This window comes from Bufo gargarizans, chromosome 10 (assembly GCF_014858855.1).
Source record: "Bufo gargarizans isolate SCDJY-AF-19 chromosome 10, ASM1485885v1, whole genome shotgun sequence".
NCBI lineage: Eukaryota > Metazoa > Chordata > Amphibia > Anura > Bufonidae > Bufo > Bufo gargarizans.
This window is the reverse complement of record NC_058089.1, coordinates 61980785-62052873: the sequence shown is the minus strand read 5'-3', so window position 1 is coordinate 62052873 and position 72089 is coordinate 61980785. Positions and strand designations below refer to the sequence as shown.

At 46.3% G+C, this 72089-nt stretch overlaps 1 protein-coding gene, 1 long non-coding RNA gene and 1 other non-coding gene across 3 annotated transcripts; 1 reads left to right on the top strand and 2 right to left on the bottom strand.

Moving 5' to 3' along the window:
* Positions 1-34447: 34447 nt before the first annotated feature.
* On the bottom strand, positions 34448-60529 carry LOC122920386. The gene is made up of 3 exons (XR_006386909.1): positions 60487-60529; positions 35926-36039; positions 34448-34712 (listed from the first exon to the last, which is right to left on the bottom strand). It is a non-coding gene; the product is annotated as an uncharacterized LOC122920386 (long non-coding RNA).
* TRNAS-GCU lies at positions 45178-45259 on the bottom strand. Its single transcript has one exon. It is a non-coding gene; the product is annotated as a tRNA-Ser (tRNA).
* B4GAT1 (beta-1,4-glucuronyltransferase 1) lies at positions 45543-60128 on the top strand. Its single transcript, XM_044269838.1, has 2 exons — positions 45543-46947; positions 58178-60128. Exons 1-2 carry the CDS (start codon positions 45841-45843, stop codon positions 58367-58369), a joined length of 1299 nt encoding a protein of 432 aa, XP_044125773.1. The 5' UTR covers positions 45543-45840; the 3' UTR covers positions 58370-60128.
* Positions 60530-72089: the final 11560 nt, after the last annotated feature.

Below are 72089 nucleotides of genomic sequence, written 5' to 3'. Positions count from 1 at the left end.
CGCCCAGTTTCCCACCCCACACCCCCTTCTACATTCATAGTACCCATTCATACACATCCATACATTATTTACATATTTTCATATCAACATATTTAGATAACTAGGACAAAACTAAAAGAATAAATACATTAAAATACAATATATACAAGACCTATCCATAACCCTAAATCTAACTTATAACTCATCACCCGTCCCCACATAACACACCAAACCGGTCTCCCACAGAAGTTCAAGAGGATAACCCCCGAGCGTCTCCAGTTCCATGGTTCTCCCCAGTCGGACTGGGGCTGACTGGTTTGTAAGGGAAAAAAATTATTATTATTATTTTTTTTTTTTTTTTTTTTTATACACACACATATAAATATATATACATAACCCCCCAAACCCCCCTCCCAACCTGACTAACCCCCAAAACATTAAGTCCCTATATAGTCAACTTATACATATACAATATACTTATCATATAATACATGACACACAATCCGACTTTTCAGCTATGGTTCAGTGCCTGTAAACCAAACCATCCTGCTTCATCATAAAACAAAAATCTAATAGTGTCATGCCAGCCCACCACCAGGGATGAGAGTTACTCTGTTAGTGTACCCTGAAACAAAAGACCCTCCACAGATGAGAGACTTTAGGGCCACCCAACCTTTCGTTCTCAAGAGAGTGCACTTTATCCAGGTCACCCATGATGTTTCTATATACCATCTCCACTGGGAGGACTTTAGAAGTCGTTGACACTAGACACCTTGCACACCAAATGTGATACCTGACCACTGCGCTAACTAGGAATAAAATGCAACAGTCCTGTCCACCCAGGTCTTTGAATGCACCATAGGCCCACTCTGTATAGGATAGGGCAGCCAGCCTAGGCCAGCCAATGGAAGTCCCCACCCTTTTGTAGACCTCCATATTAAAAGGACAGTGAAGCAAGAAATGGTCCATACTTTCCAGCACAGCACCGCACTCCTCCCGGGGACAACCCCTTTCCTCAGAGTTTCTACACTTCACATTATCCCTTTAATATAGCTTACCATGGAAGCAGCACCAAGCCACATCCCAAACTTTCAAGGGAATCCTCACCGAATTTAATAAAGTCAACCTGCCCTCTAGATCCCGACTTGGGCAATCCCTCAAGGCCAACGGAGGCTGGAAGAAGGTAGACAGGACCTTAAAATCAAGGTCGAACCTTGACTTTGTCTCTATCTCTCCCCTCCCGAGTCCCCATAGCTTTATAATTCTCAGGACCGGGGCAACATAATCCGGAAGATATCTCTGCCTTGATGAGCGTAGGTCTTTCACACGCCCTCCTGTCTCCCATTCCTGGAAGAAGGGCCGAAACCATTCCCTACAGGAATTCACCCACCAAGGAGCCCTCTCCATCCAGAGGATTGCAATGTTAGCTTTTAAGAAGGTATTCGTTAGGAATACCACTGGGTTGACCATATCTAACCCACCTAGTCTCCTTGGTCGGTAAGTGACATCTCTCTTGACTAGGTTCAGCCTGTTTCCCCATAACATCTGGAAAAACAGGTTGTAGACCGTTGCCCAGAGAGAGCCTGGCAGGACACAGATAGTGCCCAAGTACAATAGTACCAGGATCAGATAAGCCTTGCACAGGTGAACCCTTTCCCTGAGGGTCAAAGACCAACCCTTCCAGCGGTCCACCTTTTGACTGACATCTTTCAGTCTGCCTTCCCAATTTTTCTGATGATAGTCCTCATCTTGGCCAAAATTTATGTCGAGAACTTTGACAGTTTTCTGAGGCTCTGGGAGAGTGCCCTGGAGATTAAAAGCAGGATCTCCTTCTCCCAACCAGAGAGTTTCGCATTTATCAAGGTTTATCTGAGACCCAGAAACCTCTGAATAACGCTCCACTTCCGACATCACCCACCCCACCTCCTCACCATAAGAGGCAAAAATGGGGACATCATCCGCATACGCTACCACCCTCAAAGACGGCCCTCTTGGCCCTGCCAGTTTCATCCTCACCCCTACTAATGGTCCACGATCTACCTTTCTAATGAAGGGATCGATCGCAAACACATACAGCAAGGGGCTTAAGGGACATCCTTGACGGACACCGGAAGTCACCTCCAAGGGCTATCCTGACCAACCATTAACCAACGGGCAACTCTCAGCCCCTTTGTACAAAGGACTTTAGCCAATTCACAAACCTCCCCGGCAGACCGTACCACAAAAGGACGGACCACAGGTACTCGTGTTTCACCTGGTCAAAAGCTTTAGCCTGATCCAAAGTCAAAAGAAACCCTTTCCAAAGGCCCACCCTGCCTCGCTCCACAGCCTCTCAGACACTGAGAACGGCGCTAAAAGTGCTCCGACCGGGAACTGTGCAGTGCTAAGCCCCTGAAAGAAGTCTCGGTGCAAACTTCACCAATCTATTAAAAAGTATTTTTGCCAGGCTCTTTCTGTCCTTATTGAGAAGCGATATGGGTCTCCAATTCTCAATACGGGATGGATCTTTGCCCGTTGACAGAATAATCAGGGCTGACTTACCCATTGACTTTGGTAAAGTGCCCGAGGAAAGACACTCATTAAAGACCTCAGTCAAAGGAGGAACTAACTGTTCTTTGAAAGTCCTGTACCACTCAGATGTTAAGCCACCCGGACCTGGCGATTTCTTGGGCCTAAGCCCTTCAATGACCAGTCTCACTTCCTCTTCCCTGAATAGTTCAGACAAAATGTCAAGAGAGACAAAACGTCAAGAGAGGGGTCCATTCCTGCCTTGGGAACAGTTTTAGCCAAGAAAGCTGAAAATTTGTCCCAATCTAGTTCTTTCCTACCCAAGAGGTGAGAGTAGAAAGACCTGACCACCTCCAGGATCCCTGATTTGGACCTATTCAGGGATCCTGTACTATTAATCAGGCCTGTCATCTTACAGTTGCCATAAGGGTTGGGCAAGCGGTACTTCCCAAAATCCCTCTCGACAACCAAAGATGCATACCTATTGTACTGACACCTCTTAAGCAAGGACTTCACACGAGAGATATCCTCACGGCTACCTCCCGTCGAGACCAGACTTTCAAGTTTCTTCCTCAGTTCCTGGTACAGATTATTTCTGTCTTGGCACCTGAGGTACGAAAGCTCTCGGAAAAAACCTAGCCGTCCTTGTTTTAAACATCTCCCGCCACTCTGACTTCCTGGCCCTGAAAGAACTCCTCGAAGGATTGTCTTATTGTCGCATCTTCCAGGAGAGATGAATTCACCTTCCACAAACCTCTGCCCATACATGGGGTCTCTGCAACATTCAAAGAAAAACAAATTAAACAGTGATTGGAGAAAACCACTTCCTCAGTCTCCAAGCCTGAGAAAACAGCTTCCCCCTTCAAATAAAACCTATCCTAGACCTATGGCTACCTTGATGAAAGGTGAAGTCCAAGTGGTCTGGCTTATGCTATAAATGAGCATGCACCAGACTAGCTTCCTCAACTATCTTACTCAATACGACACTATCAGTGTCCAGCCTGACGTTGGAGCCTCCCCTATTACAGACTCTTGTCACATTGTTGAAGTCTCCACCAAAGATCACCTGACGGCTGGAAAAAAGGTAAGGTTTAATCCTCATGAGGAGACATTTACGGTCCCACACAGTTTGTGGACCATAGATGTTAATGAGCCTCAGCTCTTGTCCTCCCATGAGCACATCCAGGATCAGGCACCTTCCCATTTCTAGTTCAATTACTTTCCTGCATTCCAGTCTTTCAGCGGTTTTTAAAGTACCGCTACCCCGCTACGTGGTTCGGCCACAAGAGACCAGAAAGATGGACCATGCCTCCACTCTCTCTCTGCTTTCTCCATCAACTCCGTAGAAGTCAACCAGGTCTCTTGCAAAAATAAAATATCAGCATCAAAATTACTGAAAAAATCAAAGGCCACATAACAAGCCACGTCTGACTTAATGCTAGCAACGTTAATGCTTGCTAGTGTCAATGGGGTGAGTTCTGCCATCATAAGTGATTGAACTAGATAGCTTTCTTCTTAACCCCACCTCCACCATCACCATCACAACCATCTGACCCCCCACTTTCTTTCTGCCTTTTCAGTCATTTGCGGCAAGATGGTCACTCCCTCCACACCTCACGCACCTCTGGGTCTTACACTGTGCACTGAAGTGTGTGGTGTCGCCGCACTTGTGGCAGACCTTTGGCTGCCCCATGAAAATAAAAAACATTATCCGATCCCTCCCTATGAAGGCTGAGGAGGGGATATGGGTAACAGAATTTCCCTGGGCCCTCAACTTCACATTAAAGGTCCAGGCCCCCGACCAAATACTGTGCTCGTCCAGGACCTTGGCTGGGTAGCCCACTTTACCATAGCGACTCAGCCAGGTCGCTATGTCTACACTAGAAAGAGACTCATTACAAGTTAACACAGTCACTTTCTTCACCTTGTTCTGGCGGGTGATGGCCTGGACGGCAAAACCCTGCCACTCCGGGGTGCTCTTTGTCAGCTCATATCTAGACCAGAAGAGCTCAAGTCCCTCTGGCCGGACAAAGCCGACCTAAAAAAACATGGTCCCGTAGGGATAGATGAGGGCATAGATGTCTTTCGCCTCAAAACCCATCTGCAGGAAAAGCTCCACAATAGTCGTCCTGGAAGGTGTTGCTTCCTTACCTTTCCAAAACACGTCCAATTGGCCACATTCCTATGGTCCCCCCCGGGTGTGGGGTGAGTCCAGACGGTCTCACGCCCCATTTGCTCTCGAAAGGTTCTCAGCCCGTGTCTCTCCGTCCAGAAAGACAGGTCAACCGATTCACCCTCTACTTGAATGGAGGTCTCCGCACCCTCTTTCAAGGTCCCCAAGAGGCGCCGTTGCAAGTTATCCTTGCCAGATCCTGTGGGCAAATATTCCCTTGTTCCCTGCTGAACGATATTTGAAAATGTACGCTTTGCATTTTCCCCTGTCTCTCCCTTTCTTCCTCCTCCTCTTTTCTCAATTTTTCCATATCCTCAGCAGTCAAAATCCTTTCATCATATTCTTCCATATCCACATTTTCACCACCTACAACATTCCCACTTACATCATTTCCACTCACTTCCATATTTTCACTTACTTTTGTATACCCACTTGCATCCACACTTGCATCCACACTTGGTCCTGCATTACTGACTCCATTCTCCCCTTCTTTCATAATACCTTTCATATCTCTTTTTGCATTATTCACTCCACTTTTCACCACATGCTTATCACTTTTTCCCTGGGAACCACCACTCACTCCCCCTAGACTGGCCGGGTTCTCCCCACACCTCAGTGGTGCCATTGCAGGCACCACCACCCCTTCTACAGCAGAAGGAGCTACCTTGTCCGCAGCCAAACAACTCTCCCGTTCTGTATGGCCTAGCTCCACTACAGGAGCAAGGCTGGGCCCAGCAGCGGGTTTTAGAGGCTCATATACCAGGAGCTCCCTCTCCACAGTCTTGCTTTTATTTTTTCCCTTTACTGTCTCATCTTCAGGAATATCTTCATTACAAAAGTAAAATTTCCCCATTGAGGATTCCAACTAATTTTTTTTTGAATCAGCCTTCCACAAGATCCACCTTCTCCTCCAGATACTGCTTCCTGGCTCCAGGAAGGTTCTCCCTGCCCTGCTGGCAAAGAGTCCTCACCAGATTCCTCTATTACCTCTTTTTTTTCTCACTCCTGATCTGTGGCCCTGACAGCCCAGGAGAACCAGACTCAGTTCCAGGCATGCTTTCAAACTGTTTGTCGTTATTAAATTTCTCCATGAAGGGGCCACCGTTTTTCTCTATGGCCAGTTTTTCCTCTTCTAGAAACATTATCTCTTCTTCTAATTTGTATAGCTTAGCAGAGAGAAGAGATTGTTTGTGTTTAGGCAATGAGCCCTCCTGCAGCTTCGTCTTTTTATGCTCCAGTTTGACTTTCCTTAAGTCTCTTTTAACATCGTCATATAGCCTTAGGTAGTATACCACGCTAGTGGCCAAAATGTCCAGGGTCTCCGTGGGGCCTTGCATCCCCCTGTTGCGCATCACCTTGGCCCCCTTACTTCTGGACTGGGGCAGATATGCCAAACACAAGGGCAAGGCATACGGGACCCACCGGGGCAAGATACAGTCTTACAGTCTCCAGACTCACGCACCTCAGCCCCAGCCCTGGACACCTCAGCCCTAGGCACCACATTTTTGTATACCTTTACCGGTGCCTTCCCCACCAATTTCTCTGTCGCCACTTTAGGGCTAACCATAGCTCTCCGACCCTCTTGCTCAGCGGCAGTAGCCTTTTTCCATGCACCCACTACTTGTTCAGCAACAGGCATTTTCACGCTGCAAGACTTTACCGGATGGACGCCAACCCGATCCAAGGATGAATCGAAGCTGCTTCCCTTCCTAATGTTACCTCGGCTCTTTTCAGAGGACCGGGTCTCCGAGCCTCTCTTATTTACTGTGCTCCTTACTTGAGCGCTCGATTGCAAAACAAAGGTCCCATGTCGCTTACATCCTGGCTGCGACACTACCCCCGATCAATCCACGTCCTGCGGCATCACATCCGAGCTCTCCGGACTTTCCTGTGTCTCCACTCCTTCAACTTCCACCTCTATTTCCCACATCTCAGACGCATCCTGTGACGGGCCTCTTGCGATTCTTTCCACCATTGTTCCTCCATCATGGCCGCCTGATGTAGCATACCGCATGGCAGTAGACCTGGTATCCATACCTGGAGAAAGTGCTACCCCCTGGGGAAAGGGCAGCGCTCCCCCCGGCAAACACCGTTGGCCTCCAGGCCCTGCCTCCAAGCCTTTCCTGCAGCTCTCACCTTCCAGGACCTGGGATGATGTCACACTGGTCAGCTGACAGGAAGTAATGCAAGCAGGAAGCCACAGCACCCAAACTCGGCAGGGTGGGTCAGTGTGTGACAAAGGTAAAAATGTATTTTAAAAAGTGGGCGGAGTCTACAACGGCCAATCAAATTTTAGTCAGTTGTTTTAATAGGGAAATTTAAAACTGCCCCTGATCTTACACTGTTAATGGCAGGGTCCCCAAACTTGGTAAAGTTGGACAATTTAGGATTAGGATTGAAATTCAGAAAAGTGGGTGGGGCCAAAAACAACCAATCAGATTTCTTTGATTGAATTCAATGGGAAAATTGATGTCAGGGGCTTCAAATATCAGAAATCAGGTCATAGATTACTTTGGCTTCAAAAATTTAAAAAGTGGGTGGAGCCAACAACTAATCATATTTTCCCTATTGACTTCAATGAGAAACCTTTAAATTGCTGTCATTCTCACAGTATTTAAGCCAGAATACCCAAACTTGGCACCGTAGGTCATTGGGTGACTGGGGTCAAAAATTTATAAAAAATGGGAAAAATTCAAACTGCCGCTACTCTTAAACTGTTAATGGCAGGGTCCTGAAACTTGGCAAACTTAGTCACTAGAGGACTGTGAGAATGTCTGTCTCTCTTTGGCGACGCTAAAAAGTGGACGGAGCCACAAGCAACCAATCAGATTTTCCCTATTGACTTCAATGAGAAACCTTTAAAAAAAGCTGTCATTCTTACAGTATTTAAGCCACATCACCCAAACTCGACAGGACTTTTCATTTTAAATTGTAACAAAATAATAATACAATGACCATTCCCAATGAAGGACTTAACCCGGCCAGACTTCCACCCCTCACACCCCTTCTACATTCATAGTACCCATTCATGCACAGCCATACACTATTTACATATTTAAGTATCAACATATTTAGATAACTAGGACAAAACTAAAAGAATAAATAAATAAATTAAAAGACAACAATATATACAGTATATACGATATATACAAGACCTATCCATAACCCTAAATCTAACTTATAACCCATCACCCGTCCCCACATAACACACCAAAACGGTCTCCCACAGAAGTTCAAGAGGATAACCCCGAGCTTCTCCAGTTCCATAGTTCTCCCCAGTCGGACTGGGGCTGACCGGTTTGTAAGAAAAAAAAAAAGATTTTATATATATTTTTTTATATATATTTTTATTTTATTTTTTTATATTTTTTTTAATATATATATATTTTTTTTATTATACACACAAACATATAAAAATATATACATAACCCCCCAAACCCCCCTCCCAACCTGACTAACCCCAAAACATTAAGTCCCTATATAATACATATACAATATACTTATCATATAATACATGACACAAAATCTGACTTTTCAGCTATGGTTCAGTGCCTGTAAACCAAACCATCCTGCTTCATCATAAAACAAAACAAAAATCTAATAGTGTTATGCCAGCCCATCACCAGGGCTGAGAGTTACTCGGTTAGTGTACCCTGAAATAAAAGCCCCTCCGCAGAAGAGAGACTTTAGGGCCACCCAACCTTTCGTTCTCAAGAGAGCGCACTTTATCCAGGTCACCCATGATGTTCCTATATACTGTCTCCACTGGGAGGACTTTAGAACTCGTCGACACTAGACACCTTGCACACCAAATGTGATACCTGACCACTGCGCTAACTAGGAATAAAGTGCAACGGTCCCGTCCACCCAGGTCTTTGAATGCACCATAGGCCCACTATGCATAGGATAGGGCAGCCAGCCTAGGCCAGCCGATGGAAGTCCCCACCCTTTTGTAGACCTCTATATTAAAAGGACAGTGAAGCAAGAAATGGTCTATACTTTCCAGCACAGCACCGCACTCCTCCCGGGGACAACCCCTTTCCTCAGAGTTTCTACACTTCACATTATCCCTTGCATATAGCTTACCATGGAAGCAACGCCAAGCCACATCCCAAACTTTCAAGGGGATCCTCACCGAATTTAATAAAGTCAACCCACCCTCTAGATCCCAACTTGGGCAATCCCTCAAGCCCAACGGAGGCTGGAAGAAGGTAGACAGGACCTTAAAATCAAGGTCGAACCTCAACTTGGTCTCTATTTCTCCCCTCCCGAGTCCCCATCGCTTTATAATTCTCAGGACCGGGGCAACATAAGCCGGGAGATATCTCTGCCTTGACGAGTGTAGGTCTTTCACACGCCCTCCTGTCTCCCATTCCTGGAAGAAGGGCCGAAACCATTCCCTACAGAAATTCACCCACCAAGGAGCGGATTGCAATGTTAGCTTTTAAGAAGGTATTCGTTAGGAATACCACTGGGTTGACCATATCCAACCCACCTTGTCTCCTTGGTCGGTAAGTGACATCTCTCTTAACTAGGTTCAGCCTGTTTCCCCATAACATCTGGAAAAACAGGCTGTAGACCGTTGCCCAGAGAGAGCCTGGCAGGACACAGACGGTGCCAAGTACAATAGTACCGGGATCAGATATGCCTTGCACAGGTGAACCCTTTCCCTGAGGGTCAAAGACCAACCCTTCCAGCGGTCCACCTTTTGACCGACATCTTTCAGTCTGCCTTCCCAATTTTTCTGATGATAGTCCTCATCCTGGCCAAAATTGATGCCGAGAACTTTGACAGTTTTCTAAGGCTCTGGGAGAGTGCCCTGGAGATCAAAAGTAGGATCTCCTTCTCCCAACCAGAGTGCTTCGCATTTATCAAGGTTGATATGAGACCCAGAAACCTCTGAATAGCGGTCTACTTCCGACATCACCCACCCCACCTCCTCACCAGGAGAGGTGAAAATGGTGACATCATCAGCATACGCTACCACCCTCAAAGACGGCCCCCTTGCCCCCACCAGTTCCATCCCCACCCCTGCTAACGGTCCACGATCTACCCTTCTAATGAAGGGATCGATCACAAACACGTACAGCAAGGGGCTTAAGGGACATCCTTGACGGACACCGGAGGTCACCTCGAAGGGGCTGTCCTGACCAACCATTAACCAACGGGCAACTCTCAGCCCCTTTGTACAAAGCCTTTAGCCAATTCACAAACCTCCCCGGCAGACCATACCACAAAAGGACAGACCACAGGTACTCATGGTACCCGGTCAAAAGCTTTAGCCTGATCCAAAGTCAAAAGAAACCCCTTCCAAAGGCCCACCCTGCCCCGCTCCATGGCTTCTCGGACACTGAGAACGGCGCTAAAAGTGCTCCGACCGGGAACTGTGCAGTGCTGAGCTCGGTGCAAACTTCACCAATCTTTTAAAAAGTATTTTTGCCAGGATCTTTCTGTCTGTATTGAGAAGCGATATGGGTCTCCAATTCTCAATACGGGATGGATCTTTGCCCTTTGACAGAATAATCAGGGCTGATTTACCCATTGACTTTGGTAAAGTGCCCGAGGAAAGACACTCATTAAAGACCTCAGTCAAAGGGGAAACTAACTGTTCCTTGAAAGTCCTGTACCACTCAGATGTTAAGCCATCCGGACCTGGCGATTTCTTGGGCCTAAGCCCTTCAATGACCAGTCTCACTTCCTCTTCCCTGATTAGTTCAGACAAAACGTCAAGAGAGGGGTCCATTCCTGCCTTGGGAACCACTTCAACCAAGAAAACTGAAAACTTGTCCCGATCCAGTTCTTTCCTACTCAAGAGGTGAGAGTAGAAAGACCTGACCACCTCCAGGATCCCTGATTTGGACCTATTCAGGGATCCTGTACTATCAATCAGGCCTGTCACTAGCTTACGTTTTACTGACATCTTACAGTTGCCGTAAGGGTTGGGCAAGCGGCACTTCCCGAAATCCCTCTCGACAACCAAGATGTGTACCTGACACCTGTTAAGCAAGGACTTCACATGAGAAATATCCTCACGGCTACCCCCGTCGAGACCAGACTTTCAAGTTTCTTCCTCAGTTCCTGGTACAGATTATTTCTGTCTTGGCACCTGAGGTATGAAAGCTCTCGGAAAAACCTAGCCTTCCTTGTTTTAAACATCTCCCACCACTCTGACTTACTGTTGCAGAGGTTCACTAACGGTTCCTGGCCCTGAAAGAACTCCTCGAAGGATTGTCTTATTGTCGCATCTTCCAGGAGAGATGACTTCAACTTCCACAAACCTCTGCCCATACAGGAGGTCTCTGCAACATTCAAAGAAAAACAAATTAAACAGTGATCGGAGAAAACCACTTCCTCAGTCTCCAAAACCGAGAAAACAGCTTCCCCCTTGAAATAAAACCTATCTATTCTAGACCTATGGCTACCTTGATGAAAGGTGAAGTCCACGTGGTCTGGCTTATGCTTTAAATGAGCATCCACCAGACTAGCTTCCTCAACTATCTTACTCAATACGACGCCATCAGTATCCAGACTGACTTTGGAGCCTCCCCTATTACAGACTCTTGTCACATTGTTGAAGTCTCCACCAAAGATCACCTGGCGGCTGGAAAAAAGGTAAGGTTTAATCCTCATGAGGAGACATTTACGATCCCACACAGTTTGTGGACCATAGATGTTAATGAGCCTCAGCTCTTGTCCTCCCATGAGCACATCCAGGATCAGGCATCTTCCCATTTCTAGTTCAATTACTTTCCTGCATTCCACTCTTCCAGCGGTTTTAAAAAGTACCGCTACCCCGCTACATGGTTCGGCCGCAAGAGACCAGAAAGATGGACCATGCCTCCACTCTCTCTTTGCTTTCTCCATCAACTCTGTGGAAGTCAACCAGGTCTCTTGCAAAAATAAAATATCAGCATCAAAATGGCTGAAAAAATCAAAGGCCACATAACGAGCCACATCTGACTTAATGCTAGCAACGTTAATGCTTGCTAGCGTCAGCAGGATGAGTTCCGCCATCATAAGTGATTGAACTAGATAGCTTTCTTCTTAACCCCACCGCCACCCTCACCAACACAACCATCTTACTCCTCACTTTCTTTCCGCCTTTTCAGGCATTTGGAGACATCCATATCACAATTTTCTTTGCCCACAGGATCTGACTTGGCCCCCCCTCCAGAAGGTTTCCCCTCTGAAGGGCAGGGCCCGGCAACCCGCAAGGAGTCCTTCTCACCCTCCAGCACTGCATCCCTCGCTTCCCCCTCGGCCAAGCCAGCCTCTGAGGTATCGCTTAGAACGCCATACCGGTTGGAGACCTTCACAAGAGGGGCACCAGCCGAAACCTTCCTTGTTATCTGGTAAAGGGAGAGTGGGATGGACGGATCCTACTCAAGAGAGGCCTTCCTGCCCTCTCTCTTGCTGTTTCTCTTCTTACCCTGCTTGTTTGTCCTCCTCACCAACCATTCACTGTCCTCCTCAGCCACACTATCCCCACCTGAGGAGACAGAGTACAGCGGAGAGGCTGGCCTCCTGGGATGAACTCCGGAGCTCCCATCATCATCACTGTCATCTTGGCCACTATTGGCCGGATTCTCAACTAGGGTACCAGTTGAGGGATCAGCTGCCTCCTGCGCCCTCTGTTTACGGCGTTGTTCCTGCCGCCTGGCACTTGCTATAATTTTTTTTTTACCTTATTGGAATCCTTTATGCTTCCTCCAGTGCTGGGATCCCCGGCACTTGTCCCCTCACCAGCCTGCCCATTCCCAGCAGCAGACTCTTCACCAACTGTAGGCCCAGCCATGCGGCTAGTATCTGCCTGGTTCTGAGCCTGTCCCTGAGCCTGGTTGGCAAAGGCAAGAGGACAGCGACTAAACGAGTGACCCAGGTCCCCACACAGGTTACACCTGATCTTCCGACAGGTTGCGGCAAGATGGTCACTCCCTCCACACCTCACGCACCTCTGGGTCTTACATTGTGCACTGAAGTGTGTGGGGCCGCCGCACCTGTGGCAGACCTTTGGCTGCCCCTGGAAAAAAACATTATCCGATCCCTCCCTATGAAGGCCGAGGAGGGGATATGGGTAGCAGAATTTCCCTGGGCCCTCAACATCACGTTAAAGGTCCAGGCCCCTGACCAAATATTGTGCTCGTCCAGAACCTTGGCTGGGTAGCCCACTTCACTGTAGCGACTCAGCCAGGTCGCTATGTCTACACTAGAAAGAGACTCATTAGAAGTTAACACAGTCACTTTCTTCACCTTGTTCTGGCGGGTGATAGCCTGGACGGCAAAACCCTACCACTCCGGGGTGCTCTTTTTCAGCTCATATCTAGACCAGAAGAGCTCAAGCCCCTCTGGTCGGACAAAGCTAACATCAAAGAACTTGGTCCCGTAGGGATGGATGAGGGCATAGATGTCTTTCGCCTCAAAACCCATCTGCAGGAAAAGCTCCACAACAGTCTTCCTGGAAGGTGTTGCTTCCTCACCTTTCCAAAACAAACGGGCCAAATTCCTACGGTCCCCCCCAGGTGTGGGGTGAGTCCAGACGATCTCACCCCCCTTCTGCTCTCGGAAGGTTCTCAGCCCGTGTCTCTCCGTCCAGAGTCTTTCTACTTGTATGGAGGTCTCCGCACCCTCTTTCAAGGCCCCCAAGAGGCGCCGTTGCAAGTTATCCTTGCCAGATCCTGTGGGCAAAGAGTCCCTTGTTCCCTGCTGAACGATATTTGAAAACGTACGTTTTGCATTTTTTCCCTTTCTCACCCTTTCTTCCTCCTCCTCCTCTTTTCTCAATTTCTCCATATCCTCAGCAGTCAAAATCCTTTCATCATATTCTTCAATATCCACATTTTTACCGCCTACAACATTCCCACTTACATCATTTCCACTCACTTCCATATTTTCACTTACTTTTGTATTCCCACTTGCATCCACACTTGCATCCACACATGGTCCTGCATTACTGACTCCATTCTCCCCTTCTTTCATACTACCTTTCATATCTCTTTTTGCATCGTTCACTCCACTTTTCACCACATGCTTATCACTTTTTCCCCTGGAACCACCACTCACTCCCCTTAGACTGGCTGGGTTCTCCCCACTTCTACCCTTAATCACCACTGTATTCTGTACTGGCTCCATTACTTTGCCATCACTTTTTTTAATCTTTCCTTGTTGTCACTCCTGACCTCAGTGGTGCCTTCGCAGGTACCACCACCCCCTCTACCGCAGAAGGAGCCACCTTGTCCGCACTTTTCACGACCTTGTCCGCCCTCACCTCATCCGTCTTTACCTTGCCCGCATAATCTACTGCTCTGTACAACCTAGCTCCACATCAGGAGCTAGGCTGGGCTCAGCAGCGGGTTTTGAAGTGTTTGAAGGGCCATACACCAACACCTCTCTCTCCACAACTTTGGTTCTATATTTTTTTTCCTTTTACCTTCTCCTCTTCAGGTATCTCCTGATCTCCAAAATAGAGCCTACCTACCGGGGATTCCAGCTGCTTAATACTTTGCAATATCAGTCCACCACCAGACTCACTTTCATCCCCGGAGGCTGCTCCCTGACTCCAAGAGGGTTCCCCCTTGCCCTGCTGGCAAGGAGACCTGCTCAGAATTTTCAGACACTGCTGTTTTACTCGGGCTCCTGATCCGCAGCCCTGGCGGACCAGGAGAGCCAGACTCAGCACCTAACATGTTTTCAAACCATCTGTCATTTCGGAATTTTTCCATAAATGGACCGCCATTTTTTTCTATGGCCAGTTTCTTCTCTTCCAGGTTAATTATCTCCTCCTCTAGCTTATCCAGCTTAGAGGAAAGAAAAGTTTTTTTACGCTTAGGCAATAAGCCCTCCTGTAGCTTCATATTTTTGTGTTCCAATTTAGCTTTTTTAAAGTCTTTTTTTAATTTCATCATATAGCTTTAGATATAATACCACTCTGGAAGCAAAAATGTCTGCAGTATCTGTGGGGCCTTGCACACCCCAGTTGCGGATCACCTTGGTCTCATCAACACCAGCCCCACTTAGGTGAGACAAACCAGACTCTCCAGGGTGAGATACACTTGCTTCACTGACACCAGAAATCACATTCCTAGACACCTTTACCTCCATCTTTCCCATCTGCTTGTCCATTGACACTTTAGGGCCAACCAACCTCCGCGCTGCTTGTTTAGCAGCAAAACCCTTTTTGACCGTGCCCACCACTTGTTCAGCAGTGGACATTTTTCCATTGCCAGGCTTAACCACATGGACGCCGGCCTGGTCAATGGTCGAGTCCAAGCTTCTGCCCTTTTTAATATTTCCGCGGGTCTTTCCCGAGAGTCGGGTCTCCAGGCCTCTCCCTCCCACTGTGCTCCTCTCTGGGGCGCTGGATTGCAAAACGTTCGCAAAGGTCCCATGTCGCTTACCTCCTCCTGGCTGCGACACTACCCCCGATAGTTGCGTCCCTTCACACACAGTGTCCAATGCCTCTGGACTGCATGGTCTCTCTGTTCCTTCAATATCCACCTCCACCACAGGTGCAGGCGTATCCTGTGTCAGATCTATTGCGAATCCTTCCATCGCCGTGACACTGTTACGGTTACCCGATATAGAACGCCGGAGGGCCGCAGACCGGGTGTCCATACTAGGAGAGAACGCCCCCTGGGGAAAGGGCAGCGCTCCCCCTGGCAAACACCAGTGGCCTCCAGGCCCTGCCTCCAAGCCTTTCCTGCAGCTCTCACCTTCCAGTACCTGGGATGATGTCACACTGGTCAGCTGACAGGAAGTGATGCAAGCAGGAAGCCACAGCACCCAAACTTGGCAGGGTGGGTCAGTGTGTGACAAAGGTCAAAATTTATAAAAAGTGGGCGGAGTCTACAACGGCCAATGAAATTTTAGTTAGTTGTTTTAATAGGGAAATTTAAAACTGCCCCTGATCTTACACTGTCAATGGCAGGGTCCCTAAACTTGGTACAGTTGGACAATTTAGGATTAGAATTGAAATTTAGAAAAGTGGGCGGGGCCAAAAACAACCAATCAGATTTATTTGATTGATTTCATAGGAAAATTGAAAAATGCTGCCATTATTGATGTTTTGGGCTTCAAATATGAGAAATCAGGTCATAGGTTACTTAAAAAAATTGAAAAGTGGGCGGAGCCAACAACAAAGAAATCATATTTACCCTATTGACTTTAATAATAACATTTTATTTGCTGTCATTCTTACAGTATTTAAGCCAGAATACCCAAACTTGGCTTCATAGGTCATTGGGTGACTGGGGTCCAAATTTTATAAAAAGAGGGCGGAGTCTACAACGGCCAACAGATTTTAGTCAGTTGTTTTAATGGGGAAATTTAAAACTGCCACTGATCTTAGACTGCTAATGGCAGGGTCCCCAAACTTGGTACAGTTGGACAATTTAGGATTAGGATTGAAATTCAGAAAAGTGGGCGGGGCCAAAAACAACCAATCAGATTTCTTTGATTGATTTCAATGGGAAAATTGAAAAATGCTGAAAATTGTAAAATGCTGCCATTATTGATGTCAGGGGCTTCAAATATCAGAAATCAGGTCATAGGTTAATTCCACTTCAAAAAATGAAAAAGTGGCCGGAGCCAACAACAACCAATCAGATTTTCCCTATTGACTTTAATGAGAAAATTTTAATTGCTGTCATTCTTACAGCATTTAATCCAGAATACTCAAACTTGGCTCCATAGGTTATTGGGTGACTGGGGTCAAGATTTTATAAAAACTGGGCGGAGTCTACAATGGCCAATCAAATTTTAGCCATTTGTTTAAATGGGAAAAATTCAAACTGCCACTGCTCTTAGACTTTTATTGGCACAGTCTTCTGGAGTACTGGGATTAAAATTAAAAAAAGCGGGTGGAGCCACCAACAGCCAATCAGATTTCAAGACAACATCCTGTGGTTTCTTCAGAAACAACACTATCTAGTTATTATTATTCTTGGCACCCCCTCTCTTTCTAAACGCTACTCCTCCTACAGTTTTAGGGGTACGTACCCCAAACTTTCCACACTTCTTCGTCCTATAGCGAAGTTCATTGCTTGTGCTTTAACCATTTCATGACCAAGGGTCATTGATGCCCCAGTGTCTAGGTCAAAATTTACAAATCTGACATGGTGGTAATAGCCTTGGAACAGTTTTACTTATCCACGCCCTTCTGAGATTGTTTTCTTGTGACACATTGTATTACATGATAGTCATACACTCACCTAAAGAATTATTAGGAACACCTGTTCTATTTCTCATTAATGCGATTATCTAGTCAACCAATCACATGGCAGTTGCTTCAATGCATGCAGGGTTGTGGTCCTGGTCAAGACAATCTCCTGAACTCCAAACTGAATGTCAGAATGGGAAAGAAAGGTGATTTAAGCAATTTTGAGTGTGGTATGGTTGTTGGTGCCAGACAGGCCGGTCTGAGTATTTCACACTCTGCTCAGTTACTGGGATTTTCACACACAACCATTTCTAGGGTTTACAAAGAATGGTGTGAAAAGGGAAAAACATCCAGTATGCGGCAGTCCTGTGGGCGAAAATGCCTTGTTGATGCTAGAGGTAAGAGGAGAATGGGCCGACTGATTCAAGCTGATAGAAGAGCAACGTTGACTGAAATAACCACTTGTTACAACCGAGGTATGCAGCAAAGCATTTGTGAAGCCACAACACACACAACCTTGAGGCGGATGGGCTACAACAGCAGAAGACCCCACCGGGTACCACTCATCTCTACAAATAGGAAAAAGAGGCTACAATTTGCACAAGCTCGCCAAAATTGGACTGTTGAAGACTGGAAAAATGTTGCCTGGTCTGATGAGTCTCGATTTCTGTTGAGACATTCAAATGGTAGAGTCCGAATTTGGTGTAAACAGAATGAGAACATGTATCCATCATGCCTTGTTACCACTGTGCAGGCTGGTGGTGGTGGTGTAATGGTGTGGGGGATGTTTTCTGGGCATACTTTAGGCCCCTTAGTGCCAATTGGCCTTTGTTTAAATGCCACGGGCTACCTGAGCATTGTTTCTGACCATGTCCATCCCTCCATGATCACCATGTACCCATCCTCTGATGGCTACTTCCAGCAGGATAATGCACCATGTCACAAAGCTCAAATCATTTCAAATTGGTTTCTTGAACATGACAATGAGTTCACTGTACTAAAATGGCCCCGACAGTCACCAGATCTCAACCCAATAGAGCATCTTTGGGATGTGGTGGAACGGGAGCTTCCTGGATGTGCATCCCTCAAATCTCCATCAACTGCAAGATGCTATCCTATCAATATGGGCCAACATTTCTAAAGAATGCTATCAGCACCTTGTTGAATCAATGCCACTTAGAATTAAGGCAGTTCTGAAGACAAAAGGGGGTCCAACACTGTATTAGTATGGTGTTCCTAATAATTCTTTAGGTGAGTGTATATTTGAGTCAATATACTTCACCTTTATTTATGAAAAAATCCCAAATTTACCAAACATTTTGAAAAATTCACATTTTTTCAAATTTCTCTTCTTCTAAAACAGAAAGTCATACCTAATACAATATTTATTACTTAACATTCCCCATATGTCTACTTTATGTTGGCATCATTTTGGAAATGTCATTTTATTTTTTTAGGATGTTAGAAGGCTTAGAAGTTTAGAAGCAATTCTTAAAATTTTTAAGAAAATTTCCAAAACCCACTTTTTAAGGACCAGTTCAGGTCTGAAGTCACTTTGTGGGGCTTACATAGTGAAAACCTCCATAAATGACCCCATTGTAGAAACTACACCCCTCAAGTTACTCAAAACAAATTTTACAAACTTTGTTAACCCTTTAGGCGTTCCACAAGAATTAAAGGGAAAATGGAGATGAAATTTCTAAATTTCACTTTTTGGGCAGATTTTCCATTTTGTCTTTTTTTTTTCTTTAACACATTGAGGGTTAACAGCGAAACAAAACTCAATATTTATTACCCTGATTCCGCCGTTTACATAAACACCCCACATGTGGTTGTAAACTGCTGTACGGGGACACGGCAGGGCGCAGAAGGAAAGGAATGCCATACGGTTTTTGGAAGGCAGATTGTGCTGGATTGGTTTTCTGAACGCCATATGTTTTTTATTTTTCTGCCGATCAGGGGCTCGTTTTTTGCAGAAAGTGTTGAGGTTTTTATCGGTACCATTTTTGGGTACATAGGATTTTTTGATCATTCATTATTACACTTTATGGGGCAAGGTGACCCAAAAATTGGCTGTTTTGGAACAGTTTTCATTTATTTATTTTTTTAGCGTTCATCTGAGGAGTTAGGTCATGTGATAATTTTATAGAGAAGATCGTTATGGACGTGGCAATACCTAATATGCATACTTTTTCTGATTTATTTAAGTTTTACACAATAATAGCATTTCTGAAACAAAAAAAATGATGTTTTAGTGTCTCTATAGTCTGAGAGCCATAGCTTTTAAAAATTTTTGGGCGATTGTCTTAAATAGGGTATAATTTTTTTGCAGGACGAGGTGACGGTTTGATTGGTACTATTTTGGGGGTCATAAGTCTTTTTGGTCGCTTGCTGTTGCACTTTTTGTGATGTAAGGTGACAAAAATTGCTTTTTTGGCACTGTTTTTTTAATTTTATTTTTATGGTGTTTATCCGACGGGGTCTATCATGTGATATATTTATAGAGACGGTCATTATGGACGCGGTGACACCTAATATGTGTATTTTATTTTATTTTTTCATTTTTTTTTATAGGAAAAGGCAATTTCTTTTTTTAATTTACTTTTTTTTTTTTTATTATTATTTTCACTTTCTTTTTTTATCAAGTCCCTCTTGGATCATGAAGATCCAGTGGGGCTGATGGCTGATACTTTGCAATGCTCTTGCATTGCAAAGTATAATACTATTAGATGCTCTGTAATGACCTGTAGGTGGCAACAGCAGACGCTTTTGCAAAGCGTCTGTTGCCATGGCCACCATCGGGTGCTGCAATCACAGCGCTGCAGCCCGGATGGTTGAGAGAGGGAGCTCCCTCCCTCTATTAACCCCATGGATGCCGCAACCGCGGCATCTATGGGGTTACAGGAGAGTGTCAGCATAGAGCTGACACTCTCTGCTGATGGTGGCGGCTCAGTAATGGAGCCACCGCCATTACACACAGCAGGGGGCAGCGCTGGAAGGGGGGGGATCGGGGGCAGCGCTGGAAAGGGGGGCATCAGGGGGGTATGGCCGCCAATATTGAGGGAGGCTGGGGCAGGAGGGGCAGGTGAGAATGAATGCATGGGGCGGGGGCGGACTGCATCAGGGCAGCTTCCTCTAGGAGATGAGCTGCAGGCGGACACAAGGGGGGGCTTGGAGGGGCACAGGCACAGATCGGGGGCACAGATCGTGGGGGGGTATTACGAGGACCCTACCTGATTTCAGCGCAGATCAGAGCATGAAACCGGCATTTTTTCACTGCCGCGATCCGATTGGTTAGTCTGCAGAGACTAACCAATCGGATCGATTGTCGGCAAGGGGCCACTCTGATTGGTCCCTTGCCGGCATTACTGCACTGTATGCTATCCATGACAGCAGCAGGGCTCGGGCAGAAGCTTTAATCCAAGCGCTTTGCAGCGCTTGGATTAAAGAGCTGGTTTGACGTTTATAGACGTGATAGCTCTACGGGGCATGTGCAGCTATCACGTATATATACAGATTGCGGTCGTGAAGGGGTTAATAACCGTTCCCAACCTCCGGGCCCCTGTGGCGGGCCCCAAAACACCACTTTTTTCCCATAGACTTTGACAGGGAAAATTTTCAAGTCGCTCTCACCCGCACAGTTTTGAAGCTACATTCCCCAAACTCGGATCACATACTGTTGGTGTCACCCCGAACAAAACTGTGGGCCAGAGTGGGCGGAGCTAGCAAATTTTGCAATTTTCTATACGCTACTCCTCCCACAGGAGTACAATTACCATACTTTGCACACTTGTTCGGCACATACCCGAATAGGTTGCTTGTGCTTTGTTAAGCGATCCCACCCTGCGGGCCCCTGGGGCGGCCCCCCGAAGAACCCATTTTTTCCTATAGACTTTTATTGGAAAATTTAAAACTTTTGCCACTCGTACAGCTTTTAAGTTAAATTCGCAAAACTTGGGTCACTTAGTCATGGGGTCAACCTGAGAATTTCTGTCACATTTTGGGGACTCTGTCATTCTGACAGTATTTAAGCCACATCACCCAAACTCGGCAGGGTGGGTCAGTGTGTGACAAATGTAAAAATTTATAAAAAGTGGGCGGATTCTACAACGGCCAATCAAATTTTAGTCAGTTGTTTTAATGGGAAAATTTAAAACTGCCGCTGATCTTACAGTGTTAATGGCAGGGTTCTGGGAAACTTGGCACAGTTGGTCACTGGAGGACTGTGACAATGTATATCTCATTTTGGGGACGCTAAAATGTGGGCAGAGCCACAAACAACCAATCGTATTTTTCCTATTGACTTCAATGAGAAACCTTTAAAAAGCTGTCATTCTCACAGTATTTAAGCAGCACCCAAACTCGGCAGGACTTTTTATTTTAAATCGTAACAAAATAATAATACAATGACCATTCCCAATGAAGGACTTAACCCGGCCAGACTCGCACCCCTCACCCCCCTTCTACATTCATAGTACCCATTCATGCACATCCATACACTATTTACATATTTAAGTATCAACATATTTAGATAACTAGGACAAAACTAAAGGAATAAATAAATAAATTAAAAGACAACAATATATACAGTATATACAATATATACAAGACCTATCCATAACCCTAAATCTAACTTATAACCCATCACCCGTCCCCACATAACACACCAAACCGGTCTCCCACAGAAGTTCAAGAGGATAACCCCAAGCTTCTCCAGTTCCATAGTTCTCCCCAGTCAGACTGGGGCTGACCGGTTTGTAAGGAAAAAAAAAAAATTATTTTTTTTATATTTTTTTTAATATATATATATTTTTTTTATTATACACACAAACATATAAAAATATATACATAACCCCCCAAACCCCCCTCCCAACCTGACTAACCCCAAAACATTAAGTCCCTATATAATACATATACAATATACTTATCATATAATACATGACACAAAATCTGACTTTTCAGCTATGGTTCAGTGCCTGTAAACCAAACCATCCTGCTTCATCATAAAACAAAACAAAAATCTAATAGTGTTATGCCAGCCCATCACCAGGGCTGAGAGTTACTCGGTTAGTGTACCCTGAAATAAAAGCCCCTCCGCAGAAGAGAGACTTTAGGGCCACCCAACCTTTCGTTCTCAAGAGAGCGCACTTTATCCAGGTCACCCATGATGTTCCTATATACTGTCTCCACTGGGAGGACTTTAGAACTCGTCGACACTAGACACCTTGCACACCAAATGTGATACCTGACCACTGCGCTAACTAGGAATAAAGTGCAACGGTCCCGTCCACCCAGGTCTTTGAATGCACCATAGGCCCACTATGCATAGGATAGGGCAGCCAGCCTAGGCCAGCCGATGGAAGTCCCCACCCTTTTGTAGACCTCTATATTAAAAGGACAGTGAAGCAAGAAATGGTCTATACTTTCCAGCACAGCACCGCACTCCTCCCGGGGACAACCCCTTTCCTCAGAGTTTCTACACTTCACATTATCCCTTGCATATAGCTTACCATGGAAGCAACGCCAAGCCACATCCCAAACTTTCAAGGGGATCCTCACCGAATTTAATAAAGTCAACCCACCCTCTAGATCCCGACTTGGGCAATCCCTCAAGGCCAACGGAGGCTGGAAGAAGGTAAAAACAGGCTGTAGACCGTTGCCCAGAGAGAGCCTGGCAGGACACAGACGGTGCCCAAGTACAATAGTACCGGGATCAGATAAGCCTTGCACAGGTGAACCGTTTCCCTGAGGGTCAAAGACCAACCCTTCCAGCGGTCCACCTTTTGACCGACATCTTTCAGTCTGCCCAATTTTTCTGATGATAGTCCTCATCCTGGCCAAAATTGATGCCGAGAACTTTGACAGTTTTCTGAGGCTCTGGGAGAGTGCCCTGGAGATCAAAAGTAGGATCTCCTTCTCCCAACCAGAGAGCTTCGCATTTATCAAGGTTGATCTGAGACCCAGAAACCTCTGAATAGCGGTCCACTTCCGACATCACCCACCCCACCTCCTCACCAGAAGAGTTGAAAATGGTGACATCATCCGCATACGCTACCACCCTCAAAGACGGCCCCCTTGCCCCCGCCTTTTTTATCCCCACCCCTGCTAACAGTCCACGATCCACCCTTCTAATGAAGGGATCGATCGCAAACACGTACAGCAAGGGGCTGAAGGGACATCCTTGACGGACACTGGAGGTCACCTCGAAGGGCTGTCCTGACCAACCATTAACCAACGGGAAACTCTCAGCCCCTTTATACAAAGCCTTTAGCCAATTCACAAACCTCCCCGGCAGACCATACCACAAAAGGACAGACCACAGGTACTCATGGTTCACCCGGTCAAAAGCTTTAGCCTGATCCAAAGTCAAAAGAAACCCCTTCCAAAGGCCCGCCCTGCCCCGCTACATGGCCTCTCGGACACTGGGAACAGCACTAGAAGTGCTCCGACCGGGAACTGTGCAGTGCTGAGCCCCTGAAAGAAGTCTCGGTGCAAACTTCACCAATCTATTAAAAAGTATTTTTGCCAGGATCTTTCTGTCCATATTGAGAAGCGATATGGGTCTCCAATTCTCAATACAGGATGGATCTTTGCCCTTTGACGGAATAATCAGGGCTGACTTACCCATTGACTTTGGTAAAGTGCCCGAGGAAAGACACTCATTAAAGACCTCAGTCAAAGGAGGAACTAACTGTTCCTTGAAAGTCCTGTACCACTCAGATGTTAAGCCATCCGGACCTGGCGATTTCTTGGGCCTAAGCCCTTCAATGACCAGTCTCACTTCCTCTTCCCTGATTAGTTCAGACAAAACGTCAAGAGAGGGGTCCATTCCTGCCTTGGGAACCGCTTCAGCCAAGAAAGCTGAAAATTTGTCCCGATCTAGTTCTTTCCTACCCAAGAGGTGAGAGTAGAAAGACCTGACCACCTGACACATCTGTCCATGGACTTCATTACGGACCTGCCTCGTTCCTCGGGGAAGACTGTGATTCTGGTGGTAGTGGACCGTTTTAGCAAAATGGCACATTTCATTACCTTTCCTGGGTTACCCAATGCTAAGACGCTGGCACAAGCGTTTGTTGTTCACATTGTTAAATTGCATGGCATTCCTTTTTCCCTATGTTTTGGTGTGTACTTGGCTACACACTCTTGCCACGCTGGAAGAAGTGACTGAACTGTCATTTCTCTGCCAGCAAAGGAAGATTATGTGAGCCCCCTCTCTGTTCCTTTGATGTGTACTTGGTTACACACTCTCACCACGCTAGAGGAGGGACTGTCACTGTCAGCGTAGGGAGAGTATTTAAGCTTCCTCCCCTTTCCTTTGGTGTGTACTTGGCTACACACTCTCGCAATGCTGGAGGAGCAATTGAACTGTCATTGCTCCGTCATCGTAGGGAGATTATTTGAGCCACCTCCCCTCTCTTTTGATGTGTACTTGGCTACACACATTCGCCACACTGGAAGAGCGATTAAACTGTAGTTTCTCTGTGAGCATAAGGAGAATATGTGAGCCTCCTCCCCTCTCCTTTGGTCCATACTTCGCTGTACACATTGTCGCCACACTGCATGAGCGACTTAATTGTTGTCGTTCCATCAGCATAGGGAGATTATCTGAGCCCCCTCCACTCTCATTTAGTGTGTACTTGGCTACACACAGTCGCCACTCTGGAGGAGCAACTGAACTATCGTTGTTCTGTCAGCGTTGGGAGATTATGTGAGCCCCCTTCCTTCTCCTTTGGTGTATACTTGGCTGTACACTCTCGCCAAGCTGAAGGAGCGACTGAACTGTCGTCACTCTGTCAGCCTAAGGAGATTATGTGAGCCCCTTCTGTCTCCTTTTGTGTTTACTTGGCTACACACTCTCGCCCTACTAAACTGTCGTTGCTCCATCAGCTTTGCGAGATTATTTGAGCCCCCTCCCCTCATCTTTGGTGTTTACTTGGCTACACACTCTTGTCACGCTGGAGGAGCAACTGAACTGTCATTACATCATTAGCGTTGGGAGATTATGTAAGCTCCCTCTTCTCTGGTGTTGACTTCGCTTACACACTCTCGCCACACTGGAGGAGCAACTGAACTGTCGTCGCTCCATTAGAGTTGGGAGATTATGTGAGCCCCCTCCTTTCTCCTTTAGTGTTTACTTGGCTACACACTCTCGCCATGCTGGAGGAATGACTGAACTGTTATTGCTCTGTCAGCCTAGGGAGATTATGTGAGCCCCCTCCCTTCTCATTTGCACTAGGCTGCACATTCTCATCACGCTGGAGAAGCGACTGAACTGTTGTTGCTCTGATAGCTTTAGGAGATTATTGGAGCCCCCCTCCCTTCTTTTCTGGTGTGTACTTGGTTACACAATCTCGCCACTCTGAAGGAGCGATGGAATTGTCATCACTCTGTCAGCATAAGATTACGTGAGCCCCCTCCTCTGTCCTTTAACATTTAATTGCTGTACACTTGCAACGGACCTGCTATCAGGGTGTCTGGGGTATCCCTTGCGCCTTAGGAGGTTTCTATGAAATATGTCCCTCTTATAGAGCAAGTTAATGTGACGCCAGTTGCAGTTAAGCATCGAGGACTTGGAGTCCCCTTTGTAGATGGTAATGTTGGTACCCAGGGTAGGATTGCCAGAGTGGTGCAGGGATGGCCTACTGTCTCTGTAGATGTTATATACGCGTGTCACGCTTTTCCTACCTGGATATCCTTGGATCCCAGACGTGATGTGGTCCAAAGCAGTGCAAAAGGGGGTAGTTGAACTTGGATGATGAGTCCAGACTTTGTTGTAACGTTGAACAGTTGCTTTTACTTGGCATAAATGGCAATCCAAACAGTTTCCAAACTGTATCTTGGTCATCAGCAGGTATTGGCATCAATGGCAGGCAAAAGCTTCTCTGCAACAATCTCAGCTCTGCTATAGCTTCCTTAGCGCTGCTATGCTAGCTGGAGTAAATAGGAACTTTCCTCTTCTGCTGGAACTTAGTTTATCTGTAGTCTGTCTCTTACTTGAATCCTTGGAAATTCTTGTCCTTGCTTTGAAGTACCTCAAGCTCACTTATGCTTGGGTGTGCACAACCTCCAGTGATAAGGCTGGCGTAGGACAAACAGCACCTGTCCAGACAGGACCAGGCCTGCTGCCTTCCCCGAGCAGGGGTTAAGTTAGATAAGACTCCTCACACAACCTCTCCCCACGAGGGGGTAGGGTAGACTGACTTACTCACTACCCAAACTCCTCCCTGTCTAGAGAGGGCTGGAATGGAACGAGAAGGTTCCTCTCCAGGGAAACTTTCTTGCCAATGTTGCCGCCATCTGCTGGTAGACCAGGCAATTGTATGAACATTACATAACCAGTTACATGAATGAATATGCACATTATTAGGAGATGACAAGAGGTACATTAGGTAATATAAATTACCACTTAAGAAACAGTAGCAAGGTGCCAAAAAGAAGTGATAATGGCACTCCGGGACATTACACACTCACATCACTCTGGTGGAGCAACTGAACTGTCATTGCTCCGTCAGAATTTGGTAGATTATTTGAACTCCCTCCCCTCTCATTTGGTGTGTACTTGGCTACACACTTTTGCTATACTGGAGGAACAACTGAACTATCATCGCTCTGTCAGCGTAGGGAGATGATATGAGTCCCCTCCCCTCTCCTTTGGCGTTTACTGGGCTGCACAGTCTTGTCATACTGGAGATGCGATTAAACTGTCGTTGCTATGCCAGCGTAGGGAGATTATATGAGCCTCCTCCCCTCTCCTTTAATATGTACTTGGCTACACACTCTTGCCATGCTAGAGGAGCGACTGAACTGTTGTCACTCTCTCAGTGTAGGGAGATTATGTGAGCCCCCTCCCCTCTCTTTTTATGTTTAATTGGCTACACAATTTCTCCACACTAGGGGAGCAACTATCGTTTCTCCGTCAGCTAAAGGAGATTATGTGAGCCCCCTCCCCTCGTCTTTGGTGTGTACAGTCGTGGCCAAAAGTTGCGTTGCATAAAAATGGCTTCACAGGCAAGGATATTGTCGCTACTAACATTGCACCTCAATCAACAAATTATAGGATTATCAAGAACTTCAAGGAAAGAGGTTCAATTCTTGTTAAGAAGGCTTCAGGCTGTCCAAGAAAGTCCAGCAAGCGCCAAGATCGTCTCCTAAAGAGGATTCAGCTGCGGGATCGGAGTGCCACCAGTGCACAGCTTGCTCAGGAATGGCTGCAGGCAGGTGTGAGCGCATCTGCATGCACAGTGAGCCGAAGACTTTTGGAAGATGGCCTTGTGTCAAGAAGGGCAGCAAAGAAGCCACTTCTCTCCAAAAAAAACATCAGGGACAGATTGATCTTCTGCAGAAAATATGGTGAATGGACTGCTGAGGACTGGGGCAAAGTCATATTCTCCAATTAAGCCTCTTTCCGATTGTTTGGGGCATCAGGAAAAAGGCTTGTCTGGAGAAGAAAAGGTGAGCTCTACCATCAGTCCTGTGTCATGCCAACAGTAAAGCATCCTGAGACCATTCATGTGTGGGGTTGCTTCTCATCCAAGGGAGTGGGCTCACTCACAATTTTGCCCAAAAACACAGCCATGAATAAAGAATGGTACCAAAACACCCTCCAACAGCAACTTCTTCCAACAATCCAACAACAGTTTGGTGAAGAACAATGCTTTTTCCAGCACGATGGAGCACCGTGCCATAAGGCAAAAGTGATAACTAAGTGGCTCTGGGACCAAAACGTTGACATTTTGGGTGCATGGCCTGGAAACTCCCCAGATCTTAATCCCATTGAGAACTTGTGGTCAATCCTCAAGAGGCGGATGGACAAACAAAGACCCACTAATTCTGACAAACTCCAAGAAGTGATTATGAAAGAATGGGTTGCTATCAGTCAGGAATTGGCCCAGAAGTTGATTGAGAGCATGCCCAGTCGAATTGCAGAGGTCCTTAAAAAGAAGGGCCAACACTGCAAATACTGACTCTTTGCATAAATGTCATGTAATTGTCGATAAAAGCCTTTGAAATTTATGAAGTGCATGTAATTATATTTCACTACATCATAGAAACAACAGAAACAAAGATCTAAAAGCAGTTTAGCAGCAAACTTTGTGAAAACTAATATTTGTGTCATTCTCAAAACTTTTGGCCATGACTGTACTTGGCTACACACTGTTGCCACTCTGGAGGAGGGACCGAACTGTCGTTGTTCCGTCAGCGTTGGGAGATTATGTGAGCCCCCTTCCCTTGGCTACACATTATCACCACGCTGGAGGAGTGACTTAATTGTTGTCGCTCCATCAGCATAGGGAGATTATGTGAGCCCCCACCACTCTTCTATAGTGTGTACTTGGCTACACATTCTCGCCACACTGGAGAAGCAACTTAATTGTCGTTGCTCCGTCAGTTAAGGGAAATTATGTGAGCCCCCGCCCCTCTCGTGTGTACTTGGCTACACTGAAGGAGAGACGGAACTGTCGTCACTCTGTCACCATAGGGAGATTATGTGAGCCGTTTTTATGTGATTATGAGATTATGTGAGCCGTTTGGGCAGAAACACGTTCTGTAAATGTATATCTTTTGTATGAGAAACTGAAATATTGAAGGATACTTTTGTGTTGCTGAAGTTTTCGTGCACTGAACTTTGGATTCTTTCCGGAGCGACATCCCGGAGATCAGGTGCTGAGCTGTTTGGATCAGTGATTGTTTGTTTGGCACGTGCACCAATCTATCTATGTCAGACAATACTACTACTTTGACTTTTGATGAGAATGAAACAAGCAGGATTTTATCCCAAGTCACTTCAACAACCAGTTTTGGTAATACTTACCAAGGAGTACAAAAAGAGAGAGTGGGAGCGGGAACAGCGCAGACTTGTATAGTATAGAATTTGGACTATTGCCGAAATTTTTAGAGAATTATTAATAAATGCTCATTGGAGTTAATGACCATAGATAAGCTGCACAAATCAATTATGGATATTCAAACAGAGATCGATAGTACGGAACAACAACTTATGGATTCTACCCCGTCCGAAGAGTTCACAAAATTAAAAGAAAAGACTGACATACAACTACAGAACTACCGATGAGAGACAGAATAAAAAAAGCAATCTAAATTCCTCAGAGACAACAAGGATTACCTGCTGATAAGAGTTTATAAATGGCAGGATACCTCTGTTCGCGCCAAGGGGTTAACACAGGAGCCTCTGGAGGGGGATATTATTCCTCGAGCAGTGAGTACTCGGCAGGCAAACGAGACCAGCAACCCCCATTTCACAGGAGAGGCTGCGGACAGCGTCCGCCAGGAGACATCGATGAGCGGCCACAAACACCATGACGTGGTCTCAGTACTGTCCAATCTTTAGTCATGAATCTTTCATCTAGAATTTGGATTCCTTCTAAACTTGGTATACTAGAAAAAGTCTTATCATATAGTCCTACTGAGAGATTTGATAGCTTTCAGATGAAAATTGATTTGCAACAATTCTATTGCAAGATCAGGTGGAAAGCACGTTTTGCTGCTAAAGATAATACGGCGGTATCGTTTATGACTATTGATGAAGGAAAAAATGACAGAATTTTGTCTCTACAGACTTTTGGTTTACAAGAATGACATCTAATATTACCCTGCAGAATAAAATGGCCTTACAGTCTCTGATGTATGATGACACCTTGGTAATAAAACCTGCTGACAAAGGGGGCTCTATAGTGGAGATGGATAAATCAAGATAACTAAGTGAGATTTGATGCCAGTAATCAGATAATGATACATATTGTATTTTGGAGAGGAATCCTGTCATTTCAATCAAAGAAAAATTGCCCACACACTTGTTATCTTGATAAGGGTATCATTGATCAGAAAATGTCTATATTTTTGAGGAGCCTATCACCTGTAACTCCTGTTTTCTACGTATTGCCCAAGGTACATAAAACCTTGATATACCCTCATGGATGCCCCATTGTGGCATCTATAAATTCTGTGCTATCTCCCTTGGCAATATTGTTAGAAAGAGTTCTTACACTTTTGGTACAAAATACTGAATAATTTTTACTAGACACCTCCCATTTCATGAGAGTTATTGATACAGTGGGACCAATATCAAAAGACTCTTGGTTGGTTACAATAGATGTGGTAAGCCTGTGCACATCCATTGATCACATGGATGGTGAACAGGCGGTATCCACTCTATTAGAGAAAAGCGATTATTCAATTGAGCAGAGAATTTTTGGGGATTTGTTACATGTGGTGTTATATGAGAATTATTTCCTAGTGGGGGATACCTACTATTTGCAATGGCGTGGGCCCACGATGGGTTTGAATAGGGCCCCGCCATATGCAAATGCATTGGTTGTTTCTAATATATATTGTGTAGTTTAACAGTATATGTTATCAAAGGCTTGGATGTTCCGAAACGCGTCCTGTACATGTATATCTTTTGTATGAGAAAATAAAGAAGCATTGAAGGGTACTTTCGTGTTGCTGAAGTTTTCATGCACTGGACGTCACAATGTGAGCAGGTCTGGATCATGCGTTGATGTCATCACACTAAGTTCTAGTCCTTTGCAATCTAGAGAGGAGAAAATGCCTTTTCACATGCAAGTAGATAACAGATTTTTTTTCCTCGATTTTATCGATTGAAACTCACCTGTAAAATCTTTTTCTCGTCTTTTCCATTGGGGGACACAGACCATGGGTATAGCTTAGAGGTATTAGTAGGAGGAACAAATACAAAAGAGCTCCTCCTCCTCGGGCTATACCCCCCAACTCCACCAGGAGGAACTCAGACGTTGCACAAGCAGTAGGAGAAGGAGCAAGAAAAAATTATGGAAACCATCGGACCAAGCCATAAGGTCCAACCACAAACATAAACTGAACTGAAGACCCCTCCTGCAACAGGCAGAATGGGAGGGAGCTGTGTCGCCCAATGGAAAAGACGAGAAAAAGATTTTACAGGTGAGTTTCACAAAAAATCTCCTTTTCTCATACTTTTTCCCATTGGGGGACACAGACCATGGGACGGCCTAAAGCAGTCCATGGGGTAGGAAAAAATATCAGCACCGCCAGGAGGAACGTCCAACGGTCAAACAGGAACCACAGCCTGCAAGACCCTGCGGCCAAAGACAGCATCAGCCGAAGCTAGTGAATGCAACTCATAAAACTTTGTAAAGGTATGTAAGGACGACCAGGTGGCCGCCTTATACAGCTGAGACGCAGAGGCACGATTGCGCGATAAGCCGCGGAAATAGCCGAGCTGAGCGCCACAGTGACCTTGAAGGCCGCCAGACCCTTGCGAGGCCCCTCGGGAACCACAAATAGGGAATCTGAACGGCGTACGGAAGCAGTAGCCGTGAGATACACCTTCAGGGCCCGTACGACATCCAGGGAATGCAGAGTGCGTTCCTTGGGGTTAGCCGGAGAAGGCAAAAGGAAGGCAGGACAAGATCCTCATTAAGGTGGAAGGGAAAGACCACCTTGGGCAAAAAGGAGGGGACCGGACGAAGCACAACCTTATCCTGGTGGAAAACCAGAAAAGGCTCCTGGACGTTATGGCCACAAGGAAGACCACTTTCCAGGTGAGAACAGTCAGAGAGACCTCCCTCAAAGGCTCGAAGGGGGCCGACTGCAGAGCACGCAGGACCAAATTGAGATCCCAAGGAGGCAACGGGGGAACATACGGAGGAACCGAATGTGCCACCCCCTGAAGAAAGGTCTTCACAGGACCCAAGAGCAAGAGACCTCTGAAAAAAGACGGCCAGCGCCAAAACCTGACCTTTCAGGGAACTCAGCGACAGTCCCTTCTCAAGCCCGGACTGAAGAAAAGACAGCACCGTTGGGATGGAAAAGTGAAGGGGAGGGAACCCTGAACTCTCACAAAAGGACAGGAAGGCCTTCCAGGTACGATAGTAAATCCGGGAGGAATCAGACTTCCTCGCTCTGATCATGGTCCTAATCACTGAATCCGAGAACCCCTCTTCTTCAGGATGGCGGTTTCAACAGCCACGCCGTTAAAAGAAGAGACCATAAATTCTGGTGGAAGAGCGGGCCCTGAGACAGTAGGTCCTGTCTGTCGGGAAGAGGCCAAGGGGCGTCCGCCAGCATCCGAGCCACGTCCAAAAACCACGCGCGGCGAGGCCACTCTGGGGCGATGAGAACGGTCGGGACCTCTTCCGCCGCGATCTTGCGTAGAACCTTCGGTAGGAGAGGAAATGGAGGGAAGACATAGAGGAGGCTGAAGTCCTGCCACATAGACACCAGCGCGTCCACCCCGTACGCCTTCAGATCTCGGGCGCGAGCCAGGAACACTGGGAGCTTGTTGTTGAGCCTAGACGCCATCAAGTCCACATCCGGACGGCCCCATCTGTGGCAGATTTCTTCAAACACCTCTGGATGCAGAGACCACTCGCCTGGATCCACCTTGTTGCGGCCTAGAAAGTCCGCTGTCCGGTTGTCCACTCCTGGAATGTAAACTGCTGACACCACCACCCACGTCAGAATTCTCGTCACCTCCTGCATCACCATCTGGCTGCGGGTCCCGCCCTGATAGTTGATGTAGGTCACGGCCGTGGCATTGTCCGATTGAATCCTCACCGGGAGGCCCGCAAAGAGAGAACGGTCCAATGGGAGAGAGAGTGGAAAATTGCCTTCAGCTCCAGAATGTTGATTGGAAGGCAAGACTCTGCCTCCGACCAAATCCCTTGAACCGTGCGAGACTGGAGAACGCCGCCCCAACCCAGGAGGCTGGCATCGGTGGTGACGACTGTCCAGGAGAAAGGGAGAAAGGATCTCCCCGACCTCAGGTTCATAGGGGATAGCCACCAACGGAGAGCTGCCCGAACCCACTGAGACAAGCGGATGCGATCGTCTAGACCCCGAGAGGTTTTGTCCCAGAGGGAAAGGATCTCCTGCTATAACAAGCGAGTGTGAAACTGGGCATATGGAACACCCTCGAAAGAAGCCACCATAAGACCCAGGACCCACATGCATTCCCGTATGGAGAGGAACTAGGAGCGCAATAGATGCGACACTGCCCCCTTCAGACCTGCGCTCCCTTGAGAGGGGAGAGGAGTCTGAGCATGATTCTAGCCGAAGGGGAGTAGCGGAGTCATCTGAGGAGGGATGCTGCCACTCGAGCTGCCTCTTAGTAGTCAGGCGCCCTCTGCGGGAACCACTGTGAGGAGACGGAGTGGTTGGCGCCGCAGGACTGGAGCCTGCCATACGTTCCATGAAGGACATGGCTGTCTTGGCGAATAAGGCCAAATCAGCGGCCGCACTGGACATGGCGGATGCGCAAGCAGGAGCCGCGGACTCCACAGTGACCGGAGGGGGGTTGGTCTGGGCAAGCGAAGGGGGAGAAGGGTGACTCTGTCCAGGGGCAGGGCAGGAGGCACAGGTACCAGTCACACACTCTATACAGGACCCTATTGGGGTCTGAGAAGAGGTCTTAACAGGCTTAGGTTTTGGCATGATGGCAACCAAACTGATATATAACTGCAGCAGAAAAAACTGACAATCCTACTGCCTGGGCACAGCACAGAATCACCAGAGAGGAGTAGGGAGCGGGAGAGCAGCCGCCCGGCAAGAGGGGAGCTCACAGTAGACAGAGGAGGGAGCCGGAGTGAAGCGCTAGGCTCCGCCCCTGAACGCGTCATAGAGGCGCGAAAATAGCGCGTCTCCAGCTCTAGGACTACTGAAGAAAGGGTCCCCAGGCGCCGAACTTGGCGATGCGGGGGTTAATAAAAAGGTATGGCCGCTCATGCAGGGGAGGCAGAGGAACCCAAAATGCGGGAGTCCACCGCTGGTGTGTGCCGCTGTGATAAAGGGATCAGCGCCGGTACTGCAGGGATGCACCTCTTCAGACTTCTGACTCCTTTCCAGGAGTGCAGTGCTCTGGTGGAGGGTGGCAGCAGGTGACCCAGGAGCTGGTGGGATGCCGGAGCCAACAGGTCGGGCCCGGATCCACTTGCCTTCTTGGGGGATGATGGAGGCAGCCAGGCAGCGTCCACAGATGGCGGCGGGCACTCCACGAGGGACCAGGAAGGCGCCATGCCGACCGGCGTCCCCATCTAGAAAAAAATAACATAAAGGAGATGAATCAAGAGAGTGTCAACCTCCTTCACCAGACACTAAGCAAAGACTGAGTTCCTCCTGGTGGAGTCGGGGGGGTATAGCTTGAGGAGGAGGAGCTATTTTGTATTTGCATAGTGTCCCTCCTACTAATACCTCTAAGACCATGGGGTCTGTGTCCCCCAATGGAAAAAAGTACGAGAAAAACATTTAATGTGGGGGATATTACAATTGTAAGGGGCCACCATTGGAGGCGTAATTGTTGGTGGTAAATATGGGGGACATTACTAATGGTGGGGGACATCATGGGACACATTACAACTGTTGGTGATAACTATGCCCACATTTAAAAAATTTTGCGCACTTTTAAAATTCTTTTTTTCTGGACAACTTATCCCAAAATCATGGACAGCTTACATTTTTCTGCATTTACTGTGAGTGGTAGAATCATGATAGTCACCACCAAAATAATCTAGTCGTACACCAGCTTAAAAAAAAATCATGGACACATTAATTTTTTATTTTACAAACACAGCAAAAAGTCACCTATTTTTACGGACTGTCCAGAAATGTCTGGGCGGTTGGCCCCCCTGGTCGTTACAGGGGGGTCAACCTGCATTCCATAAATAAAAATCAATATTTACGCCACTGATCCCTTTGCCTCTTTCGGAGGTCCTCCCAATTTGGTACTAATTCCTCACAGATCTCATACCAGAGGAGTCGGGTCGCATTATGGTCTGCGTGCTGGCGGCCGGTGGGCGCACCTCCACCCGTTGATAGTAGGAGGTCATTGTCAAAGTAAAAGGCAACTTTTTCCTCATCCTGCCTGGTGAAGACTCTGGAACTCTATAACGATATAAAAAAATATATATAATTAATATTACCGTATTTTTCACTTTATAAGACGCACCTGATTATAAGATGCATCTAGGTTTTTGAGGAGGAAAATAAGAAAAAAATATTTTTAACCAAAAGGTGTGCTTTTGGTGGATTTTGAACTAATGGTCTGGAGATGACACTGTTATGGGGCTCTGTGGATGACGGACTGTTATGGGGGATCTGTGGATGATGTACTGTTATGGGGGGATCTATGGATGATGCACTGTTATGGGGGATGTGTGCTGTGACACATAGGGCCATGAGGGGGGCCAGCATAAGATGCTATATGTGTGGGTGACACACATATAGCATCTTATGCTGGTCCCCCTCATGGCCCTATGTTTCACAGCATTACAGTACTTTATTTTTTGTATGTAAAATAGAATCAATAGCTCTCCTTTTGATAAACTAGCTGACACTGATACATCGCCGGCCGCTATGCTGCACAGTGTGGCCGGCGATACATCAGTCACAGTGCGGGGAGGGAGGAGGGGCTGGAGGCAAGTCACAGCGGAGCCCGGTGCAGTCACTGTATTACACCGGGCCCCGCGCACAGAAGTATGTAAAATCTTTCATTATTTCTGAATCCATCGCTCTCCTATCGATAAACTAGCCTAATCGCCGGCATCAGTACTCACTATGAATGTAGCGTGCGGTCCCTCATTAATGAAGTAGGAGGAGCGTGACGTCAGTCACACGCCGGCCGGACTGCACACTGCATTAATAGTGAGCTCTGATGCAGGCGATTAGGATAGTAAAGTTTATCAAAAGGAGAGCGATTTACAGTATAAAGGATTAATGAAAGATTTTACATACAAAGACTTCTGTGCGCGGGGCCCGGTGTAATACAGTGACTGCACCGGGCCCCGCTGTGAGTTGCCTCCAGCCCCTCCTCCCTCCCCGCACTGGACTGATGTATCGCAGGCCACACTGTGCAGCATAGCGGCCGGCGATATATCAGTGTCAGCCCTGTAAAAAAAGTCAACCATCGTTTTATAAGACGCACTGTCATTTTCCCCCCTCTTTTGGGTATGTTCACACAAATCAATAGTCACTTGATAATAATTTTAATTGTTACACGAACCCGAATGCCTCTGGCGGTGGCCGGAGAAAAATATTTAATTTCGAACAAGAAAAACTAAAATAACTGTTGAAAAAAATTGACTACATTGGCACCCACCATTTGTTGCTCTCGTTCAGACCTAGCTCCATCCCCTCTTTGCCTTGTCTGCTGGCTGGTTGTGCCTGTTGAGGACAGTGGTTCACCGGGTAGCTCCTCCTCTTCTGACGATGACTGTAGAAAAAATTTAATAATTGTTAACAGGGGCGTACATATAAATCATGATGCCCCATAGCAAAACTCAGAACTGGGCCCCCCAAAGGGTTAAAATGGCGAAACTGGAGCTAGTTCACACCTGTCAGTTGGAGCAATGTAACAGCTATATACAGTTGCAATAAAAAGTATGTGAACCCTTTGGAATGATATGGATTTCTGCACAAATTGGTCATAAAATGTGATCTGATCTTCATCTAAGTCACAACAATAGACAATCACAGTCTGCTTAAACTAATAACACACAAAGAATTAAATGTTACCATGTTTTTAATTAACACACCATGTTAACATTCACAGTGCAGGTGGAAAAAGTATGTGAACCCCTAGACTAATGACATCTCCAAGAGCTAATTGGAGTGAGGTGTCAGCCAACTGGAGTCCAATCAATGAGATGAGATTGGAGGTGTTGGTTACAGCTGCCCTGCCCTATAAAAAACACACACCAGTTCGGGGTTTGCTTTTCACAAGAAGCATTTCCTAATGTGAATGATGCCTCGCACAAAAGAGCTCTCAGAAGACCTACGATTAGGAATTGTTGACTTTCATAAAGCTGACAAGGGTTATAAAAGTATCTCCAAAAGCCTTGCAACACTTTAGCCCTATTCACATTCTGTGTGCCCCCTCACAGTAGTTGTGCCCTCTTTGTGCCCTTTTCACAGTAGTTTTACCCTCCTTTAGGACTGTGATGAATACCACCCCTCGTGTCTGCTGACGTCAACCACGTCGAGCTCACGAGACCTGGTATGATCACAGGGTTTACCAAAAACGTGAAGTTACGCCCTCCAGAGGAGCACGTAAGGTCAGGCTGGTATAGTTTACACACACACCTCCTGTCCACGCGGGCACAGAGAGGCAACAAGCTGGAAGGGCCTTTTCACTGCCGCAGTGAAAACAGCCCACACTCAGCCCGGGTAACTGCCACCAGTTTCTCGTTTGATATAAGCCCGGTCCGCTAACAGGATTATATAGGGTCAGAAACCAACCCGCGGTAGCTTATAACTAGGCCAAAACACGGATGTGGGGATTCGTGATCGAGATACAAGATAGCACAAGATTAAATTATAGATTTAATTGCTGTAAGAGCACACTAGATATAACACACTATACACAGACAATATATATACAGTGGTCTGAGGTTACAGATTACAGGGTATATGGTTACAATAGGATTAAGCAGTGTGAAAGTAAGTTACCAAGTATGATGACAGTTCCTTGGCGATGTCCTGAGCTGGAGGCCACACGAGGGGCTGTGATCTCCTGCTATTTCCTGGGTCCCTCTAAACACATGTGTAGGATGTGACCCCTCTTCAGAGAAAAGACGCCGCCTACTTGCTGGCACCAGGCTTTTAACCTGTAGCCGGCCCTTCCCCTCCCTGCCTCAGGGAGGGGTCAACTCCCCCTCTTCTGGGCTGACGGTGAATGACCCACAAAACCCTTTAGGGGTCATAGCTCCAGACCAGAAGGTCACAGGGAGATGGTTCTGGGACTAATGGACCTGCCTGGGTTCCGGCTACAAGTAGAGCCCAAACCTGGTACCGGTAGGTGGCTTCTATGGGGAGATATGGGTATCTTCCTACCCCGACTGGGTACGAGTAAACAAAGACCATGGGATTGTACCTCGTGGCCACCGTGACACAAATATGTATCTGGTTTGCGCCTGCGATGGCCAGGTGATTCATAATTCCTTATGAGAGGTAGGTGCCAATATGTCTAGGAAATCTCATTGATCCAGGCAAAAGCAGATACCCACAGCAGGGGTTTTTCCTGCAGATTCAGGTGGCTCCCAACTGCTGCACAGAGGTGTGAACTTCTCCTTGAAGCTTGGACCCCCTGAGGGGTGTCTTCCTGGCCAACTGACACTCAGTTTGCTTGGGGGGGGGGGGAGTGGAAACTTATTTGGCATGTACACTAAATCATGCCAAGAGGTGCATAAAATTACAATCAGGGCTGGGGGGCTTTGAAGCAGGGAAATCCCTACCTCTGCTGTCTGTCAGCAAATGGGGGGTGTGAGGACATGGCTGACAGTAAATATTAATCCATATCCACAAGTAGAGTTGAGCGGACACCTGGATGTTCGGGTTCGAGAAGTTCGGCCGAACTTCCCGAAAATGTTTGGGTTCGGGATCTGAACCCGATCCGAACTTCGTCCCGAACCCCATTGAAGTCAATGGGGACCCGAACTTTTCGGCACTAAAAAGGCTGTAAAACAGCCCAGGAAAGGGCTAGAGGGCTGCAAAAGGCAGCAACATGTAGGTAAATCCCCTGCAAACAAATTTGGATAGGGAAATGAATTAAAATAATAATTAAATAAAAAAAAATTAACCAAAATCAATTGGACAGAGGTCCCATAGCAGAGAATCTGGCTTCACGTCACCCACCACTGGAACAGTCCATTCTCAGATATTTAGGCCCCGGCACCCAGGCAGAGGAGAGAGGTCCCGTTACAGAGAATCTGGCTTCATGTCAGCAGAGAATCAGTCTGCATGTCATAGCAGAGAATCAGGCTTCACGTCAGCCACCAATGCAACAGTCCATTGTCAGATATTTAGGCCCAGCACCCAGGCAGAGGAGAGAGGTCCCGTAACAGAGGATCTTGCTTCATGTCAGCAGAGAATCAGTCTGCATGTCATAGCAGAGAATCAGTCTTCATGTCATAGCAGAGAATCAGGCTTCACGTCACCCACCACTGTAAGAGTCCATTTTCATAAATTTAGGCCCAGCACCCAGGCAGAGGAGAGAGGTCCCGTAACAGACAATCAGTCTTCATGTCATAGCAGAGAATCAGTCTTCATGTCATAGCAGAGAATCAGGCTTCACGTCACCCACCACTGTAAGAGTCCATTTTCATAAATTTAGGCCCAGCACCCAGGCAGAGGAGAGAGGTCCCGTAACAGACAATCTGGCTTCATGTCAGCAGAGAATCAGTCTTCATATCATAGCAGAGAATCAGGCTTCACGTCACCCACCACTGTAAGAGTCCATTTTCATAAATTTAGGCCCAGCACCCAGGCAGAGGAGAGAGGTCCCGTAACAGAGAATCTGGCTTCATGTCAGCAGAGAATCAGTCTTCATATCATAGCAGAGAATCAGGCTTCACGTCACCCACCACTGCAACAGTCCATTTTCATAAATTTAGGCCCAGCACCCAGGCAGAGGAGAGAGGTCCCGTAACAGACAATCTGGCTTCATGTCAGCAGAGAATCAGTCTGCATGTCATAGCAGAAAATCAGGCTTCACGTCAGCCACCACTGCAACAGTCCATTGTCAGATATTTAGGCCCAGCACCCAGGCAGAGGAGAGAGGTCCCGTAACAGAGAATCTGGCTTCATGTCAGCAGAGAATTAGTCTGCATGTCATAGCAGAGAATCAGGCTTCACGTCAGCCACCAATGCAACAGTCCATTGTCAGATATTTAGGCCCAGCACCCAGGCAGAGGAGAGAGGTCCCGTAACAGAGGATCTGGCTTCATGTCAGCAGAGAATCAGTCTGCATGTCATAGCAGAGAATCAGTCTTCATGTCATAGCAGAGAATCAGGCTTCACGTCACCCACCACTGTAAGAGTCCATTTTCATAAATTTAGGCCCAGCACCCAGGCAGAGGAGAGAGGTCCCGTAACAGACAATCAGTCTTCATGTCATAGCAGAGAATCAGTCTTCATGTCATAGCAGAGAATCAGGCTTCACGTCACCCACCACTGTAAGAGTCCATTTTCATAAATTTAGGCCCAGCACCCAGGCAGAGGAGAGAGGTCCCGTAACAGACAATCTGGCTTCATGTCAGCAGAGAATCAGTCTTCATATCATAGCAGAGAATCAGGCTTCACGTCACCCACCACTGTAAGAGTCCATTTTCATAAATTTAGGCCCAGCACCCAGGCAGAGGAGAGAGGTCCCGTAACAGAGAATCTGGCTTCATGTCAGCAGAGAATCAGTCTTCATATCATAGCAGAGAATCAGGCTTCACGTCACCCACCACTGCAACAGTCCATTTTCATAAATTTAGGCCCAGCACCCAGGCAGAGGAGAGAGGTCCCGTAACAGACAATCTGGCTTCATGTCAGCAGAGAATCAGTCTTCATGTCATAGCAGAGAATCAGTCTTCATGTCATAGCAGAGAATCAGGCTTCATGCCACCCACCACTGTAAGAGTCCATTTTCATAAATTTAGGCCCAGCACCCAGGCAGAGGAGAGAGGTCCCGTAACAGAGAATCTGGCTTCATGTCAGCAGAGAATCAGTCTTCATGTCATAGCAGAGAATCAGTCTTCATGTCATAGCAGAGAATCAGGCTTCATGCCACCCACCAATGCAACAGTCCATTGTCAGATATTTAGGCCCAGCACCCAGGCAGAGGAGAGAGGTCCCGTAACAGAGGATCTGGCTTCATGTCAGCAGAGAATCAGTCTGCATGTCATAGCAGAGAATCAGTCTTCATGTCATAGCAGAGAATCAGGCTTCACGTCACCCACCACTGTAAGAGTCCATTTTCATAAATTTAGGCCCAGCACCCAGGCAGAGGAGAGAGGTCCCGTAACAGACAATCAGTCTTCATGTCATAGCAGAGAATCAGTCTTCATGTCATAGCAGAGAATCAGGCTTCACGTCACCCACCACTGTAAGAGTCCATTTTCATAAATTTAGGCCCAGCACCCAGGCAGAGGAGAGAGGTCCCGTAACAGACAATCTGGCTTCATGTCAGCAGAGAATCAGTCTTCATATCATAGCAGAGAATCAGGCTTCACGTCACCCACCACTGTAAGAGTCCATTTTCATAAATTTAGGCCCAGCACCCAGGCAGAGGAGAGAGGTCCCGTAACAGAGAATCTGGCTTCATGTCAGCAGAGAATCAGTCTTCATATCATAGCAGAGAATCAGGCTTCACGTCACCCACCACTGCAACAGTCCATTTTCATAAATTTAGGCCCAGCACCCAGGCAGAGGAGAGAGGTCCCGTAACAGACAATCTGGCTTCATGTCAGCAGAGAATCAGTCTTCATGTCATAGCAGAGAATCAGTCTTCATGTCATAGCAGAGAATCAGGCTTCATGCCACCCACCACTGTAAGAGTCCATTTTCATAAATTTAGGCCCAGCACCCAGGCAGAGGAGAGAGGTCCCGTAACAGAGAATCTGGCTTCATGTCAGCAGAGAATCAGTCTTCATGTCATAGCAGAGAATCAGTCTTCATGTCATAGCAGAGAATCAGGCTTCACGTCACCCACCACTGTAAGAGTCCATTTTCATAAATTTAGGCCCAGCACCCAGGCAGAGGAGAGAGGTCCCGTAACAGACAATCTGGCTTCATGTCAGCAGAGAATTAGTCTTCATGTCATAGCAGAGAATCAGTCTTCATGTCATAGCAGAGAATCAGGCTTCACGTCACCCACCACTGTAAGAGTCCATTTTCATAAATTTAGGCCCAGCACCCAGGCAGAGGAGAGAGGTCCCGTAACAGACAATCTGGCTTCATGTCAGCAGAGAATCAGTCTTCATATCATAGCAGAGAATCAGGCTTCACGTCACCCACCACTGTAAGAGTCCATTTTCATAAATTTAGGCCCAGCACCCAGGCAGAGGAGAGAGGTCCCGTAACAGAGAATCTGGCTTCATGTCAGCAGAGAATCAGTCTTCATATCATAGCAGAGAATCAGGCTTCACGTCACCCACCACTGCAACAGTCCATTTTCATAAATTTAGGCCCAGCACCCAGGCAGAGGAGAGAGGTCCCGTAACAGACAATCTGGATTCATGTCAGCAGAGAATCAGTCTTCATGTCATAGCAGAGAATCAGTCTTCATGTCATAGCAGAGAATCAGGCTTCATGCCACCCACCACTGTAAGAGTCCATTTTCATAAATTTAGGCCCAGCACCCAGGCAGAGGAGAGAGGTCCCGTAACAGAGAATCTGGCTTCATGTCAGCAGAGAATCAGTCTTCATGTCATAGCAGAGAATCAGTCTTCATGTCATAGCAGAGAATCAGGCTTCACGTCACCCACCACTGTAAGAGTCCATTTTCATAAATTTAGGCCCAGCACCCAGGCAGAGGAGAGAGGTCCCGTAACAGACAATCTGGCTTCATGTCAGCAGAGAATCAGTCTTCATATCATAGCAGAGAATCAGGCTTCACGCCACCCACCACTGTAAGAGTCCATTTTCATAAATTTAGGCCCAGCACCCAGGCAGAGGAGAGAGGTCCCGTAACAGACAATCTGGCTTCATGTCAGCAGAGAATTAGTCTTCATGTCATAGCAGAGAATCAGTCTTCATGTCATAGCAGAGAATCAGGCTTCACGTCACCCACCACTGTAAGAGTCCATTTTCATAAATTTAGGCCCAGCACCCAGGCAGAGGAGAGAGGTCCCGTAACAGACAATCTGGCTTCATGTCAGCAGAGAATCAGTCTTCATATCATAGCAGAGAATCAGGCTTCACGTCACCCACCACTGTAAGAGTCCATTTTCATAAATTTAGGCCCAGCACCCAGGCAGAGGAGAGAGGTCCCGTAACAGACAATCTGGCTTCATGTCAGCAAAGAATCAGTCTTCATATCATAGCAGAGAATCAGGCTTCACGTCACCCACCACTGCAACAGTCCATTTTCATAAATTTAGGCCCAGCACCCAGGCAGAGGAGAGAGGTCCCGTAACAGACAATCTGGCTTCATGTCATAGCAGAGAATCAGTCTTCATATCATAGCAGAGAATCAGGCTTCACGTCACCCACCACTGTAAGAATCCATTTTCATAAATTTAGGCCCAGCACCCAGGCAGAGGAGAGAGGTCCCGTAACAGACAATCTGGCTTCATGTCAGCAGAGAATCAGTCTTCATGTCATAGCAGAGAATCAGTCTTCATGTCATAGCAGATAATCAGGCTTCACGTCACCCACCACTGTAAGAGTCCATTTTCATAAATTTAGGCCCAGCACCCAGGCAGAGGAGAGAGGTCCCGTAACAGACAATCTGGCTTCATGTCATAGCAGAGAATCAGTCTTCATATCATAGCAGAGAATCAGGCTTCACGTCACCCACCACTGTAAGAATCCATTTTCATAAATTTAGGCCCAGCACCCAGGCAGAGGAGAGAGGTCCCGTAACAGACAATCTGGCTTCATGTCAGCAGAGAATCAGTCTTCATATCATAGCAGAGAATCAGGCTTCTTGCCCCTGATGTAGTATATGGCCAAAAAATGAACAGACTATTGCTGGTTAAATGCACTTGGTGTGACAGCTTCACCCTGATGTAGGCTTTAGCCAAAAAACAACCACACCATTGAGGGTTAAATGCACTTGGTGACAGGCGCAGCTTGCCCCTGATGTAGTATATGGCCAAAAAATGAACAGACTATTGCTGGTTAAATGCACTTGGTGTGACAGCTTGACCAACCACACTACTGAGGGTTAAATGCACTTGGTGACGGGCGCAGCTTTCCCCTGATGTAGTATATGGCCAAAAAATGAACAGACTATTGCTGGTTAAATGCACTTGGTGTGACAGTTTCACCCTGATGTAGGCTTTAGCCAAAAAACAACCACACCATTGAGGGTTAAATGCACTTGGTGACAGCTTGCCCCTGATGTAGGAAATGGCCAAAACATAACAGACTATTGCTGGTTAAATGCACTTGGTGTGACAGCTTCACCCTGATGTAGGCTTTAGCCAAAAAACAACCACACCGTTGAGGGTTAAATGCACTTGGTCGCAGCTTGTGCTGGCGCACCACAAGACACAAAATGGCCGCCGATCACCCCAGAAAAAAGTGACTGACAAACGGTCTGGGCAGCCTAAAAACAGTGAGCAATTGAATTTCAGCAGCTCAATGATGCACAGCTGCAGATCGATCGATTAATTAAGTCCTTTGGAGGAGTTAATCTGCCTAATCTCGCCCTACTGTCGCAGCCGCAACCTCTCCCTACGCTAATCAGAGCAGAGTGACGGACAGCGCTATGTGACTCCAGCTTAAATAGAGGCTGGGTCACATGGTGCTCTGGCCAATCACAGCCATGCCAATAGTAGGCATGGCTGTGACGGCCTCTTGGGGCAAGTAGTATGACGTTTGTTGATTGGCTGCTTTGCCGCCTTTAAAAAAGCGCCAAGAAAGCGTCACAAAAGCGCCAAGAAAGCGACGAACACTGAACCCGAACCCGGACTTTTACGAAAATATCCGGGTTCGGGTCCATGTCACGGACACCCCAAAATTCGGTACGAACCCGAACTATACAGTTCGAGTTTGCTCATCCCTACTCACAAGGACTATTTTTGTAATAGAAATGTATGATTTCAGTAATTAAAGTATATTACAAAAATGATCAGTGTCACTGCCCCTACACATTACACAAATAAAAATAGACTGGCAGTTACACTGGCTAGGATATGCCCCCATTGTCTGATAGTTGCGGGTCTCACCTCTGTGACCCGCACCTACAATAAGAACGGAGGGGGGAAATGACTGGAGGGCGTACTGGGCAGCCGCCCTCCATTTATTTATATGGCGCCGTTGAAAATAGCCGAGCACTGACTCGGCTATTTCCGTCTGCCACATAGAAATGAATGGGAGCAGGGGCTGCGCATGCGCAGTGCTCTCCCCTTCACTTCTAAGGGAGCAGTGGAGCGCAGCGATTGGTGGTGGACGGACCCCTGAAAATCTGGGGTCCTCCAGCCACAACTATTCCTGCTCCGCTCTCGTTGTAGGTGGGACCCGCACCTATCAGACAGTGGGGGCATATCCTAGCATATGCCCCCATTGTTTGTGATGGGAATACCCCTTGAAGGTCTTTTCAGGCTTGGTTATTAAGGGATTAAATCTAAATGATGTATGCACAGGTGAAAACGAACATTTTATTCAGTGCCTGTAGTGCACACTAACCCTAAATACAAAAAAAAAAAGAATAAAACTGCAAACAGATTAGTCTAAAGATATTCTGGTTATTGAACGGTTAAATTAATCTCTGTCATCAGACGCAGTAGGAGCTTTGTGGAACCCTTCCTGGTGGTACAGTCTGTGGGTAGAAAGGCAGCACACTGGTTCTTTATTGTTTCTAACCATATCAGAAGAGGAAAAATGCAGAATAAAACTCTTATCTAGCGAACTAAAATGTCGACGAGGATGGGATTCGAACCCACGCGTGCAGAGCACAATGGATTAGCAGTCCATCGCCTTAACCACTCGGCCACCTCGTCCAATATTTCTGGAGCTTCTCCTATTTCTACTATATGTCTATGTGCAGCGACGCATTACCTACTGCTGGAAGTTGTTTACTATAACTTGGTTATTTTTATTTTTCTACTAAATGCTTGATTCGAGGCATAGATACCATCCACCTTCATTGAAACTATATGAGCGTTTGTTTGTTGGTCTTTCGCTTTCTCTTCCAGGGCAATAGAGGGCGCTGTGAATTTAAGGCGTTATTTTTCCAAGCGCATGCTCTCTGTAGTCAGTTGTGAGGGGTGCTGGGTAGGAATGCGAGAGGCGTCGTGGGCGGGGATTCGGCTGGACGTGCTTCAGCGTGTAGTGGTCAGTTGGTAATTATTGCCTCTGAGGCGTCACAGTGAGATCTGATAAGTGTACCGTTTGCGGTGATTAGGAGGAGTGTGAGAGCGGTTGGTCGCCAATGAGTTGTAGTGATGCTGTGGTTGATACTGAGGACTCGCACGTGTCCATCTTCTTGGAGTGAAGTTACTGAACCACGCAGAATGCAGTGATGGGCGTAGATTGCAAGCTCTGCTGCCATTTCTGAGGATTCTTTAGGAGTTGATCTCACATGAGGAGTGGGTATCCGTGCCAAAAAAGGGCAATGCTAACTGCAGTGCGTTGCTCATTTTTTCGTGTGGTCCTTGTTGCCCTCCTCCTTGTTGCCCTACTTCAACTTCTCTACCTCTCTCTTCTCTCTAATTTACATGGACAACAGCAGCAGAGGTCTGCCCATCCAGTGCTTGTGGGCACACCTCATACAGAGCTTAGATGGCAGAGGGAACAGAAAGATCATTTGAAGGCCACATTGATGTCTGGTGGTGTACTAGATGTCAGTGGACAGTATCGAATTTATCGTCACCTTTTGTCACATGAAGGGGGACAATCAAACGATGTGGCATTGGCTTCTCATGCAAGCCTAAGTAACCTATGGCATTTGCGGGAACTGGTACAGAGGTGGGATGGCAGAATCTCATTAGCACTGTTTGTCTCTAGTGCTGCTCAGGGTAAAGTAGCCACTGTGTTAGCCTATACCCTTTCACAGCTGTGTCCTTCAGTGAGGCAAAGGGTGTCCATTCATCTTGTGTGCCAGTCTGGAGATGCGATCAATTTTCCCAAACAAGATGATGCTGCAGAGTTTGCCCATCTTCAGACATGCCAGGCTGTCTTTGCCAAGGCAGCAAATATGGGCACAAATATAATAAACTATGCAGGGAATGCGTCTTACCCCAATAACTTACTAAGAAATGTTGCTAGGGCTAGCCTTGGGAGTACAGCGTATGTATTGGTGGTTGATATTGATATGGTACCCAGTCAGGGGCTGAGGTCAGGATTTTTGGATTTGGCTGAGCAAGGGCTTGATCCACACCTGGTATTTGTGGTACCTGCCTTTGAAATTAGACATACTCGGCGGTTGCCTGGCACTAAAGAGGAATTGCTGCGACTGTACCAAGTGGGAGAAGTGCGGGCTTTTTACGAAGAGTTATGTCCACGATGCCAAGCACCTACTAATTATTCAGTCTGGCTAAACTTACAAGAGAAGGACACTTCTGGCAGATTGGCAGTTGCTTATGTTGTTGAGTGGAGAGATCCATGGGAACCATTCTATATTGCAAATAAACAGGTCCCAGCCTATGATGAGAGGTTCAAGCAGTATGGATTTAACAGAATCAGTCAGGTAAACACTCTGACATATACATAGTGCAATGATGTACTTTATAAGGCTACTTTCACACTAGCGTTCTGCTGTCCGCTCGTGAGCTCCGTTTGAAGGAGCTCACGAGCGGAGCAGAACGCTTCCGTCCAGCCCTGATGCAGTCTGAATGGATGCGGATCCGCTCAGACTGCTTCAGTCTGGTGGCGTTCAGCCTCCGCACGGCGGAGGCGTGCGGATCCGTCCAGACTTACAATGTAAGTCAATGGGAACGGATCCGCTTGAAGATGACACCATATGGCTCAATCTTCAAGCGGATCCGTCCCCCATTGACTTTACATTGAAAGTCTGAACGGATCCGCTCAGGCTACTTTCGCACTTAGAAATTTTTCTAAGTTATTAATGCTGACGGATCCGTACTGAACGGAGCCTCCGTCTGCATTAATATGATCGGATCTGTTCAGAACGGATCCGATCAAACGCAAGTGTGAAAGTAGCCTAACATTGACGCTCTGATCTGGAGCTACTTTAAATATTCTAGTGCAAACTCGCAAACAACTTTGCTTTACACAGAAACACTTCAGTGTTTAAAGGAGTTACCCCAGAATTTGATATTGCTAGCCTATCCTTGAGGATAGGTCATAACTATCAGTTTGGCAGGTGTCTGACCCCAGGTACCCCCGCCGATCAGCAATTTGAAAAGCCTGCGGAACTCCCCATAGCTTCAGTGAGAGTTGCAGTCTCTTCATAGCTTACGAAGCACAGCGCCATACATTGTATAGTGGCTGTGGTCTATATTGCAGCTCAGCCCCATTCACTTGAATGGGACTGAGCCGTGCTTAGGCCGTTTGACCAATGTGTACGGTGACGTCACTCGCCTAGGAAGAGGCATAAGCACTTATTAAGTGTTGCAGCCTCTTAGAACATCTGCTGGTGGGGGTCTCAGGAGTTAGACACCTGCCAATCTGATATTGATAAACCTATCCTGAAGATAGGCCATCAATATGAAATTCCCAATAACCAGAAAAGTTTGTAAGTGAAGCATTTCAGTGTAAAACATAGGAGCAGATTTACTACCGTAATCCTAAAGATGGCATAAGCTAAGACAGACTCTCTAGACCTGCACCATATTTATCACAGTGGCTCAGGCTGGATAAATCTGGTTAAAGGGGTTGTCCGGGTTCAGAGCTGAACCCGGACATATCCCCATTTTCACCCAGGCAGCCCCCCCCCTGACTTGAGCATCGGAGCCGTTCATGCTCCAATGCTCTCCTTTGTTGTTTTCAGGAGTTCCAGTGACAAACCGGGCTCTCCATGGGGCTGCCAGGAAGCCTGGTGACGTCACCGGCACTGATTGGCGGGATTTAGCGCTGCCCTAGCCAGTAAAACGCCTAGGGCAGCACTAAAACACGCCCATCAGAACCAGTGACGTCACAGAACACACTGCCGGGTGTTCTGTGTAATCTAGCGCAGGGCAAGGGAGTACATCGGAGCATGTAATGCTCCGAGGCTAACATCGGGGATGGGGGGGGGCTGTCTGGGTGAAAATATGGGTATGTCCGGGTTCAGAGCTGAACCCGGACAACCCCTTTAACCACTTCAACCCCGCTAGCTAAAACCCCCTTCATGACCAGGCCACTTTTTACACTTCTGCACTACACTACTTTCACCGTTTATCGCTCGGTCATGCAACTTACCACCCAAATGAATTTTACCTCCTTTTCTTCTCACTAATAGAGCTTTCATTTGGTGGTATTTTATTGCTGCTGACATTTTTACTTTTTTTGTTATTAATCAAAATGTAATGATTTTTTTGCAAAAAAGTCATTTTTCACTTTCAGCTGTAAAATTTAGCAAAAAAACGACATCCATATATACATTTTTCGCCAAATTTATTGTTCTTACATGTCTTTGATAAAAAAAAAAAAATAATGTTTGGACAAAAAAAAAATGGTTTGGGTAAAAGTTATAGACACTATGGTACAAAAATGTGAATTTCCGCTTTTTGAAACAGCTCTGACTTTTTGAGCACCTGTCATGATCCCTGAGGTTCTACAATGCCCAAACAGTAGAAAAACCCCACAAGTGACCCCATTTTGGAAAGAAGACACCCCATGGTATTCCGTGAGGGGCATGGCGACTCCCTAGAATTCTTAATTTTTAGTCACAAGTTAGCGGAAAATGATGATTTTTTTATTATTATTTTTTCCTTCCTTACAATGTCTCATATTCCACTAACTTGCGACAAAAAGTAAAAAATTCTAGGAACTCTGCATGCCCCTCACGGAATACCTTGGGGTGTCTTCTTTCCAAAATGGGGTCACTTGTGGCGTAGTTATACTGCCCTGGCAATTTAGGGGCCCATATGTGTGAGAAGTAGTTTGCAATCGAAATCTAAAAAATGACCGGTGAAATCCGAAAGGTGCACTTTGGAATGTGGGTCCCTTTGCCCACCTAGGCTGCAAAAAAGTCACACATCTGGTATCGCCGTACTCAGGAGAAGTTGAGCAATGTGTTTTGGCGTGTCATTTTACATATAACCATGCTGGGTGAGAGAAATATCTTGGCAAAAGACAACTTTTCCATTTTTTTTTTATACAAAGTTGCCATTTGACCAAGATATTTATCTCACCCAGCATGGGTATATGTAAAATGACACCCCAAAACACATTCCCCAACTTCTCCTGAGTACGGCGATACCAGATGTGACACTTTTTTTGCAGCCAAGGAGGGCAAAGGGGCACATATTCCAAAGTGCACCTTTCGGATTTCGCAGGCCATTTTTTACACATTTCGATTGCAAAGTACTTCTCACACATTTGGGCCCCTAAATTGCCAGGACAGTATAACTATGCCACAAGTGACCCCATTTTGGAAAGAAGACACCCCAAGGTATTCCGTGAGGGGCATGGCGAGTTCCTAGAATTTTTTTATTTTTTTTTGTCACAAGTTAGCGGAAAATGATTTATTTTTTTCTTTTTTTTTTCTTTACAAAGTCTAATATTCCACTAACTTGCGACAAAAAATAAAAAATTCTAGGAACTCGCCATGACCCTCACGGAATACCTTGGGGTGTCTTCTTTCCAAAATGGGGTCACTTGTGGGGTAGTTATACTGCCCTGGCAATTTAGGGGCCCAAATGTGTGAGAAGTACTTTGCAATCAAAATGTGAAAAAAATGACCGGTGAAATCCGAAAGGTGCACTTTGGAATATGTGCCCCTTTGCCCACCTTGGCTGCAAAAAAGTGTCACACATCTGGTATCGCCATACTCAGGAGAAGTTGGGGAATGTGTTTTGGGGTGTCATTTTACATATACCCATGCTGGGTGAGAGAAATATCTTGGCAAAAGACAACTTTTCCCTTTTTTTTTTTTTTTTTATACAAAGTTGGCATTTGACCAAGATATTTATCTCACCCAGCATGGGTATATGTAAAATGACACCCCAAAACACATTCCCCAGCTTCTCCTGAGTACGGCGATACCAGATGTGACACTTTTGTGCATCTAGGCTGCAAAAGTGCCCAAATTCCTTTTAGGTGGGCATTTTTAGACATTTGGATCCCAGACTTCTTCTCATGCTTTAGGGCCCCTAAAAAGCCAGGGCAGTATAAATACCCCACATGTGACCCCACTTTGGAAAGAAGACACCCCAAGGTATTCAATGAGGGGCATGGTGAGTTAATAGAAATGTATTTTTTTTGGCATAAGTTAGCGGAAATTGATTTTTATTTTTTTTGTTTTTTCTCACAAAGTCTCACTTTCCGCTAACTTAGGACAAAAATTTCAATCTTTCATGGACTCAATATGCCCCTCAGCGAATACCTTGGGGTGTCTTCTTTCCAAAATGGGGTCAGTTGTGGGCTGTTTGTACTGCCCTGGCATTTGAGGGTCTCCGCAATCATTACATGTATGGCCAGCATTAGGAGTTTCTGCTATTCTCCTTATATTGAGCATACAGGTAATGAGATTTTTTTTTTCTGTTCAGACTCTGGGCTGAAAGAAAAAAAATGAACGGCACAGATTTCTTCATTCGCATCGATCAATGTGGATGAAAAAATCTCTGCCAAAAAAAAAAGAGGGGAAAGGCGTCTGCCAGGGCATAGGAGCTCCGCCCAACATCCATAACCACTTAGCTCGTATGCCCTGGCAAACCAGATTTCTCCATTCACATCAATCGATGTGGATGAATAAATCATTGCCGGGATTTTTTATTTTTATTCTTTTATATACAAAGTGTTTGCCAAAGCATAGGAACGCCGCCTCCTCCTCAGCTCGTATGCCTCGGCAAACGTATCTGTTACTGCAGAGGAGAAATCTCGTCTTGCAGCGCCGCATACACCGACTTGCGTGTAATCTGACAGCAGCGCAATGCTTCTGTCAAAATGCACATCAGTGCTGCAGCTAGTCGATCGGTTGGTCCACCTGGAAGGTAAAAAAAAAAGAAAAAAACCAGGCCGCAACGCAATAATTTTATTAACTTTGGAACAGAATACATAAACTTTAACTTTTTGAACTAAACATTAACCTTTTTGCTTACTGGTGTTTTTTTTTTTTTTTTTTTTACCTTTTATAGAACAAACCTCTCCTTCCCCATGGGTCAAAATGTGCAAAGCGCAAATCGCCCAAAGATGTGGTGAAGTGCGTTATGCACTTTGTCCCAGGTGAAAGGAGACGTTTGCAGCAGCTGTGTGAGTGAATGGGCCCTAATAGCCCTGTGTACCTGTCCTGGTGAGATGTGATCCCTATGCTAATAGTGTACCTGTGAGTGGTACTTCCGGAAACACTCTCCAAAGCATAGGGCAGGGTGGTCAGGACAGTCAGGACAGAAATAGCGGGTGTCACGCCTTATTCCACTCCTGCTACAGACACAACATTTTTTTCGGGGTGGCGGTCGGTTTGAGGTACCAGGAACGACACTGGGGAAATGTCGCTCGTGTAGACGGCTAACTACACTGGTGGATGGGGCCACGGAACCTCCTGGGTACAGGAGGTTCGCGATGATCTCTTCCTGAAATTTTAGGAAGGATCCAGTTCTCCCAGCCTTACTGTAGAGAACAAAACTATTATACAGAGCCAATTGAATTAAATATTCAGACACCTTCTTATACGAGCGTCTGGTTCTGCGGGACACTAAATACGGAGCCAACATCTGGTCATTGAAGTCCACCCCTCCCATGAGCAAATTATAGTCGTGGACTGAGAGGGGCTTTTCAATGACACGGGTTGCTCGCTCAATTTGGATTGTCGTGTCTGCGTGAATGGAGGAGAGCATGTAAACGTCACGCTTGTCTCTCCATTTCACCGCGAGCAGTTCTTCGTTACACAGTGCGGCCCTCTGCCCCCTTGCAAGACGGGTGGTAACGAGCCGTTGGGGGAAGACCGCGCGACTAGTTCACGCGGTGCCACAGGCGCCAATCCGTTCTAGAAACAAATGCCTAAAGAGGGCCACACTTGTGTAAAAATTGTCCACTTAAAGATGGTACCCCTTGCCGAATAAGGGTGACACCAAGTCCCAGACTGTCTTCCCACTGCTCCCCAGGTAGTCAGGGAAACCGACCGGCTCCAGGGTCTGATCTTTTCCCTCATAGATCCGAAATTTGTGGGTATAGCCTGTGGCCCTTTCACAGAGCTTATACAATTTGACCCCATACCGGGCGCGCTTGCTTGGGATGTATTGTTTGAAGCCAAGGCGCCCGGTAAAATGTATCAGGAACTCGTCTACGCAGATGTTTTGTTCAGGGGTATACAAATCTGCAAATTTCAGGTTGAAATGGTCTATGAGGGGCCGAATTTTGTGGAGCCGGTCAAAAGCAGGGTGGCCTCTGGGACGAGTGGTGCTGTTGTCACTAAAGTGCAGGAAACGCAGGATGGTCTCAAATCGTGTCCTGGACATAGCAGCAGAGAACATGGGCATGTGATGAATTGGGTTCGTGGACCAATATGACCGCAATTCATGCTTTTTAGTTAGACCCATGTTGAGGAGGAGGCCCAGAAAAGTTTTAATTTCGGAAACTTGGACTGGTTTCCACCGGAAAGACTGGGCATAAGAGCTTCCCGGGTTGGCGGATATAAATTGTGTGGCATACCGATTTGTTTCGGCCACGACTAAGTCCAAGAGCTCCGCAGTCAAGAACAGCTCAAAAAATCCCAGGGCCGAACCGATCTGAGCTGTCTCAACCCGAACTCCAGACTGGGCAGTGAAAGGGAAAACTACAGGGGCGGCTGAAGTTGGGCCTGCCAATCAGGGTTTGCCAGCACCTCAGGGATTCTAGGGGCTCTACGGGCACGTCTTTGCGGTGGCTGCGACGGGGTCACTACTGCTCGTGCCACCGTACCAGCTTCAACTGCCCTTCTGGTGCTCGCCACTTCACCAGGTTGTACGGCAGTGCTGGAACTAGGTCCAGGAAGGGCTGGGCTGCTGGTGTATCAGGGGTGTGGAATTCCTATCACCCGACGCCCGGGACATGCAGTTCTGGACGCCGGACAGGTAGTTTGTGCAGGCAGCTTAGCCCTGCGGGCAAGTAGCAGGGCTGGGGTTGCGCCGTGTTTTCCTCTAATAAACAGCCCCGTGCAACAAGTCCGGGCTGCTTACCGCAGTGTTCACAGACAATGCAGACAGACGCTCACCTCACGCTGCTGGCAGCAGGGAGCCTGAGGGAGGAGCGTAATATGATCTTAGAGTGGAAGCTGGCTTCTGCCAGCCCCACCCCTCCCTGCCCACCAACCAATCACCGACCAGAGCTGAGGGGGCAAGGCAAGCACACTAGCAGCTCTCTGAATCGAGTCGTCTGAGTCACACAAGTAAGTGCAGGGGAGTCTAAGAATAGAAAGGAATCGAATGAGTCAGAAGTTAAAAGAATCTAAAGATCTGACTTAGTTTGTGACTCATTCGATTCATTGAGTTAAAAGAGCAGTGAGTCAGGCTGTAGAACAGTTTACACTGAGGCTGAGGCTGCTTTTGTTGCAGCAGTGATAAGATTAAGGGACAGGAGCAGAGAGATAAGAGAAGGGACAGATGACAGAGTTTAGATTACAGGTTGAATTAAATTAACCCTTTAGAATCAAATTGGCTTCTCAGGAGATATATGTTAAAGGCATCTCATTCAGTAGCTATATAACCAATGGTGGGTCTTCCTGACTCACTCTATACTAATCAGAGTTCAGAGAGCTGAAGAGCCGACTGCACTGAGTCAGCAGCAGCAAGTGAATCGAATGTGTATAGCATCTGCGCATGCGCACCGGCACCTAGAGTCTTCGGTTCACTTGCGAGTCAGCTCAGCAGTCTGACTCACCAAGTGAACCGAAGATCCGATTCATGAATCGGTTCATTTGAATGAGCTGATTCAAATGAACCAATTCACCTAAAAGATCCGAACTACCCATGACTAGTTATCAGCGCTCCTGTGCAGGCCGGAAGTCGGGCGCCACGGGCCGGAAGTCAGCTCCCAGCGGAGGCACGTGTTAGTCAGGCTGCCGCTCTGCTTCTTCTCCCTGGCATTGAAGTGTCAATAGGAGTGCTGCCAGGTTCCAACTTCCAGCCACTCACCCTCCATGAATGGGGGGGGGGGGGGGGGGGGCGGGCTTCCCCATACTGGCATGTACATCAAGGGGATTCACTGCCCCAGTATGGCATGAACATTAAAGGGATTCACTTAAAGAGGACCTTTCACCTAAAAAAAAAATGTAAACTAAGACCATAGCTTTACTTACATGCCCCCATGAAGTGTTGATCGTTTTTTCTTTTTTCAAACTGTGCCCCCGTTTGTCCGCTATGCCCCCCCGGAATAATTCCCGCCGTCTATGGTAATGAGCGAGCCTCAAATGGGCTGGCTTTAAAAGTTCTCCTCGGCGTGCCTTCTCTCGTCTCCCTGGCACGGAGCGCATCCAATCAGCGCGCTCCGCTCTTAGCCGGATAGACGAAATCGCTCCAGTTCTCTGAAGTCTCGCGAGAACTGGAACGTCTTCTCCCTGGCTAAGAGCGGAGCGCGCTGATTGGATGCGCTCCGTGCCAGGGAGAAGAGAGAAGGCACGCCGAGGAGAACTTTTAAAGCCAGCCCATTTGAGGCTGGCTCATTACCATAGACGGCGGGAATTATTCCGGGGGGGCATAGCGGACAAACGGGGGCACAGTTTGAAAAAAGAAAAAACGATTAACTCTTCATGGGGGCATGTAAGTAAAGCTATGGTCTTAGTTTACATTTTTTTTTTAGGTGAAAGGTCCTCTTTAAATATGGGTTTGATTTAAAATTACTTTTTGTATCAGGACAAGTAGATTGTCATGAGGGACAAGTAGATTGAGACCCGGCTTTAGTCCTTCGACCAGTAGTTTTTTTTTAAAATTTCCACACCCCTGTGTATGCCTCACCACATAATCCGACAGCACCAGCCCCACTCTGCTGCTCTTGAAGCGGATCCTGCACAACCTGCGGTCTAGCGACACGGGGCCGGGTACGCCTGGTGCTATCAGGGACCTCAGCCTCCTCGTCCGAACTTTGGGTCAGAGAGCCACTGCTTTCTACAGGTTCGTATTCTGACCTGCTAGATTCGTCAGATGAGGGTTCCCATTCCTCATCCGACTGGGTCAGAAGCCTGTAGGCCTCTTCAGAAGAATACCCCCTGTTGGACATTTGGGCAACTACATTTAGGGGTATTCCCTGAGACTACCCAAGAAAAAAAAGCAAGCCTGTCTTACAAATGGGAGGCTAGCGAAGTACCGGAGGCCGCTGCGGTTGATAAAAATTATCAAAACTGATTTTTTTTATCGCCGCAGTGTGTGTAAAGTGAATGTGCAGTGATAAAAAAATAATATTTTTTTTGTCACTGCGGTGGGGCGGGCGTGGGTGAACACACGTGTGGGCGACTGATCGGGCAAACACTGCGTTTTGGGTGGAGGGCAAACTAAAGTGACACTAATACTATTATAGATCTGACCGTGATCAGTTTTGATCACTTCCAGATACTATAAAAGTACAAATGCTGATTAGCGATACGCTAATCAGCGAATAAGGGACTGCGGTGCGGTGGGCTGGGCGCTAACTGATCGCTAAACTACCTAACCAAGGGGCCTAAACTATACCTAAAACCTAACGGTCAATAACAGTGAAAAAAAAAAGTGAAGAAGGGGTGATCAAAGGGTTAATTGCGGTGCTGGGAGGTGATCTGGGGGCTAAGTGTGGTGTTTGGTGTACTCAGTGATGTGTGCTCCTCTGCTGGAACCAACCGACCAAATGAAGGAGCAGAGGAGCACAGCTGCCATATAACCACATCATATTTACTAATATGATTTGGTATCTGGCTGCTGATTCGTTTTTTTTGAAAATCATCAACCTGCCAGCCAATGATCGTGGCAGGTTGATGCCGAACTTGTCCTTTGAATTTTGCTGGCCCGCGATGCGCATGCGCGGGCCGGCTTTCCCCGAAATCTCGCGTCTTGCGAGAGGACGCACCGGCGCGTCCATCCAGAACAGCACGACCGCCGCGAAGACGCAATCCTGCGTACGGCGGTCGTGAGCAGGTTAAGGGTTAGACACTTTTCTCTGACTCTGTACAAACTATTGGTTGGCTCATTTGAGACAGATTTTTATGCCAGAATAGTGGCACAAAATGGTTCATTTAAGGTCCCACTTTTCACTAAGTTCTGCCCCTTTTCACGGAGATACACCCCTTGCCAAGCATATTAGGGGAAGTGTGTAAAAATACTAGATGCACTACCTTTTATGCCTTGTTCACACAGTGTTTTGGTCAGTGATTTCCATCGGTAAGTGTTGCTTAAAACCAGGTGCGGCTCTAAACTCAGAACAGGTGCAGATCTTTCCCTTATACCTGATGTCTGTGGAGGCTCCAATCCTGGTTTTGGCTCACATTCACTGATGGAAATCACTGACCAAAACACTGAATAAGGGCTCATGCACACGAGTGTGTGCGCCCCGTCCCCGTATTGCAGACTACAAACAGTGGGTCCACAGTATATGGGCACCAGCCGTGTGCACTCCATATCACAGGTGGAGTGGAGACACGGATCAGAAGCACTACGAAGTTTTTTCATGGGATTTTGGTCCATGCTTCTGCACCACAAGAACGTAGAACATGTTCTATCTTTTTGCGGTGCAGAACGTACTTTGCGGATAGCTGACCCATTTAAGTGAATGGGTCCGAAAAACAGCGGGCGCTCACAGGGCTGTGGAGTCGATAAGTCAAAGCCCTAACTCTGACTCCCACTCCCCCATACATGGCGCATGTTTAAGCGATAACTTAATTTAAGCTTTTTATCACCCTTATGATACACTAATCAAGCTATTTAGGTAGAACATAAAATATATTTATTGGATACAACTTTAGAACGCACAAAACTTTCTCTCAGAGCTCAGTCCCATCATTCTGTGGCGGTGAGGTCATTCCTGCTCTCAGCTAATCAGATAAGTCTTTCTGGTATGCAGAGACCTGCTGAACTGTCTAGAGCTAGACTCTATAGTTCATGACTAAAGTAAAATCTACTGACCAATGTATTTAGAAAATGTCTTCTTTTAACTGTCCCTTTATGTTGAAAGCTAATCTTTGTAACTAGTGAGAAAACCTTTTTAATCCTGTATTCTCTAGCAGATCTGAGATGAGTGCAGCCATGCCTTCCCAGTGCCTTTTTCCTATGATCTGTAGCGGAGGAGCTTCCCTACTGAGCATCTACATACATCTACACAAGGGCAGCAGACATTCATCTCAACTAAAAGCTTAGATCATTTATAGGACATTTCATAATTTTCCCAAATTCTTATGAAAATATATTCAGCACATACTGCAATGAACTAACTGTACAAATTTATTATATATTTTTGGAGTCTGTCCAATTTATAATGACTCTGACTCCACCAAAATGGACTCCAATTCCGACTCCACAGCCCTGGGCGCTTAGCATGTACCCTTGCTTTGGCCCCTTTTTGCAGTCTGCAGCAAGAGACAAACATGCTCATGTGCATGAGCCCTAAGGCATTGGACAAATTAGACGGTCACAATAGTAAATCTGGACCATAGTCGTTTGGAAGCAGGGAGCCTGTTGGTTGACAGGTTCCCTTTAAGGGATTTCATCAATTGTGGCACCAAACAAGAACTAGAATTAGATGCATCCTAATTTGCAAACATGAAATATAAGCTAATGGAATTGTGTAGGTCACTGTACAGCTGGTATCCTGGTGTGACTGTATTGTAGTGTCGTTAAAGCAGAAACATGGATAACTGAGTCTATTTATTTTTTATGTAGGCATGTGAACTGAATATGGCTGGTTTCTCCTTTGCAGTCTTGGACTCTGCTTTTTTGCTTCATAAAGGCCACAAACTACCCGGAGATTTTCACAGCCAGAAGGATGCAGAAAACAAAAGAAACCGTTTGCTATACAGAGGCTTCAAGGAGGAACTGAGGATGAAATACCCTGATTCCAGCAGACACTGCTAATAAGGTCTTTACCTGACCAGCCTGAACTGTTAAGAACCAAGCTTCTCACATGATGAGTAGGATACAGAAGTTCCTTGTCACCATAGCAATAGAGCTTAGTTTTTTTTTGAGAATTCTGGTATTAATCCGTTATACATCTATGTGGTGTAGTGTATTTGTATTTATTGATGTGTATGACTGCTGAAAATCTGCCAGATCTTCTTTCAACATTATTCTTCTCAGTGTAGTCATTTCTTTCCTTGTTGGGGTGCCTTCACACACTACGTATTTTGTTGCTGAAATTTCTGTGACTGAAAATCAGTTCATTCATTTGAATTGGGCTGAAAGCACATGGATTTCTGCAAGCCCCATTCACGTAAATGAAACTTATTATTAGTTGCAGAGTTTTCTGCAACAAAATCAGCATAGTTTGACGGTCCCCTTAGAAAGGATCTTCTGTGTTCAGTAGAATAAGCCTGGACCCCAGCAATCACATTTTGGCTGTTATGCTCTGGGCTTATGAGTTGGCAGAGCAGTCATATTCACTGACTGACAATCTTCCAGAAATCCATACTCAGAAATAGATCTTAATAGTTGGAGATATTGGGGGGGAGGGGGGGGGGGGGGACATAAATAGCAGAGAAATTGGATATTTTTTTGAATTGGGCCCTATTGTCCTCTTTCCTGTATATTTTGATTATTCCTTCCATTTCACTGCTGCACTAATTTATTTCTATATAGTTTTTCTCTATTTCTAGTCCCGATTCAGTCATAAACTGTCTTTTCTGGTTTTCTCCTCAATGCTAGGATACAAGCAGTATTTGGAGCTGGCTGAAAATAAATAATTAAATCTCCTGTGTTTTTTGTTTATTTTTTTTTTCTTTGTGCTTTTTTTCCGAATTGTAAAAAACACTAACTTTTTTTATTTATTTCCGTATGGGCCCATGTATGTCGCAGTATAGGGCTGTACTGTGCAATCAGACTTCTAGGGGGAATGCTGTATCTCAACAGCTCAGATTTTATTCATTCTGTAGGCACTAACATAAAAAAAATTGTGATGTGGCATTAGTCTGTAAAGAGAACTGCATAGAGGCACAGATTATACCATGTACACAAAGCTTTAAAGTGAACCTCTCAATTGACTTATTTTGCCCTACTAGAGAGCAGTAAATGAGGAGTAAAAAGTAGAGTAAATTCTGACAGAACTCAAAGAAGAGACAGTGAGAGTCCTGATTCCCCACAACACACAGTATGGTTGACGGTCTTCTCTGTACACACACACACACATCCGTTGACAGGCTCGGACTGGCCCACAGGGGTACAGGGGAGCCCCTGAGCAAAGTGGACCCCTAGTCTACCACCACCTGCACAAGTGGCACATAACGGTAGACTTACTGCACTACATACATATATTCAATGTACAGCACCTCAACCAGCCTATGTTCATATAAAAAAAACTTGTTAGATTATTTATTATATTTGAATGTATCCGTATGATTGCCCCCCCCCCCCCAAATGAATTTTACTGGTGGGCCCTAGGTACCCCAGTCCAACACTGCATGTTGATATAGTGAAAGCTGTCAATCCTGTATAATCCCAGGAAATCCTGCTCTAAATCATATAAATCTGAGATGTAATGGAGCTTTGCTTTTCTACTTCTATCACTTTGTGCTCTTGGATGGGGCAGCAGAAATCACCTGGCAGGTTCACTGTAAATCCTCTTCTTTAGTGCACTTTTGCAATAATAGTGTATTAAAAAATAAATAAAACTGGTAACCTCCACTGGTGTCTAGGAAGCATTACTTGCGGTAATTTCTTAGGTAGACAACACTTCTACAAATTTTTAAGGTGTTTTCTAGTACCTGGATGACACCTAATCCCAGAGAGCAGCAAGGACCTGATCACCATTGAAACAGGAGATGATTATAATCTCCCCCCCCCCCCCCCCCCCATTTCATCCACCACGACGGCTACACATGAGATTGACCCCTTGACCTCTGTAGGGGCAGGAACACAGTTTAAAAGCCGCCCCCCCCCCCCCCCACTCTCACCCTTCAGTGTTTCCTCTCCCTATGGGGTGCTACATAGAGAGACTCCCTGCCTATGGGAGGTAAAGAGTTTTTATTTTATTCAGGTACCTTTAAGGAACGCGGGTTGGCTGTTGGCTTTCTCCCTCATTCCCCTCTGCCCTCCTGCGGCGACTGCTAAAGCTTGGCAGAGGAAATTACAGAAGTAGATTCTTGTCCCTGAAAGTGGGGGCCTAGTTTCACTCCTTGCAGCATGGTTTTCCTTCCCTTTAGTGAGAAAGACCAGAAGGAAAGAGCAGGGTGATGCCTGCCGATCAGAGGTATAAGCCACAGTCTGCACTCTGTCCTGGCATTGCTGGAGGGGGGTGGAGTCTGGGAACACGTGGAGAGCACGGGCGCGCTCTGGGAGTAAGATCAGGCGATTCAGACTTCCACGTCTGTCTCCACTGATTCCATGTGGCTTCAGGAGTAGACATTGTAGCATCCCCGGGAACAGGAAAGTGCAGACCCACCTTTGGCTGCTCCTGCTGTGATTTCCCCTGTGGGGAAAAATATCTGCATTATTTTTTTCATGTGATTTAAAAATTACTGATACTCTTCTTGTTATAGTGAGTGAAAGAGTCCAGAGAAATCAAGATGTGCAACTTGTGCAAAAAAAAAATAATCCCTGAAAATTATAAAAAGAAACTTTGCAATTCTTGCATTAATGAGCTTTTAAGGAAGAGCAACCATCTCTGAATCAAAGTTTAATTAAATCCTCCTTGCCCTCCCTTAAGCCAGTTCCTCCTGCCAAAAAAAAAAAAACAGGTTGTCAGGTCCATCCTCCTCTGATGCAGAGGACAAAGACGAGGAGGCTTCCACCTCTAGGCATAATATTGAAATTGATGTATTGTCAGAGGAGGAAATTGTTGAAGCCGAAAATAAATATTACTTTTTATCTGAGGATATGGAGGAGTTGCTAAGGACAGTAAGGGTTACCATGGGTATTAAAGATATGCAGAAACCCCGGTCAGTACAGGATGAGATGTTTGGGGGACTACGTGTGAAAAAAATCTAAGGTATTCCTCATAAACTAAAACATTAAGGACATGATCCTTGATGAATGGAGTGATCCAGAAAGAAGGTTGGGAGTCTCCAAGGAGTTTAAAACCAGGCTGAAATTAAAATCTCCAATGAGACCCTAAAGTTTGACATTCAGGTGGCAAAAGTTGGTGAAAAAACGTCCCTGCTATTTGAGGATTCGTCACAGCTAAGGGATCCCATGGAGCGGAAGGCAGATGCCCTCCTGATGTTGAGAAGCCTCCATGTTTGAGGTAAAAACAAACATAGCGGCTACATCTGTGGCTAGAGCCGTGTATTTTTGGCTCAATAAATTAGAGAACCATATAAAAAATAACTCCGAGAGAGGAAATCTTAAACTCAATCCCCCTTCTGAGGTCTGCCACAGCATTTTTGGCTGATGCCACTGCAGAATCGGTCAGAAATGCAGCTTTGTCAAATTTGCAAGAAGAGCACTTTGGATAAAATCCTGGGGAAGTGATGGGACCTTCAAGGCAAAATTGTGCTCTACTGCCTTTTTTCAGGAGAATACATATTTGGGCCCGTACTAAATGCAATCTTAGAGAAGGCAACCGACAAAAAGAAAGGGTTCCCAGAGGAGAACAAAAGGAAACCTTTTTGTCAATTTAGTTCACAGTCCAAATCTTACAGGGGAAAGGGCAAAATGGGGCGTTGGGGCTCTCAAAAAGGGGGCGAAGGTAGAAAATTTCTTCTAAATCCCCAAAACAAACAAAATTAAAAACAATGACACCAGGGTAGGAGGAAGGTTGAGGAATTTTCTGACCCAGTGGGAAGCGGTAACTCAAAATCCCTGGGCTTTAGACATCGTGAAAGATGTTTGCAAGATAGAATTTTCCTCAGCCCCTCCAAAAAGATTTTAAATCACATTCCACAATTAGAGCATGTTATCAAAAATTTGGCAGGGGGTCCTGAAGTTAAAAAAAATTGGGAGTAGTGGTAGAAGTGCCAGAATCAGAAAGAGGTCCAGAAACCCGACGGCTCTTTCCTTACTATTATAAACTTAAATGGTCTGAATAGATCAATAATTTACAGGAAATTCAAAATGGGGTCAATTTCATCAATCATCTCCCTAATCGCACAAAGGGAGCCTATATGACATCAATCGACCTAAAAGTTGCTTACTACCATGTTCCCATCCATGCAAAATCACAAAAATATCTCAGATTTGCACAAAAAAACTAAGCGGGCATAACCAATCATTTTCAACACCTCTCTCTACCATTCGGTATAACAAACCGAACATGTGCTACAAAAAAGTATCGGAATTGGGATGGTTGATAAATGTAAAAAAATAAAATAAAAAATCCTTGCCTAATACCGTCATCAAAAAGGAAGCTCCTAGGGGTAATGCTAGATTCAGTTTCCCAGCAATTATCCCTTACACAGGAAAATATGGAGTCTTTCAGGAAGAAAATAAAGAACTTCCAATCTCAGAAACAGTGCTCTAGGACTGATGACATCATGCATTACAACAGTAGCATGGAGTCAAGCTCACACAAGAGTAACACAATCCTGGATTCTAGGGAAATGGGACAAAAAGCCACGTAAAGTTAGATTTAAACTGGTGGAAGGAAAGGGCAAATCTATCAACGGGTGTAGCCTGGCTAACTGTGCCAGAAATACAGATCATGACAGATTCCGAATGGGGAGCAAAAGTGGCCTACTCAAGCTGGCAGAGAAAGTGGTCAGACGAAGTAAGAAACAGATCCTCAAACTACAGAGAACTACGAGCAGTCTGGGAAACCCTAAAAGTATCTCAAGCCAGGTTACGTAAAAAACATAAAAAAATATTTTTGGACAATACCACGACGGTCGCCTATTTGAAACATCAATGAGGCACAAGATCTTCAAGCTTGAGACTGCTAGCGGAAAAAATAATTTTTGGGTCAAAAAGGAACATTCTTTCCATTGCAGCCATCCATCTCAAGGGATTAGAAAACATAGAGGCAAATTACCTGAGCAGAAGAACTTTAGACCCAGGGAAGTGGTCATTAAACCAATACATTTTTCAGAAGATTTCCGAAAAATGGGGTATGCCACAAATAAACTTGTTCGCCTCAAAAACAAATACAAAAGTAAGGTGTTTCTGTTCCTTAACCACTTCAGCCCCCCTAGCTTAAACCCCCTTAATGACCAGACCACTTTTTACAATTCTGCACTACACTTCTTTCACGGTTTATTGCTCGGTCATACAACTCACCACCCAAATGAATTTTACCTCCTTTTCTTCTCACTAATAGAGCTTTCATTTGGTGGTATTTCATTGCTGCTGCATTTTTACTTTTGTTGTTATTAATCGAAATTGACCGAAATTTTTGCAAAAAAAATGACATTTTTCACTTTCAGTTGTAATTTATTTAAAAAAAAAAATACATTTCTATATCAATTTTTCTCAAAATTATTGTTCTACATGTCTTTGATAAAAGAAATGCAATGAGTGTAAATTTATTGGTTTGGGTAAAAGTTATAGCGTTTACAAACTATGGTACAAAAATGTGAATTTCCGCATTTTGAAGCAGCTCTGACTTTCTGAGCACCTGTCATGTTTCCTGAGGTTCTACAATGCCCAGACAGTAGAAACATCCCACAAATACCCCATTTTGGAAAGTAGACACCCTAAGGTATTTCTTACAAAGTCTCATATTCCACTAACTGTGACAAAAAATAAAAACTTCCATGAACTCACTAAGCCCATCACAAAATACCTTGAGGTGTCTTCTTTCCAAAATGGGGTCACTTGTGGGGTAGTTATACTGCCCTGGCATTTTAGGGGACCTAAAGCATGAGAAGTAGTTTGGAATCCAAATGCGTAAAAAAATGCCCTGTTAAATCCTAAAGGTGCTCTTTAGAATTTGGGCCCCTTTGGGCACCTAGGCTGCAAAAAAGTGTCACACATGTGGTATCGCCGTACTCAGGAGAAGTAGGGCAATGTGTTTTGGGCTGTATTTTTACATATACCCATGCTGAGTGTCACGGCCACGGTTATGGCCGTGACTCCTGAGGAGCCGCATACAGTTGCCCGCGGTTTGGGTTGTTGTGTCAACCGCAGCTGAGGCATAATGTTGTTGGCCTCAGTGCGGTTGCCGCGGACAACAGCATTGTGTGCGGTTCCCTGGGAGTTGTGTGCATGTGTGTATGCACTTTTGGTATGTCTGTGTGCACGGTGTTTTGTGGTGTGCACTGACATCCTTCCCCGCACTGTGGTTGCCCGTGGCAACGTTTGTTGTAGTCTGTACATGTGGTGGCACTGTCTCGGCCTTCGGGCTGACTCCCTGGACATGGTTGCCACCCATGTCGTTGCCAGCGGCAACAGCCACAGTGTGTGATGCAGTTGGACACTTTCCCCTATATGTGTGTTTTCCCTTCTGTGGTGCTGAAAGGGTTAACTCCCTTCCCAGTGTGTGTGTGTGATGTCACTGGGTGTGTCCGACTGTGGGGTGTGGCTTCTTGGCCTATATAGCCTGAGTGTCTGGCATGGCTCAGTAGGTTGCTTCAGTCATCCTTGGCTGGAGCAGCCTCCTGTGCTTATGATCTGCCAGTGAGAGCCACCCCTGTGGTCATACTGTCACGGCTGAGGATGGGGGAAACCCTCAGCCGTGTGCTGCCAGGTGGTGTAGTGGCTACTCGGCCATGAGAACAGGATAGGGAGCAGGTCACCTCCTCACGCATCCCTACCCTGACCCTAACTCCTAACCTGCATGGGCCGACCTTTAAGGTAGGAGGACCCATGCGCAGGAACCTCGGAGCCCTGTCTTACCCTCCGCAGGTCCCTGAGCTAGGAGCTGGGTAAGACGACCTCCTCCTCCTTGGCACGGAGGAGCAGGAGTCTCAATGGCCAAGCTGTTGGGAAAAAGGGGGACATGAACAGCCTCACGGGAATGGCAGGCGAACACCCGGTTCCACCAACCTGCCACAGCCTTGCTGACTGGATCCCTGAGCAGACAGGAAACCAGAACCGTGAGCTGCACCAAACATAAGAAAGTCCCAACAGAACAACATACAACCACACACGCATAAAGACATCAAACATAACGACAATTATTTTTATGACCACACTGGCAGATCATAAGCACAGGAGGCTGCTACAGCCAAGGATGACTGAAGCAACCTACTGAGCCATGCCAGACACTCAGGCTATATAGGCCAAGAAGCCACACCCCACAGTCGGACACACCCAGTGACATCACACACACACTGGGAAGGGAGTTAACCCTTCCAGCACCACAGAAGGGAAAACACACATATAGGGGAAAGTGTCCAACTGCATCACACACTGTGGCTGTTGCCGGTGGCAACCATGTCCAGGGAGTCAGCCCGAAGGCCGAGACAGTGCCACCACATGTACAGACTACAAAAAACGTTGCCACGGGCAACCACAGTGCGGGGAAGGATGTCAGTGCACACCACAAAACACCGTGCACACAGACATACCAAAAGTGCATACACACATGCACACAACTCCCAGGGAACCGCACACAATGCTGTTGTCCGCGGCAAACGCACTGAGGCCAACAACTTTATGCCTCAGCTGCGGTTGACACAGCAACCCAAACCGCGGGCAACTGTATGCGGCTCCTCAGGAGTCACGGCCATAACCGTGGCCGTGACACTGGGTGAGAGAAATATCTCTCTAAAAGTCAACTTTTCCCATTTTTTTTATACAAAGTTGTCATTTTACAGAGATATTTCTCTCACCCAGCATGGGTATATGTAAAAATACACCCCAAAACACATTGCCCTATCTCTCCTGAGTACGGCGATACTACATGTGTGACACTTTTTTGCAGCCTAGGTGCACAAAGGGGCCCAAATTCCTTTTAGGAGGGCATTTTTAGACATTTATATTCCAGACTTCTTCTCACGCTTTAGGGCCCCTAAAATTCCAGGGCAGTATAAATACCCCACATGTGACCCCATTTTGGAAAGGAGACACCCCAAGGTATTCCGTGAGGGGCATTGCGAGTTCATAGAATTATTATTTTTTTTGGCACAAGTTAGCGGAAATTTTTTATTTATTTTTTTCTCACAAAGTGACAATCTTCTCTCACAATCTTTCATGGACTCAATATGTCCCTCAGCGAATACCTTGGGGTGTCTACTTTCTGAAATGGGGTAATTTGTGGGGCATTTATACTGCCCTGGCATTTTAGGGGAGAGAAGAAGTCTGGAATATAAATGTCTAAAAATTTGTATGCATTTGGATTCCGTGAGGGGGTATGGTTCATGTGAGATTTTATTTTTTTGTCACAAGTTAGTGGAATATGAGACTTTGTAAGAAAAAAACTAAAAACAAACAATTTCTGACAAAAAAAAAAATCTTGAACTCACCATGCCCCTCAAAAGTGATCTTTTTATAGCGCTGCAGTGATTTTACAGTGTTTTTGCAGTGATCAGAAAAAAAAAATATTCTGTCACTGCGGTGGGGCGGACTGAATGCAAGTGTGCGCACAAGATCAGGCCTGATCGGGCGAACACTGCATTTTTTGTAGAGCCTATAGAACATGTCCTATTCTTGTCTGCAATTGCGGACAAGAAAAGGCATTTTCTATATAGTTCTGGCAATGTGCAGATCCGCAAAATCTGGAAAGCACATTGCCGGTGTCCATGTTTTGTGGATCCGCGGATCCGCAAAACACATACGGACGTCTGAATGGAGCCTTACAGGGGGGTGATCAATGACAGGGGGGTGATCAGGGAGTCTATATGAGGTTATCACCCCCCTTTAAGGCTCCATTTAGACATCCGTATGTGTTTTGCGGATCCGTAAAACACATACGGACGTTTGAATGGAGCCTTACAGGGGGGTGATCAATGACAGGGGGGTGATCAGGGAGTCTATATGGGGTGATCAGGGGATAATAAGGGGTTAATAAGTGACGGGGGGGTGTAGTGTGGTGATTGGTGCTACTTACAGAGCTGCCTGTGTCCTCTGGTGGTCGATCCAAGCAAAAGGGACCACCAGAGGACCAGGTAGCAGGTATATTAGATGCTATCAGCAGTTTGTGGGGGTTGAAAAAATCGCATCTACAGCCTGCCAGCGAATGATCGCTACTGGCAGGCTGTAGATGCACTAGTTTACCTCCGGTTCCTGTGAACGAGCGCTCCTGTGTGCGCGCGTTCACAGGAAATATCACGTCTCACGAGAGGATGCGCCGGCACGTCCAGGAGGAATAACAGGGCTGCCGCCAGGACGCAATCCTGTGTTCGGCTGTCTTGGGAAGGAAAGGGCTTCTGCCACCCCACTAAAGTCTTTTTTTTTTTTTGGGGCTTCTTATAATCCTTATACTGCGATATATTAATAAATAGTGCTATTACTCATTTTGGTTCAGTAGTTAATTAAAAAAACAGACTTTTATAATATGTGAATTGCCTGTCTACCAGCAAGTAGGGCGGATCCTCCTTTCATAAAGACGCCCCCTCCTCAGCCGCATCCTCCTTTCATGAAGACGCCCCCTCCTCATGTTGATTGACAGGGCCAGCGAACGCGCTCGTCCTCGGCTGGCCCTGTCTGCGTTCAAAATCTGGCGCCTGCGCCGTACCTGTCTTCAGTCGGCGCAGGCGCACTGAGAGGAGGGCCCTCGCTCGGCCGCTCCATCCTCAATGCGCCTGCGCCGATGACGTCACATCTACACCTGGCGCAGGCGCACTGAGGATGGAGCGCCGAGTGAGCGTCCTCCTCTCAGTGCGCCTGCACCGACTGAAGACAGGTACGATGCAGGCACCAGATTTTCAGTGTATGAAAATTTACTGACAGGATGCTGCTGCCGCCTATGCCGTCGCTGCGATCCTCTCCGCCGGGGACTCCAAGATGGTGCACACCTCGGGATGTGTAAAAGCTCAAGTTTTCGTGAATCTCACGAGAACTTGAGCTCCTTCTCCCTGGCTAAGAGCGCGGCGCTCTGGTTGGATGCGCTCTTAGCCAGGTAGAAGAAAACCGCGCCCTGTACAAATTCTAGTCACCGCCTACTCGAACCGAATCGCCTTATTAGCATATGAGGCACCAGAACTACCGGAGACCACAGCGGACGAAAGGGGGGTCCTCTGAAAAAATAATAATCGGAAATACATAACGCACTGCTAGGTAATGTAACTGTTTCTATACATGCTTTTTGGTGAAAGGTCCTCTTTAAATTCCAGAGAAAAGCCGGGGCGGTAGACGCCTTCTCAGTAAAATGGACATGGGACCTAGCATATGCGTTTCCTCCATGGACTCTAATCCCTCGAGTCCTGCAGAAAATATTAATGGACCCATTAAGAGTGTTATAGCTCCCTACTGGCCAAAGTGAATCTGGTTTCTATCCTAAAGGAAATAGATCTGGAGGAACCTTTGAAAATTCCATTGTCACAAGGCCCAATTCTTCATCAGAATCCCAGCTTATTCAAGCTGTCCGCATGGATCCTGAGAGCGAGATCTTGAGAGGCAAGAGGCTCTCTGACAAAGTTATTAATATATTGAAGGCTAGTAGGAAAAAAGGTTACCTCAGCTATATATCTTAAAGGGTTTCTGTCATCAGAAAAATCGTTATGTATCTGGCGGACATTAGCGATGTGCTAATGTCAGCAGAACATAACTGTATGATTTTTAACTCCCTGCCTGCCACCGTTACATCAAAATAAAAACTTTTATAATATGCTAATGAGCCTCTAGGTGCTAGTGGGGCGTTTGGCACCCCCATGTCCAGTTGATTGATGTCCTAGTTCTCCTCTGTGCCTGCAAAATCCTGCGCCTGCATCGTCCCGTTTAGCATTGCGCAGTGAGTGAAGCCGGCAGCAGGAGAGCGTCCTTCACTCACTGCGCCGAATACTAATCGGGATGGCGCAGGCGCAGGATTTACGGGGCACTGAGGAGAACTAGGACGTCAATCAACTGGACATGGGTGTGCCAAAGGGTGAGAAGACGGAGCCTCTAGGGGCTGCAGCAGCTCCCCACTAGCACCTAGAGGCCCATTAGCACATTATATAAGTCTTTATTTTGAGGGAACGGGGGCAGGCAGGGAGTTAAAAATCATACTGTTATGTTCTGCTGACATTAGCACATTGCTAATATCAGCCAGATACATAACGATTGTTCTGATGACAGAAACCCTTTAAAATCTGGAAAAGATACTGTAATTGGTTGGGGGAAGTTTCCCTGGATATGTCATCCCCATGTAGCCAGAAATTTTTTGATTTCCTTCAGAGGGGGTTGGATCTTGGTCCTAGATCAAGTACACTAAAGGTCCATCATAGATGAATAAAAAGATTCATAAGAGCCGCATCCAGACTGAGACCATCCTTAACTTCAAAAGTTCCTCAATGGAATTTTAACGTGGTTTTAAGAGGATTAATGAAGCTTCCATTTACCCCTATATTGGATATTTCAATTAAACACCTCTCATTTAAAACAGCGTTCCTGATAGCTATAACATCAGCTAGACGCCTGGGGGAAATTCAGGCCCTCTCCTGCAGAGAACCCTGTCTTTCTATTTTCCCTGACGGAATAGTGCTAAGGTTAGATCCTGGCTTCCTTCCAAAAGTGGTCTCTGATTTCCATAGAGACCAGGAAATTATCTTACCTTCTTTTTGTATTGACCCACAAAACCTGACAGAATAACAGTTTAATCTCCTAGATGTAAGGGAGACAATTATCCAGTACCTGGAAGCCACTACAGAGTTTAGGAAGGATGACAATCTTCTGATTCAGCTTGCAGGTCATTATAAAGGGAAGAAGGCTTCCAAAGCTTCCATAGGTTGTTGGATAAAAACCACAATATCTTGCTGTTACTCCATAATGGGTTTTACAAATCCTTCTAACGTTAGAGCCCATTGACAATGGCATCTTCTTGGGCAGAAAAAGCTAGTGTATCGCTTGACAAGATTTGTTGGGCCGCTACTTGGTCAAGTATAAATACGTTCATTAAACATTATCGTCTAAATGTCCCTGTTTCTGCAGCTCTGACCTTTGGCCAGAAACTTCTGCAAGCAGTAGCCCCCCCCCCCCCCTACCATTTAATCTGTTAGTTCTCATGTGTAGTTGTCATGGTGGATGAAATGGAAAACCATAATTAGACTTACCGGTAATTCTGTTTCCTTGAATCCACCATGACAGCTCATATATTTCCTCCCTTAGTTGTTCAGATATGGAGTATGAAGTAATACTCACAAAAAAAATGTAAACATTTTCATGCACCCACTTAGGTAATTTGTAAACACTGAAGTGGGTGGGGGCTTTTAAACTCTCTGTGTGTTCCTGCCCCTACAGAGGTCAAGGGGTCAATCTCATGTGTAGCCGTTATGGTGAATTCAAGGAAACAGAATTACCAGTCAGTCTAATTACGTTTTTTTTTTCTTCTTCTATTTTTGTACACCAATGTGAGTGTAATGTACTTACCAGTCCACATAGCTGCAACAGGCTCAGTCCCTCCCTGGCAGGCGGCATCATTATTGCTGTGCCGTTGCCAGGGAGATGCGTCTGAGTGGTAGTGGCCCTGATTTAATCTGGGGACACATGGACGCCAGGCCAATCAGATACATTGCCAGCGTCCTGTGCTGATGTCACTACCAGAGCACATGGGATGCCAGGCCAGTTGAATTCCGTGCCAGCTTACCATGCTGTGGCAGTTGCCTTTGATTGTTTCTTCTACCTCGTTAGCTACCTTATACTCTCTGTGGACTTTTAACCATTGACTGTATTTGACTTCATTTTTGGATGGATTCGGCTTCTGATACACGTTCGTGGTATTGGTCTTTGCTTGGTGCTGACCCTGTGTTTGTCCTTGTTTGCTCTGATTTTACCCTCTGTTTCTGATTATGGCTTGTTTCTGGTTGAGTACTTGTCTTTTCCTTTGCTGCTTATCGTTGCTCCTGGTTCTCTCTTACCTTCCCCTTAGGTCTCTGGCACTTAGCAGAACAGGGACTGCCATCCAGTTGGGTGTCACTGTTTGGGGGGAATCATCCAAGTAGGTAGTGACAGTGGGGGGGGGTCTCTACTTTTCATGAGTTTGTTTAAAAGTAATTTTTATTTGCTGGATAACCTCTTTAAGAAAGGATGTGTAGGGTAAATCCTGACCCATAAGTCGATGCAGCAAATCTTACGTCATATCTGTAGCAAGTCTGCAACAAAATCCTGACATACACTCTAGGGCCCTGATTTATCCAGACCAGTGTAAGTTACGCCAGCTTTGACACTGGACAATTTACATGATATTTGCGTAGTGCAGGCTGTTATGGATGTGGCAATACCAAATATGTGGAGGAAATTTATTTTTGCTATTTTTTCTATTGAAAAAAGTTTTTCTTTTAATAGGAATTTTTTTATTATATTTTTTTACTTTTTTAACCATTTATTATTACCACAAAGGGACTATAATAGCCAATGTTTTGGTTGCTTCGAAAATACATTGTACTATTCCTATAGTGCAGTGCATTTTAGTGTCAGTGCTATGGAAATGCTGGAGGCAGGCTTGGCATCTACACTAGGCCCTGGACTGCCTGCACTGACATCAGCACCCCGCAATCTCATTTGCCGGGTGCTGATGGGAGTCGGAGAGAGAGAGTCTGCTCCCTCAGTAACCGCTTAAATGTGGCAGGCGGCATGTAAGGAGTTAAATGGCCCAGATCAGCGCTCCTGCCAGTCTGAGTCGTTAGAGCAGGAG

Coding starts and splice junctions, on each gene's coding strand:
- B4GAT1 (XM_044269838.1), top strand. CDS start 45,841: ATGAGGAGTGGGTATCCGTGCCAAAAAAGGGCAATGCTAACTGCAGTG. Junction 46,948..58,177: donor GATTTAACAGAATCAGTCAG/GTAAACACTCTG, acceptor TTTTTTATGTAG/GCATGTGAACTGAATATGGC.